Source organism: Dermochelys coriacea, chromosome 5 (assembly GCF_009764565.3).
Source record: "Dermochelys coriacea isolate rDerCor1 chromosome 5, rDerCor1.pri.v4, whole genome shotgun sequence".
Taxonomy (NCBI): domain Eukaryota; kingdom Metazoa; phylum Chordata; order Testudines; family Dermochelyidae; genus Dermochelys; species Dermochelys coriacea.
This window is the reverse complement of record NC_050072.1, coordinates 32,413,716-32,484,546: the sequence shown is the minus strand read 5'-3', so window position 1 is coordinate 32,484,546 and position 70,831 is coordinate 32,413,716. Positions and strand designations below refer to the sequence as shown.

Below are 70,831 nucleotides of genomic sequence, written 5' to 3'. Positions count from 1 at the left end.
AAGTTATAAATACTGAGTATGTATTTGTACATCAAATGTAGTCACACCTGGGTAATGCCCACTAGACAATGCTTTTAGTCTCGACGGTTGGGAAGGGCCTATTCAGTGCAAAGAGATATTAGGGAAAACAATAGGCCTTAGGAGAAGCTTATCTCCCACCTGGTGAGCCTTCCTGAGAACATTCCAGACAGCCTCTGAGTAAAGGGTGCTATGACTTTACAAGGACATGGGATGAGACCACATGTCTCTGGACTCCATCTTGGGATGTCAGTATTTTTCCACAAATCAGCCTGAGAACCAAGTTTTGAAATAAAGGGTTCCTGCTATATGCTAAAGCTATGGGGAGCTAAAGGAAGTGACATTATCTGTGGTTCTTCACTCCCCACACAAGAAGACTCTTGGGAACACCTGAGGAACAAAAACTGAACTGGGGGAAGTGCTGGACCTAGGCTAAAGTGATTTCTAGCCTGTGTATGAAAGACCTGGGAATTCTAAGCTGTAAAGCAAGTGTAGCTGGTCCCTTAAGAATCTTCAAGCCTGCTTGTACCATCTCTCAGTATGAGAATTTGCTAATTCATATACTATCTTTCTAGTATCTTAGACTTGGTTTCTGTTTTTTGCTAGGTAATCTACTTTATTAGTGATAGCAAATAGATCAATCAATTAAAATCTATCTTTTGTAGTTAATAAACTTGTTTTTGCTTTATCTACACCAGTGAAGTGGAGTGAAGTGCTTAGGAATCTTAGCTGAGAAAGTCTGTTGCATATTCCTCTCCACAATGGGGGTGGTGGGGACAAACTCTATGAGCTTACGCTATATAGTTCCCTGTGCAGCATAAGCCAGTATAATTTTGGGTTTATGCTCCAGGGGGAGTACATGCTTGGACAGCTTTAGCCTTTCTACTGTTGGTTCATGCAATGGCTAGTCAGAGAGCATGCATGTCACTGCAGCTGGGTGTGTCCCTCCCCGTGTGCACAGGCGCCAGCTTCTAATTTTCCCTGGGGGTGTTCAACCCCAGGCCCCACCCCCACTCAACCCCTTCTTCCATGGCCCCAACCATGCCCCACACCTCTTCCCACTCCACCCCACCCCATCTCTTGACTGCCCCCTCCCCTGAGCATGCCCTGTCCTCACTCTTACCCCTCCCTCCCAGTGCCTCCTGCATAATTCTGAACAGCTCTTCTGTGGCATGCAGGAGGCACTGGGGGGGGGGAGAAGTTGCTTGGCGGGCACCTGTGGTGGGTGGGAATGGGGGGGAGGAAAGGTTGGCTGCTGGTGGTTGCTAAGGATCCACTAATTTTTCTCTGTGGGTGCTTCAACCATGGAGCGCCCACGGAGTCAGCACCTATGCTTATGTGTATGCTGGTGGAAGTGTAAGACCGGGAGTGGGTCTACACCTTGTCACAGGAGCACAGTGTGAGAGGAAGCCCAGACTGGTCAGTCAGAGGGCTCAGTGGTACCCCAGTTCCAGGTGGCACCCCAGGGGGGAACCTATCACATCCATAATTAAATTTTTGTTCACCATGTAAGTGCTTAAAGTGTGATCCGTTCAGCCCTTAACCTTCTCTTTGTTAAGGTTACTAGATTGAGGTTATTGAGTCTTTCGCTATAAGGTATATTTTCCAATCCTGTAATCATTTTGGTGGCTCTTCTCTGAACCCTCTCAAATTTATCAACATCTTTCTTGAATTGTTGACACCAGATCAGGACACACTATTCCAGCAGTGGTTACACTGTGCCAAATACAGAGGTAATTTGTTCACCCAGGATTACTTTGTTTATGCATCCAAGGATCACATTAGCCCTGTGCTGTTGTTTCCTATGGATATACGGAGCGCTTTAATTTTCAGTGCAAACAGTTAAGTGTCCAGAGGCAAATACGTAGCATAGGACAGTTAACGAAGCTTGCAAAACTTGCAAAAATTCATTGAATTTGGGGCAAAATGAGTTTCTTATTTTAACTGGCTTCCCCATCCATAGTTTGGATTATACTCTCCTCACCTCAAGAGCTAAAGAGGAGTACACAAATTCAGATTTCCTAGATGCCAGCCAGTCTTTTGGGATGCCGGTTATCAAGATCTGTTATACAAACCAAATATCTAGGACTACACACGAAGTTTTATGATAGAAACAATAAGTAAAATAGTAGTGATTGGATATTCACATGATCTACACATTTTATCTCATCTTCTCTATTATTTTCAAACCTTTCTTGAACTGAAGGGATAGAGAGAAAGTAGCATTAAAGTAGAACATAGGCAAAGGAAAATATGGCAATAAAGCTATGATGGGTCATATTTAATTATAGAGAACAAATAGATTAACATGTAAATTATAACCATTGCCCTTTCCCACAGGAGGGGAACAAAACTCACGAAATTTCTTGAGTTAACCCTTAATGAGTTTAAGGAATTATCTGGGTGTGGCTCTCCAATAGTACCAGTGTCCATCTGAGGCCATAGAGAAATTCTGCATACCTTGGTGCATATCTTGTATTACTCCTTGCACCCCCTTGCCACTTATTTCCTTTATGGCCCTGCTTCCTTTAAAGATCCAGAACACTTTTTTTTTTAAACCAAGTGAGGGAACACAACGCATGCTTTACTAACTGTGTTAGTCATACCATAGATCAGACAAGCTGTACAGCTGGCACAAAGACAACGGAATGGAAACTTTGTAGTTTCCAGATACAGTTGGCTCAGGTTGCAAGATTCTGACTTTTTTTTAGGTTCCTCTATTGTAAGACTCTCGCTTTTTTTTTTTTGTAGGTTCTGTGATCTATTACTGGAGATGCAGAGAGTCTGTCCTCTCTCACATCTGCTTAATGATACCGAATAGTACTTAGCAAGAGATTGTCAGCAGCAATACAAACTGGCTTGCAGAAGAGCAGGGTATATGAAAAGATGCACTATTTAATCAACTGGTGGATTAAGTTAAATAGCATGCAGGCCAGATCACATTCTCCACTTCCACACAAATTTACCTCCTCCTTATTTCTAGACCTGGCAGAGTAGCTCCAGGAAAGCTAGATCGAGGTGAAGGAGGTAGAGAGCACCAGAGCTATTCTCGAATCCCAAACCTCTTGCATGGATATTTGTATCTTCACAGATTCCATTAGCTCTGTATGTTCCGGTGGCTGGAATCCTCAGATCTGGCCTAATATTCTTAACTCACACTTTTATTGTCTACAGAAATTATTAAAAATTAGAGGAATTGTTTTTCTTTTGCAAATTCTATATGTATTGTTTGATAGCCATTGCCTAAAATAAATATTTTATTTTGACTTTTTTTGGATGTCAGAAGACAAGACTCATGAATTTTCAGTGGTCCAGGTGACTTCTACTGTAAACAAAAGCTAAGGAAAATATAAATTATAATAAAATCTTTCTTCCTTAGGTTTTCTTTTCCCTTCTCACGAGAAGGTTGCAGTCTTCAGATGTACTGGCTGTAAGAATAATGATCAACTATCCTGCAGTGATAAATTGAGATGCATGAAGTGACCCAGCAGGTCCCTTCCTATCCAGTCTATGAGTCTATTATTTCCTAATCAAGATTGAGTAAAACAATGACTAAGGGAGTCAGAAGAGATGAGGGGCATATTTTCCAGCCACTTTGTTCATGGAATCTATGTAGGTGATTTATTTAGCAATACATTCCTCTAGTTTTCTGTTTTATTCAGTAGTACTTACAGTATGAAGCTCTAGGTCTCCATGCTAAGAACAAGCCATCTCACAATTACTTGTAAAAAGTGTAATTAATACCTGTGCCTCCCAGGTATTATGTATTGAAATAACTATTTACTGTCACCCTGAAGGGTGAATTACCTAGAGAAGGGAAAAATCTTTAAAAAAGGCCTATTAATTCTAAATTACTTAGGGAACTTTGCAAGAGGTTTTAGATATTTTATGAAACATTCAGTTATGCAATTAAATGAAACATGTATTAATGAGAAACAACTGAAACTTGGTTTCTAAATTAGGAGATCATTGTACAGGTCAAATTCAGCAGTGGGATAAGTCACACATCTGAAGTTAGTGATAAAGTGGGTGTCATTGATAAGTTAGTATAATTTGCACAATAAGAGCCAAACTGTGCCTACCTGGGACCCCTGAACAGGTGACCATATGAGAAGTACTACAATAGGAGGCATCAGAACTCAGTGTCACAAAGCCTCCTGGAGCATCTTGGTGCCCAGAGGAGTGCATCCACTGCCCACTCCTTAAATGCATCCCACATTTTCTGTAAGATTAAGAGAAAAGGAACCATAAAAGAAAAGACCTAACAGGCCATTAGAGGAAGACCCTGCAGAAGTCCTGGAGGGTTTATTGTTGTTTATTGAAAACTGTAAGCTGTCACTTGAGATGCTCAGAGATATTTCCTAGTCCTGCTTTCAGGGTAGGGGGCTCTGTAGGGAAGTGTGCAAAGTGGGTGTAGCAGCAGTTAGCAGCCAGCCGAGAGTAAGGTTGGGGGAGTTGTGCCTCTGATTAAGGGAGCAGCATGATTTGTCTATTCAAGCTCTTGTGTTGTTATCATTCTGAATATTAGAGGAATGTTAGGTTATAACCTTCCTACAGGAATCCTGTTTTGGTCTAACTTCTGTTTGTATGCTGTGAAACATAATAGTGACCTTGCTGCCCAACTGGAATTCTTTAGTTGAAGGGAGCAGTCTGTCCCTGTGTGCTCCCTTGTGGCCAGGTGTGGCACAGCAGCTGAGCCCCATTTTACGTTCCCTGATTGGGCATCAATAAAGTTCACTTTAACAGGTCTGGGCAAGGAGAAGCCAACACATATTAACAAAATAGCATGTCCCCTTTAACAAGGTTTTATGAGAGGAGCAGTTATAATCAACAGTTCATAAGGCCCTCACCATAGGACCCTGGTTCAGAAATACAAAACTTAAAGTCCTCAAATAAAGTCTGAGTTTCGTCAGCCTAGTTTCCTGGAGCCGGAGAGAGAAACCACAACCCACTTTAGCCTGCACAGCTTCTATTTCCCCTCTCCCTTGCTCAGCTTCATGTTCCTGTTCAAAAAGCGCAGCTCAGGGCATGGTCTCCTTGATTACACTCCAGGCTGTCCCTGGCCATAGGCTCCAACCTGTCCCTTAAAGGGATGGTACATGCCTTCACACTCCAGTTAGAACATAAGAATGGCCCTACGAGGTCAGACTGATGGTCCATCTCACCCAGTATCCTGTCTTTCAATAGTGGCCAGTGCCAGATGCTTCAGAGGGAATGAACAGAACAGGGAAATTTATCAAGTGATGATTGAACTTGGCATCTACAATTTCTATAGACAATGCCAACGACATGAGAGCACCCAAACACTTTGCCTGTGTGGAAAACCATGGGATTCACACAACCATCCCCAGCTGAGCCAAAAACTCAGCTGACCACATCCTGGACCTGATCTTAAGTGACAAAGCTCATGCAGCAGTGGAAGCTCTTGACTCTTCCACATTGTCATTACCTCCTAAGATGACAAATTGTTTTAGTTGCAGGAATTTCCGTCTTTATCATTTATTGAAGCAAGAGTAACTATTAGTGTTTGGCACAAGGAAGAAGCTGCCAGAGGAAAACATTTTAATGGATCAGTCTTCCTGTGTAACTTTAGGCAAGGTCACTTAGTACCTCCCGTGACAAAGTATCTCCTCAGCCATTGTACCCCAGTGTGGCATTTTTCCTCTTTATAGTCCCATTGACTGGCCATTAAGATCTGCTGGTGGTACCCTTCAGCTGGTAACTTGGCCCTCCAGCCTGGTCACTTTTAGTCCAGCCCCTTTCAGGGTAAACCAGAATTCAACTCAACAATAGACCCACGACCGCAAATCAGATCACTGGCTGAAATCCAGGCCCAGTAGTCCTGCTGGCCTTTATGTCTGGGGTCTTCACATTAGCCTCCTCAGTGAGGCTGTAGGGGGACCTAGTCCCTCCCTCTATCCTAGTTCCAGCCCAGTCCAGTTCCAGGACCTTACAATAAGTGATTAAGTCCTGTCTCATCAGAGCTCTTGAACTACTTCCTGTATCAGCCTGTTTTCTCCTCAGGGTGCTTGCATTATCAGCAGGGGTCTGCTCTGGGCTCCAGCTCCCATACAGCAAAGAAAACGAAACAAATAAAAAAAAGAGGACTAGGCCTCTTGTCCCACAAGAACCCTCCACACTCTCGGAAGACTTAAAGCAGCTTGGCTTTCTGCTGGGCTCCTCTCTGGAAGTTAAGAATGAGAAAGCTGTCCACTTCCAAGGGCTAGGGATCTCTAGGCTGGGGTTCTCTCTTTCAAGGCTCCTCTTCCAACTCCAGCATGCTTCACAGGCATGATAGGACAAGGCCATGTGAGCCCAGAGCTGCTCTTTAAAACCTTGTCTAATGCAGGGTTTGTATACCCCATCACAGGATAATAGTGCTTCCCTACCTAATAGTCGTGTCGCGAGAATAAATATATTAAATATGACAGGTTTCAGAGTAGCAGCCGTGTTAGTCTGTATTCGCAAAAAGAAAAGGAGTACTTGTGGCACCTTAGAGACTAACAAATTTATTAGAGCATAAGCTTTCGTGAGCACTTCAATCTCTCTGGTCACTCGATTACAGACCTAAGAGTGGCTATCCTTCAACAAAAAAGCTTCAAAAACAGACTCCAACGAGAGACTGCTGAATTGGAATTAATTTGCAAACTGGATACAATTAACTTAGGCTTGAATAGAGACTGGGAATGGATGAGTCATTACACAAAGTAAAACTATTTCCCCATGTTATTTCTCCCCCCCCACCCCACCCCCCACTGTTCCTCAGATATTCTTGTTAACTGCTGGAAATAGCCTACCTTGCTTGTCACCATGAAAGGTTTTCCTCCTTTCCCCCCCTGCTGCTGGTGATGGCTTATCTTAAGTGATCGCTCTCCTTACAGTGTGTATGATAAACCCATTGTTTCATTTTCTCTGTGTTTGTATATAAATCTCCCCTCTGTTTTTTCCTCCAAATGCATCCGATGAAGTGAGCTGTAGCTCACGAAAGCTTATGCTCTAATAAATTTGTTAGTCTCTAAGGTGCCACAAGTACTCCTTTTCTTTATGTTAAATATGATGAGAGTCATACAGATACTGTGGAAATGGAGGCAATACTGAGGTAGATAGCGCAAAGTTTCTGCTTACAAGATTGTTTCAAAGAATGGAGGAAATGTGTCACAGGGATCTGAGTCATCTAAATGCTCAGATAGACCCAAGAGCGTAACATTTAATTGTTTTATATTATTTTTACAAACCTCAAGTTTCTTAAGAATTGATGCTATCTTTAATCAAAGCACCTACTATCATCTTGGTGCAGTCTCCTGTAGGTGGTGGTTTTTTTTTTTTTTAAACATACTCCTCTAAAAAGTTACATTTGGTAGTCTCTAAAACTAACTTCAAGTTGAATTGATCTAAATGTGATTGTAGACAAAATTGTATCAAATGATACAAGTTGTGACAATACAATAGACAGAAGATAATTTATCAATGGCTCCAATAGCTGTCAAGGGAATTGTGATGATGAGAAACTAGGAGAAAACCCTTTGCTTTTCTCTACCGCTTGTAGGAGTTGCAAAATCTGAGACTTCAGGACAAGCATTGTTCCACTGGCTTCCATGGAGCTATGCCAATTTCCACTAGCTGAGTATCCAACCCTATTGGTATGTCTGCACTGCAATAAAACACTCACAGCTGATGTGGGTCAGCTCGCTCAGGCTGCAGGCCTCTAAAACTGCAGTCTAGATATTTGGGCTCAGGCTGGAGCCCAGGCTCTGGGCCCTTCCCCCTTGCCTGAGCCCAGACACCTACATTGCAATTTTATAGTCCCACAGCCTGTACCCCACAACTCCAAGTCAGCTGACCGAGGCCAGCCATGTGTGTTTCATTGCAGTGTAGATGTACCCTATATGTTTTTCTGTAGCTCCACATTTTCTTGTGGAAAGTCCTTTAAGAGGCAGTATACAATAAGCTAGGAGAGCAGTAAAGGAAAACAGATGATTCTTTTTGCTTATCCTCCCAAAATTTAGCTTAGGGCATAGCTGGAAAAATATATAACATTATCAAGAGTTTCAGTATCCAACCCCTGAAATGTAGAATGTGAGAGAAGAGCTACATCTTAATATTCATGTTTAATGTTTTATTTTGAAGTAAACTATGTACCAGTCTTTCTAAGGCCTTGGTTACATGGGGAAATTTTCTGTTGATTATTTGATTTTAAAATGCAAATATTTTCCATTAATGTTATTCACTGGCTATAGACAAAAAATATTTTCTTTTGAAAGTTTCTTATTGCAGACAAATGAGTCAGTTTTGTGGGTTTCCTTCCTTTTTCAAAACCCTACCATCACTGTGTGCAATTTCCTCAACCATAGGCAAAACATTTGCAGACCAAAAAGCACGCAGGCTCTCCAAGAGAGGCTTTTCTGGGTGCAAGGAACTAGAGATATTTGCAGGTTGGCTTGTTGTTTTAAACACCTTTTCCCAAAGACCAATATCCAAGATTATGCTTTACTGAATCGGACACATTTTAACCAGTCTAAAACTTTGCCCCTCAACTCCATTTGTGTTCTATGTAAATTTTGTTTCTACATTAGCTCTCACTGCTTAGTGAAGATACAGGCATCATTTCATAGTCAATAAGTATTTTTCAATATATCTGTGTCTGTTATACAAGATGTTACCAGTGTTACCAGAATTTAGTGCATGTGAAAAACATCAGAATGATAGAGAGAAGCCTTCAGTCACTGGGGTTGTCAAAAGAACAGGGATAGCACAGTGAGTGACAGCTACAAGGCATGCCAAACCCATGAAAAAAAAGTCACAGAAATTGGGCTAGTTTTTAGCTTAATTGGCTTGTGAGTTGCTTGTTGGCTAATTTTTGACTTGCAGCTTGTTGAGCTTGTTGTTTCTTTTTTTTTGATTGGCTCCCAGCAAGCCGGGGGGAGGGAGAAGAAAGAGTCAGGGGTGCGCAGCAGGCCCACCACAGTCCCAGACTGCATGAGATCTAGTCACAGAGTGTTGGGGTTCTTAGGGATTGGCTTCAGAGTAGCAACCGTGTTAATCTGTATCCACAAAAAGAACAGGAGTACTTATGGCACCTTAGAGTAACAATTTATTTGAGCATAAGCTTTCGTGGGCTACAGCCCACTTCATTGGATGGATAGAATGGAACATATAGTAAGAAGATTATACATACACACACACACACACACACACACACACACGAAAAGTTGGAGTAAGAGGCTAATTAATTAAGATGAGCTATTATCAGCTGGAGAAATAATAGCTCATCTTAATTAATTAGCCTCTTACTCCACCTTTTCATGTTCTCTGTATGTATATGTAAGGATTGTTTCGGCCTTGTTTCAAAATGAGATTGCTTGATTTTTTGGCTTATTGTGAAAGTGGGGGTGCTTATTTACTGCATGAAAGTTGGCAACTGTGCTGCAACTTGTAGAAAAGCTGAAATTGCATGAAAAGTTAATGATTTTCTTGCTTTATTTAGGCCTGGATCCTGAAAATGCTTATGCATATTCTTCTACTGACATGCTTACAATTAAGTACTGTTGGCAGGACTGGGGCCTTTAGTCTGTAAACTCTCCAGGACAGGGAGAAATGCACATTGCATGAGCTACATATGCTCTAAAATTAATAATGATAGTGCAAGCTTCCTCATTCCCTCCCACTGTGCTTCAATCCATGCGGAGATAAACCACTTCTAATTCTGCTTCCCTTACTTTGACTAACCTCAAGATTTTATTACGAGTTTTGTGATGTCTGAGATTTCTCCTCAAAGCTCCAGCTCATGGAGTCTTGTGATTACATGAGAATCTCAGGTTTCTTTTTCATTAAAAAAAACAAGCAAATAAAACAAACAAACCTTCTAGGCCTATGGGTTGTAGAAAAAAGCTTGTAACGTGATCCAAGTGCAACGTAAGGGCTCAAAAATCAAAACACAAATGAAAATGAACCAAAATGTATTTATTTACTCACATAATATTTAGGCCCAACTACTGATTTTTTTTTTAACAGAGTTGGCAATTCCTATCCACTTTTGTCCATTCTTTGACTTTTATCTTTGGTTAACTGATGCTGCTATTGTGTCTTTTATAGTGGCAGTTCTACAGTCTTCTGGTGGAAAAGATATATCCTATAGATGGTAAACAATTCAATTGTTTACATTTTCAGGAAAAAAATGCAATAAACTGCATAAATGCAACATTAAGGATGAACTGTTCTATTTCCTCTTTTAAAAAAAAATCCAAGAAATTCAATAAAAACAATGCTAAAGTGAAGTTAAAGGATCACTGCCAACTTAAAATTTTAAAGGCAGATACATTTTTAAAATTCAATTTTCTGACAAAGCACATTAAATCACACTTCCTGAAATATTTGGCAAAACATTCGGTTCAAAAATTATAATTTTTCTGCTCACTGTTGATGTTTACATGAGTCTTTTGGACAGGTCCTGGAGTAAAAAACCAAATATACTCAGGCCTATCTCTTTTCCTGACTGTGCATACTCCAGCCTGTCTCCAGATGTTGTCTCAGGCCATGTCTACACTTACCAGGGATTGACGCTGCTGCGATAGACGCAGTAGGGGGTTGATTTAACGGGTCTAGTGAAGACTCACTAAAGCAACCACAGAGCACTCTCCGGTCGACTCCCCAGTACTCCACTAGAACAAGAAGAGTAAGGTAAGTCGATGGGAGACGCTCTCCCATCGACGCAACACAGTGTAGATACCGCAGTAAATCGACCTCAGGTACATCGACTCCACCTACATTATTCACATAGCTGCAATAGTGTAATTTAGGTCAACTTACCCCAGTAATGTAGACAAGGCCTAAGTTCCATGCCCCCCACCATTCCTACTCCCGATGGTGCTTCAAGGGCAGTATAGCACAATGGTGGGAGATTTCCCAATATAGTCTGTTACTTGCAAGGCCTTTGATGATTTTATCTTTGCAAAAGAAGAAGATCAAAACTTAAAAAAAGAATGCAGATGCTTGAGGAAAAAATTTAGGAAGTGCAGCGATCACAGGAAGGAGATATTCAAAGTCATGCTTTTCAGTTCACCCTGATACTAAAGCTGATATTTTGGAAACCAAGGCTGTGTGTTTCAGAGCATCAGACCCTGTGCAAAAAATATGCACTGATGTCACAAAGGGATAAAAGCTTGATTATTTTTAGATTTAGATTTAATTAAATCCCTATCGAAACCTATAGATGCTTGTACAGTACCTTTGTAGGGCTGATCAGGTTTCCATCTTAACTCTCTCTCTCTCTCTCTCTCTCCCCCCCCACCCCACACACAGAATGCTGGCTTTCTAGGAAAATGTTCATTTAATTGAAAAGCATCTGCTTTTGTAGTAAATTTCAATATTTTGGGGCAGAAAACTTCAAAGTAAAAAAAAAAATTTTGGCTGCAAACTTTTTGGTTTTCAATTTTTTGATGAAAAGTCAAAAGTTTTCCATGGAAGCAAAACCTGCTTTCTAACCAGCTCTAACCAGTATGTTTATGGATTTTTTTTAAATGTGTTCCTGAAACACTAGCTTTCCTCTCATAGCCCATTCATACCACCCCAACTAAGATTGCTAGGTGGATGTCATCTCTCTCATGACGGCACCACAATCCAGACCCCCACGGGCACTATGGGAAGGTGCTTTTAGGTGCCTTCCACTCAATGGAATTCACAATCCTGAGTTAGGTGCCTTGCCTCCCTATAAAATGAATAGGGACAGTTAGGCATTTAAGTGATATTTGCAAAAACCAGCACTGTAACCAGGGAATTGCCTACGCTAGCCTGTTGGAAAGGCTGAGGAGACAGGTAGGGGCCTATACTCTGGCCCCTCAAAGGGAGTTAGGCACTGAAGTCCTTTTGTCGATCTAGCACTATGTCCATATAGAGGCCTACTTAAATTGTAGCAAATGACATGGAGCACACTTAGGAGTGGTTTTTTAATATTTTCATTCCTGAAACCCAGGAAAGACAGGAGGTCTTAGTGAAGGCAACCTCCCCAGTCTTGCTAGTTACTGAGTGCCACCTGGGAAGTCATGAGAATTGAAAGAACTCAGAACCTTCCAGGAAGTCCACACGAATTCACAAGATCAGGGCCGTATTTCATGCTCAGATTCAAGTTTCAAACTTGGTTCATTTCTTCAAAGTTTACCTTTGAGTAGCAAATGAGTATGGAAAGATTTAGTACAAGGAGTTAATTCTTGGGAATGCTTCTGTAACATTGTTCTGCAGTCTTAAAGTTGTCACTATTAGAGCACGTAATACTTATTCTGGCTTTAGGAAACAATATTTATCACAGGGAGATATTTTTATTTTCATAAAATAAAGTTACATATTAGAGAACTTAACACCATTCAGAATGCAGCAGGGCAAATTTTTTAAACCAAAACTGCAGATTGGCATCAATTAAAAAAAGATTTCAAAAAATGTTTTCTTTCTGAAAATGTTGAAACAGATGTTTCAGTTGTTTGATTGGAAGTGTCTTTGTTTTGAAGATCACTTCAACTTCATTAAATATTTTAAAAAAGGATGAAAAAAGTCAACACACAAAACATTATTTCAAATTGAACAAAATGTTATGTACAACCCCAAATGATTTTTTCTGTTAGTTGATCTTGCTCAAGGCTCAAACACTGGCAGTGCCAATCCTGTGGTACTTTAAGTGAGAGCAAGGACCCAAACATACCCAGTAGATGTTGGATTTGTGGTACGTCTTCACAGCAAAGAAAATCCCACAGCTGGCCTGTGCCAGCCTGCAGGGTGGAAGGGTCCCAGAGCCCGGGCTCCAGCCTGAGCCCAGAAGTCTTCCCAGCAATGAAATAGCCCTGCAGCCTGAACCCCACAAGCCTGAGTTGGTGGGCATGGGCCAGCCATGGGTTTTTCTTTGCGGTGTAGACATACCCACTCTGACCTCCTCATGGTGCAACATAGGTATCCTTAATGAGAAGTGAATAGGAGGAGGGGGTTGCCTAGACTTCAGATCGCTTCCAATCTAGGCACTTAAGCCAAGAAACTGACAAAAGCGCTGATCAAAGGGGAGAGCCTGGCTGAAGGACAACCAGCCAGCCTGTGGTGAGAAGCATCTGAGTTTGTAAGCGCACTGAAAGTGTTAAGATCAGCTTAGAATGTGTTTTGCTTTTATTTCATTTGACTGTATCCGACTTCTTGTGCTTTGACTTATAATCATTTAAAATCTATCATTTGTAGTTAATAAATTTGCTTATTCTACTTGAGGCAGTGTGTTTGGTTTGAAGCATGTCAGAGACTCCCCTTGGGATAACATGCCTGGTGCATATCAATTTCTTTGTTAAATTGACACACTCATATAAGCTTGCAGTATCCAGCAGGCATAAGTGGACACTGCAAGATGGAGGTTCCTAGGGTTGTGTCTGGGACCAGAGATATTGGCTAGTGTCATTCGGTTGCACAATCCAAGCATCTTACATGCCAGAGGCTGTATGTGAACAGCCCAGGAGTGGGGGTTCTAACAACAGAGCAGGATAAAGCTGGCTTTCAGAGTCAAGGATTGGAGTGACCTAGCAGATCACCAGTCCAGATAACACCAGGGGAAATGTCACAGTGGTGCAGCGGGCAGGGTGTATGTGCAGCTTGTTACTCCAAGTGAAGTTCACAATTTAAGCACTGATATTTGTGATTTTAAGTGAGTCTTAAGTGCAGTGGCTAAGAACAGTCAGGACACGATCACAGTTTTGTTATTTTCTGTTTATTTTGGGTGAGGGAAATAAGCACAAGGAAGCAGAAAAATGGCTCCCAGTGAGGTTGCTACAAAACTAGAGCTGGCCAGACTGGAAGTGGCAGAGAAGGAAAAGCACAGCGAGTTTCAAATGTGGCAGGCAGAAATGAGTCTCAAAGAAGAGGAGGCTGCACACAGAAGGGCTATGGGAGAAAGAGAAAACCCCAGCTGGACCTGCTAGAGAAGCAGAACCAGAGACCCCCCCCCATCCCCATTGACTCCCATCACTCCAAAAATCCACAAATAGGAACACTTAGGTCCTGCATACGGTAAGGAGGATGATATTGCTGAATATCTGACTACCTTTGAAAGGCTGTGTATAATACGTGAAAACCCCGATAATAGGAGAGTTTCTACCCTGATTGTGAAATTAACTGGTAAAGCTCAAAATGTATTCAATGGAATGCCTATTGAAGATGCTTTAGATTATTGTAAATTTAAAAATACTGGTTTTGCAAAGTTTTCAGATTACCCCTGAAACATAGAATTAAATTTAGGAATCTCAAAAGGAATATTGGGATGAGTAATGGGGAATATGGAAACAAAATGAAAAATTTGTTGGGAAAATGGGTTAGGTGTAAAGAGGTGGCAAGTTTCAAAGGAATGTTGGATCTTGTTGATCAAGAGCATTTCCTAAGCATTCCTAAGACTGATGTAAAGCAGTGTCTATGGGACAAAGATGTAAAGACTGGCTGAGATGGCTTTTTTAGCTGATGCCTTTGAACAGACTCAGGCATCTATTGAGGGCAGGCCACAGAAAGAGGGGTTTAAAACTGGTGGGAAGGGAGGATCCCATTTTGCCCCAGAAAGTGAGAAGTGGGTTGGGAGCCTAAACATTCTCCTACCCAGGAACAACCTCTCTGACCACTCAGTAAAAGATTTAAGGGTGGCAATTTTGCAACAGAAAAGCTTCAAAAACAGACTCCAACGAGAAACTGCTGAGCTTGAATTAACATGCAAACTAGATGCGATTAACTTGGGTTTGAATAGAGACTGGGAGTGGCTGAGTCATTACACATATTGAATCTATTCCCCTAAGTTAAGTATCCTCACACTTTCTTGTGAACTGTCTAAATGGGCTGCTGATAATATCATCTGCTGATAATAGCTCATCTTAACTAATTAGCCTCTCACAGTTTGTATGGCAACTTCCAACTTATCCGTATGCATATATATCTCCTTACTATATGTTCCATTCTATGCATCCGATGAAGTGGGCTGTAGCCCACGAAAGCTTATGCTCTAATAAATGTGTTAGTCTCTAAAATGCCACAAGTACTCCTGTTCTTTTTGCGGATACAGACTAACACGGCTGCTACTCTGAAATCCCTCTACTGGTAACTCCTATCCCAAATCTCCTGTAAGAGCAGAAGAGCCCAAAAGGTGCTATCAGTGTAATTCCACCGATCACCTGAGGAATAAATACCCTGTGCTAGGAGGAAGCAGGCAACCAATAGCTCATGTTAGTTCTGCTGTCCTCAACACAGAAGCCCCCCCCCCCCCCCGAGCAATTGGAACCTATCATATTGGTTTTGTGAGATTAGCCTCTGCAGAACCAGATATGGAGCATGTTAAAGTTGTCCAAATTAATGGCAGGGAATGTTTGGGGTAGAGGGATACAGGGGCCCAGATCTCTCTGGTTAAGCAGAGTGTGGTCCCAAAGGCCAGTATGCTACCTGGCCAAATGGCAGAGATTGTGGGGGTGAGAAAAAGCAGATTCCTCATACCACTAGCTAAAATCCATGTGGTGTGGGAAGGTTTGGAAAGTGTTTTGACTGTGGGGGTAATGGAACATCTCCTAGTTGACCTGCTTCTTGATAATGATTTTTTTCTGTGGAGCTCAGGTTAAAGTATTTGCCTGCAGCAGGAGGGAGTTTTATGCTGGGACCCCCAATGAAAGGGGTAAGATCTCAGGAATTGCTGAGAGAATGGGAGAGTGTCTCCTTGATTCTTCTGCAGCAGGGGGAAGCCACATGCTTCCAGGTGAGAGGGTGGTTGAGACCAACTCCTACACTGCAGCTTGAGGCAATACATCAGGAAGGGATGGGCGTGTAATGCCTGCAAAGGAGAGAATTGGCCCAGTTGTTAGCTGCCAGCAGGTCGCAACTGAACCCAAGATAAACCCGGCTCTAGGGAGCAGAGAGAAATATGTCCCAGAGGAGAGCCCAGAGAAGGGGCAGGGAATCTCAGAAACCACTGAGGCGAGTGAGGATTCCTGTGACTCTTACACAGGGAAGCAGTGTGCTTCCAAGTATGGGAGGGGCTGAGACTAGCTCCTTTCCAGCAGAAGGCAACATGCCCTCAGGTGCAGGAGAGGTGTTTTCAATGATTAAGGAAACTGTCCCAGTTGTTAGCTAGCAGAGTTTTGCAGTTGAACAAGGGATAGAACCCTTCCTATGGAGCACAGCGAAATGTGTCTTAGGAGGGGGCCCAGAGTTGGAAACTGGGGAAGGAATAATGGGGATACAGGAATGTCTCCTCACTAGTCACTTGAAGCAGGATGTCCAGGACACTAGGAGGATGGCTGGGTCAGCATCGGTGCACCCAGGCACTCAGCCTGTGACTCAGGTTTTGAGAAGGAACTGTGTAACTGACCTCCTGGAGGGGAGCAGTCACGCAGCTGACTTCTCAGGAACAGAGAAAGGGGTGACGGAGGGTACCCCAATCCAGATCCCAATTTTTCAGGATGCTATTTCTGATAAGTTTTTGGAAAGTAACTGTTTCTTTAAATCAAGATGCAGCTCCAATGCCTGTGATAACAGAGGAGTTGGAACCAGGAAATGGCCAGGTGATAGTTTGCCAGAATACAAATGACTCAACTGACAGAGAAGGGGGTGTTTTCCCCCAGGCTGGTGAGACACAGAGAACAGTTATGGGAAAGCTGCTGGGAAAAGGTGAATCAGATCAAAGAGTAAACACACCTTGCCCAGAGAGCACAGATCACAGCCCTCTATGGGGCAGGGAAGGACTCAGGGCTGGGAGGGGGAAACACCAGGTAACCCCAAAAAGGGAGCTGGATTGTCTGTATATGTACCATCCTGGGCTTGGGAGACTGCTCACCAAATGGCCACCCAATGTGCAGGATCCCCCTGAACACCTATCTTGCTATACGCTGAGGCACCAAAATTCAAGAAACATGATTAAATTAAGAGCCTACATAGAGGGGAGGACTGGAGGGAAAGAAGAGCCAGTGACTGATTGCATGGGAGAGAGTCAAAGGACACCATGGGTAAGGAACAAGCCAACATATCTGAACAGAGGGCATGGCATCGAAGATACTTGTAAACACACATCTGTGATAAAAATTTTGGTATTAATGTTGAGTTTTGGGAAAAAACTTTTGACACGGATGTTAAACCTTATGATATGCAACTTTTCAATTAATACCTGTAAACAGACTTACAGCTTATGACAGCAGAGAAACCATAACAAACCTGGTTTGCTGGGTGAGGGGGAAACTGAGGCACGCTGCCTCATGGCCTTGATGGCAGGATGCCAAGAGAACTATAACACAAACTGCCTTCGAGATAGTGTCACACCTCCCCACTGACTATCTCGGAGGAACACCTTGTACCCCCATGTTCATCCTTATAATATGATTGCATTGGATACCATACAAAGTTTGTCATGGCGGTTGTCTTCAGAAGGCTCATGATGCACTGAGCATCATTGTTCTAGTAACGTTATAGGTTGTAATTTCATGTATACAGTTATGAGTCTGAAAATGTGTCCTCAGGGCTTAAAACAAGCCCAGGCAAAACTCCTAGGGTTCCTAAGGTTGTGTCTGGGACCGTAGATATTGGCTAGTGTCATTTGGTTGCACAATCCAAGCATTTTACATGCCAGAGGCTGTGCCTGAACAGCCCAGGAGTTCTCACAGCAGAGCAGGGTAAGGCTGGCTCCCAGAGTCAAGGATTGGAGTGACCTAGGAGATCACCAGTCCAAACAACACCGGGGACCGTCACATGACTTACTCCAGTGTCTTCATTGCTCTACATCAATGGGTCTTCACTAGATCTGCTAAATTGATCCCTGCTGCATCAATTACAGCAGCATCAATCTCCCCATAGTGAAGACCAGCCCACATAGTGAGCATTGAACTACACGGGAAATATGGTCCTGAGACTATAATACAAACCTATGCACCCACACGATGCAGGAGATAATGTCATAAACTAATTGTACAATGAACTTCAGAGACTTCCTCAAACCCCATCTAAAGATTTTTTGCTCATAATGAGGTACTTTAATACCAAGATTAAAGTGGATAGGAAGAACATCATGGGAAAAGGAGGAATAGAATTAAGAAATGAGCGAGATGACGGACTGATTTTTGCTTCAGTTCTACATTACTTGTTTATAACACATACTGCACTTCAGCACAGGTGAGTCCGTATAGAAGAATGTATTTCTAATGATGGTACTACAAAAAACATGATCAACTTCATCTTAGAAAGGCCATGCTGGAAAACAAGTGGACTAGACTGCAAGGTCTACAGGCACCTAAATGCAGACTCAGACCATCACTGGTTGCAAAAGTCAGGATCAGACCAGTCCTTATTTTTTTAAAAATTATTATTATTTTAGACAAGAGACTATGCTCTGATAAATTTGTTAGTCTCTAAGGTGCCACAAGTACCCCTGTTCTTTTTATAGTGGTGAAGTTTTGAAAAACACAGACCCTATGGTAACCTTTCAGAATGCCATCAGTGGCTGCTTTGTCCCTCTTAGACATAAGGACACAACAGTAGAACCTATCTGGCCAGAGATGAAAGACATCATTCCTATTTTGAGCAAGGAGGGATTTTAGGGATGCAAAAAGGAAAAGACTGGGAAACTGAGAAAAAAAACTACCAAGAATAAAAGAGGAAGCATATCAAGAACATCTGAAAGCTTAAGATTGCCCCGAGGAGAAAGTAGTACAGACAGCTCAACAAGGAACTAAAAAGGCTAAAGAAAAACTGGCTTGAGAGAGAAAATGAAGAGCTTGAACCACACTTACAAAAAAAAGTAACGTGAGGGGGCTTTTTCAGAAAGTTAGACTACTATCAAAGGCGTTACAGGTGTTAAATAAGCTGTGTGATGTTTAGGGGACCTATGTAATAGATAAAGATCAAAACCTGAAAAGATGGAAATCATATTTTCATCAGCTATTTGAACATGTATAGTCAAGTAGTCACAGCTGTCCTTGAGGCTATCAACTGCAACAAGAGGACCAATACGTATCGGAGGCAGAAACTGAAGCCACAATCAGGTTCCTGAAAAACAAGGCACCTGGGTCCAGTTGGTTTCCCATCTGAAGTATTAGAATAGGGCACAAGAGGCATGGTCATGCTCCTTTGCAGACTATTTAACCTCATTAGGGTGAAAGGGGAAATCCCTGAAGATTGATACAATGATTGAGCATTGACAATCTTTAATAAAGGTGGCCCAATAGACCAGGGGTAGCTAACCTGTGGCTCCGGAGCCACATGCAGCTCTTCAGAAGTTAATATGCAGCTCCTTGTATAGGCACTGATTCCGGGGATGGAGCTACAGGTGCCAACATTCCAGTGTGCCGGGGGGGGAGGAGGGTGCACACTGCTCAACCCTAGCTTTGCCAGGGGCCCTGCCCCCTCCCCTGAGCCTGCTATGCCCTCACTCCTCCAAGCCTCCTGCATGCCACAAAACAGCTGATTGGGAGGTGCAGGGAGGGATGGGGAGGTGCTGATCAGTTGGGCTGCTGGTGGGCAGGAGGCTCTGGGAGCAGAGTGGGGGAGCTGGTGGGCAGGAGGGCTGCTGACATATTACTGTGGCTCTTTGGCAATGTACATTGGTAAATTCTGTCTCCTTCTCAGGCTGGCCACCCCTGCAATAGACTGCAATGACTACAGACAAATAAGAATTCCTAGCAAGGTATTCTGTACAGTGATTTTTGGCTGCATGAAAAAAGAGTAGAGTAAATCCTTTCCGAGTCATAAATTGGCTTTAGACCTGGACATTCCACTGTAGATCAGATATTTATTTTTTGTTATATCTTGGAGACATGAACAGAGTTCAGCAGTCCCCAGTTTTGCACATTCACTGACTTTGGTTGCCATTTGTTATGGTGGAACCTATTTGAAGAGGGTATTGACAAGTAGATCGCTTGCCAGCAGAAAGTTTGTATTTCTGAATATAAATGTTTGGAAACTTAAATCAATGTCCCTGTCAGCTAAAGCCAGATTATATACAATACTCATTGTACCCACATTACTTTATGGTCATGATACATGGGTACTGACAAATTGTCTCGAGCAAAAGCTGTAAACATTTTAAATTAGGGGACTGTGGCATATCCTGGGCATGACAATGCTAGATAAACCAAGAAATGATGATAGCCGTAAAAGACAAAGTACAATGCATAACTACAATCATCAAAAGACACCAGTCACAGTGGTTTAGTTATTTTGCTAGAATCACTTTATACTGACTGCCTAAAAAATGTTCTCTATGGAAGAGTGCATGGTGAGATGGCCATGGACATCTAAAGAGACAGGGGTGTAACATAGTATATAAAACCATCCAGGAAAACCCCAATAGGCTCAAATAGTGATTCAAAACAGCCATGAATGGAATCTGTTCATAACCTCATCCCTAACCAACCTTGTTATTGGGAAAAAGAGATGATGATGAAAAAAAGTTTGGTTTTGCATGACTTGAAAATTTTTTTTTATTTTGGCCCCTCCAAAAAAAGTGTTATTTGCACATGTCTGATTCAGAGAACTGGTTCCATCTAGTCCAGTTACCTGTCTTAGACTGGGTTTTATTTCTCTGGACCCCTGTCCATCAGCCCCCCGCTCCAAATATACACGTAGCCAGTTGTGCACTCCCTCTATTCACTCACAACAGCCATTCCCTTTTGTGACGGGTTTCGTCACAGAGACTCCCTCTAGACTGTCACTATATTTGCTGGGATACCACTGAGAACAAACCCCCCTGCCAGAGAAAGCTTCCCTCTACTCCAGTCTTGCTGAGTTAGACACTCCAGTCAGCTACAGCACAGATCAAGAGGTTGGGCCACACCCCGCTGCAGTACACAGAAACTAAGATTCACTTAGCCCAGGGGCTTCTCGGTTAACAGGGTCTTTCCCAGCACCCAGTATTCAGTCTTTTCTGGGAGCCTAAACCGCAAATTAACCTGTTTTACTCTGTATAAAGCTTATACAGGGTAAACTCAAATTGTTCACCCTCTATAACACTGATAGAGAGATAGCAAACAGCTGTTTGCGCCCCCAGGTATTAATTACTTGCTTTGGATTAATTAATAAGCAAAAGTGATTTTATTAAGTGTAAAAAGTAGGATTTAAGTGATTCCAAGTAACAACAGACAGAACAAAGTAAGTTACCAAGCAAAATAAAACAAAACATGCAGTTTAAGCCTAATGCAGTAGGAAACTGAATACAGGTAAATCTCACCCTCAGAGATGTTCCAATAAGCTTCTTTCACAGACTTGAATCCTTCCTCGCCTGGGCCCAATCCTTTTCGGACCAACATTGTGGTTTATGGTCTAGGTCCCACAATCACTCACATCCCCATAGTCCTTTGTTCTAGTTTCTTTCAGACATCTCTTTGTGGTGGAGAGGTCATCTCTTGAGCCAGCTGAAGAGAAAATGGAGGGGCTTCCAAGGCCTTTTATATTCTCTCTCCTGCATGGAAATCCCTTTATACTTCTGTGCAAAATCACAGCAACAAGATGGAGTTTGTAGCCACCTGGGGAAGTCACATATCCATGAATGATGCTGCTTTTTGCAGGCTGACACCATTGTTTACATCTTAACAACATTCCCAGGAAAGTTCAGATGTGGATTGGCGTCTCCCAAAGTCCATTGTCAGTCAAGTGTTTCTTGATTGGGCACTTCTCAGAATAGACCTTTCTCAAGAAGCTGACCAAATGCTTCACTGATGCTACTTCAAATCAAACACAATGAAATACAAGTACATAGCCAATATTCATAACTTAAAATACAAAAATGATACACACACAGACAGCATAATCATAACCAGCAAATTACAGCCTTTCCAGACACCTTACTTGACCTCCTTTGTACAAGATTTGGTGCAACTATAAGACCATGGTTGCAACAATGATCTATACAGTCACAGTTCATGTCAATAATGTCATACCTTTCCCCTAGATTATCTTTGTATTTTTTGCTCCTTCTCTCTCTTCCCCATTCATCCTCTTTCCCTTCACTCTCACTCCTCCATATTTCTGACTATTACTACAAGTTGTCCCCCCTACTCTGTACTATTGGAGCAGTAAAATCCCACCAGGTCCTAATGAGCAGCTTGATCACTCAGCTTCAGAGACAAAGACCAGGCATCATCTCTAATACACATTTAGGTATTGCCAGTTCAATGGGTTTCCAATCACTTTTGACAATTCCTTTGTTATCATTCCATGTAGTTGTATTTTTTGCCCCATTAACTGCTTTTATAAATAAATACATGTTACTTTTTTGGACTAGCAGTGCTGTCAGCCTGCCTGATCAGGAAGGTTTCTGGGTTATCAGGAGGAATGGGTTGAATTTCTTGCTTCAGTAACCGCTAAAAAGAAACTGATGAACTAAAAATTCTCATGGGCTCTGAGAATCAGAGAGGGATACTTGGATAAAATGCTGCAAGTATTAATTATTAACACAATGTTTATTTTCAGCAATATCTGATACATTGAGGCTATTTTCAAAGCTCATTTTGGGCTCATTTCACTCAGTTGACATGTCAAGTTATAGCAGACATTCCAGGTGACTAAATCCACAAATCAACACAAAGCAGTTTTCAGGATGCTATACTTGATTTCAAGATTTTTTTGATAGTCAAGCATCTGCCCCAACTCAGAGATTGCTGCCCATCTGAAACTGTTACAGTTTCCTAATGATTGCCTTGTGAAAAAAAGTCTCCCCAAAGTCCTAATATAGTTCTAGTGTGATGCGGAAGAGAAGTAGGTAGGCATGGAAGAACAGGGAAATACTCTGTGGACATTTCTAGATGGACATGAATTACACCAAGGATGGATTTAGCTCATTGTTTAAGCAGCAATCGCACTCTCTGCATCTTGAATCGTGGGTCTGCCAAAACGTTTTGAACCTTAAAGCAAAGGTGACACCTAATTTATTAAACCCACTTTTTTGGCCAGAATCTCAGTTTTTCAGCGATGTCTGGCTGTTTAGAACTCTGGTGGCTTGTGAGATATCTTTCCTTAAGATATCTTATCTGAACGTAATCCACTATTCAATATTGGAAGTTCTGGACCTTAAACCAGAATATTTTTTAAATCCTGCTGAAAACATTTTTCCCCCAACCTCTGTGCTATAATCTGTTAGATATTCCTTTAAATTTTGCTGTTTTTTCCCCCTACTAGCTGCTTTCCCCCATCTGATATCATGAGTGGCAGAATCCAGTAGTTCATGAAGGAATTGTTAACGGACTGTGCTTACCCTGTAAATAGAAGTTTGTATGGTTCTATGTAAACATGGGACCTAAACAGTAACCATTAGTCAGATGGTGAGAGTGAGAGACATGGCAACTATAGTATCTAACATACCAGATTAAATCTGCTATATACTGCCTATTTAATACATCATGTGTCTGATTAAAAACTACAGATGGACTTGAAGGTCCAGATTCAAACATCTCTGAACTTTAAAGACATTCATATTCAGATCCAAACTTAGTAGCTCAAACCCATCTCTAAAACCTAGTGATCCCAATGTTTAATAAAAAATGGATTTATTTTCACAGATGATGCCTACATTTCAGTACAGCAATGATTTGGAGATCTCTCTTTGTAACATACAAATTCTGGTTGGCTTTATTAAGTTATTATGAATTGCTGTATCATGCACAGCCCCTGTGTCAAAGTGTATCCACTATCCTTGATCGGGCATTCATTCAAATCAAATAAGTACTTTATTTTAATGACAGTGCTTTGACTAGACAACATATACGCTAAGGGAGTTTGCTCAAGCTGGTAACAGATATTTCCCCCTCTTTCTGAAGGGAGGGGGGAAGTGGGGAACAATGGAAAGTTACCAATACAGGACGAAGACAGGTTACCACAGCAAAAGGTTGGAAAATGTCATAGGAGAGAAGTGGGGAAGACACAAGGGAAATTTGGGCAGAGGAAGTCAGGGCACAGACTGACCAATGTCAGAAGGAGCAAGCAAGCTGACCTAGGGAGAAGGCTCCATGTTTCAGAATATAAGCCATGTGATGGAGCAGAAGGACTCTGCCTGTGCCAAAAGGACTTGGAGCACAGTCCAAAGAATGCCCTGGAGTGATGAGGAAACTGAGGCAGAGAAATTAGTGTAGGGTTTGGGGGGAGGGGCATTTAATAGAGCTGTGTATTTCTTACAAAGTTAAGGAGATTTCATGAGCTGCTGGGAGAGGGAAGCCCAACCAGATCCATGACAACAATTTACTAAACTGTACCACGTGTCACATTAGACATTCAGGCAAAAAGGAAATCTCAGCTGGTGATATATATTGTTTCATACAATATTTTTGCAGTGTAACAAGAGTGGCTATCAAAGAGTTCACTCAACACTTGCATACCCTCTCATGGCTGGGTGTGGCATAGCAGGCTCTTTTCCCATCTGCCACCCCTTGCCAACAGCTGTTCCAGTTCCACGGCAGTCTCTTCCCATAACTCAGTTCTCTAGCCAGGTCATGATTAATCTCACCCCTTTCAGGGGAACCAAGTCTAAAAGATAAAAGCCCCAATTCCTTACAAAAAGGTCATCATCCCTATCTCTGCATCCACAGTCCTTACACCTTTCTCTTGGGGACCACACCATCTTACCAGGTAGGGGAACCCAAGCCCTCTCACTCCACTGGGCTCCAGTTCGGGGAACCTAGGACAAGCAGTCAGTGTTCACTCCAACAGACTTCTTACTGCTGTCTCCCAAGACTTCTTCCTACCAAGCCTTCCTCAGGCCTTCTCCCTCATAACCTCTCCAGCTTCACCCTACTTCCAGGGCAAGGTCCTCCCCTGGAATCCCCCAACAAAATCCCAAAGCAACAAATATAAATCCACTTCTACCCTCCTTAGGGTTGACCTTTCATCTCGCTCTAGTTTCTGCTGCTCTGTTCCCCAGTTAAATGCCTTTACAGGTTCTCTGCCTAGAAGTCCAATTCCTGCCTTTTTTCAGGGCACCAGAGCTTGCTCTATGTCTCTCCTGGCTGCTTGCCGGACTTCTCAAGTCAAGGAAGGATCTCAGGGCTTACTCTCCCTTGGGATTTTCCACTTAGCCCTCTCAAAGCCTCCTAAAGGGTGACTGCAGAACTCTTCCCTATCAGTCTTGTGCTTTAAACAGCCTCTATTTATAACCTCTTCCAGACCCTCTGCAGCTGGGTTTCATCATAATTAAGCCTGGTCCACCCTCCAGGTGCAGCCTGGTACTTTAATTGGCCTCAGGCCACATTAACCATGATTAGGGTGATGCCACAGCATCACTATTGTTAGGGATGCCTCACAACTTTTGTTTAAAGAGCAACAGTTCTAAGTGCTCACTATGGTTAGTCAAATTCCTTTGAAATTTGGAGTGCCTCAGCACAACAGGCTTAGTCACCAAAATTTGGGGTCATTTGAGCAAGGGGCTGTAGAGACATGAGCCCTGAAAAAAAAAGAAAAGCTATTTTTCAAAAAAAAATGGTAAGTGTTTTAAGGAGGGTTTTTGTTTTTGTTTTGTTTTGGAGTATGCCTGTGCAGACCTAGAGATCAAATGCTGATGCAATGCTGATCAAAATAGTCTCAATCTTTCAAGTTTTACCCAAGCTAATGCATGACACCTACTAAATCTTTGAGGGACACAAATTGAGAATGATTATTTAAGACAGGGGTCCCAAAAATGTGGGACTCACAGGGAAGAACGTTCACAGGGGGTGCGGCCGAGCCTGGATCAGCCCCCACGGCGGGCGGAGAGGGCGCGCCACTTGGCTCCCTGCCCCCAGCTGCGGCTCCTCACCCAGCCGCAGCCCCAGCTCCTGGCTCCCTCACGGCTCCGCCCCTGATCCCACCTGTAACCCGGCCCGCAGCCAGGGCTCCGTTCCCGTCCCTGCTCCCAGCTGCGGCCCCTTTACCTCGGTCCGTCTCCCCTCCGCCCCCGCAGCCGCGGCCCCGATCCTGGCCCAGCTCCTGGGGTGCCACGGTGAACAGCCTGGGAACCCACTGATTTAAGACAATGTTGCAGTGTGCAATCCAATATATATATATATATATATATATAGCCTGAGGGTTTCCATTCACACCATATACTTCAAAGCTCAAATCTTGTACCCGCTCTAAAATCTGAATGGTTACTTTGATTGCTTTCAAATTTGTGAGCATCACGGAGGCAGGGAATGACATTGGTGATCAAAATTTGAAGTCAATTGGTCAAGGAATTCCCAAGTTACAGCTGCCCCCCACCGTCCCCAAAACCTCCAATTTGCTTCTGCTACCTTATACTGTTTAAGGAAGAGATACTAATAACAGGATGAATCTCAGCCCTCATCGAGATTGATTGACGTCAATTCAATCTTTTAATTAACTACGGATAACTTAATCACAACCCCCCACCTAAGACAAAAGGAGTTTTGCACCTAGAAGTTGCTATAATTTGTGAGGTTTCAGAGTAGCAGCCGTGTTAGTCTGTATTCGCAAAAAGAAAAGAATTTTTCCACCAAATGCATCCGATGAAGTGAGCTGTAGCTCACGAAAGCTTATGCTCTAATAAATTTGTTAGTCTCTAAGGTGCCACAAGTACTCCTTTTCTTTTTATAATTTGTGAGTCACGGATAGCAATTGTTTTGGAGGTGGGATATAATCAAAGTCTTTGGGGGAATAGCCATTAGAATGATTCTTGGGAAGGTAGTGGTATTAGAGGGCAAAGGAGTAGGGGAAGAGGGAGTTTGTGGCTGCAGTAAAGGGAGCAGGATTAGGGGAGGGGGACAAAAGGGGATGAATGGTAAGGGAAGGGAAAGAGGTTGAGCACTCAAGTGAGGGAAGCATAGAAGTTGGGGAAGTGGAGGGTTGGGACACTGGGAAGAGGGAAATGTAGCTAAGTGGAAGGGGGATTGGGAGAGAATGGGGCTGGAGAACCCATCAGTCTCACATTCTCCCTTCTTGTTTGTGTGCCCATAATTGGGGGTCTCTTGCTCCTTTTGGGGATTTGAGATCTCCTCTCTGCCATTCTCATCTGAGCTTGAATATGGGCGGGGGGGTTAGGGTCTGTGCAAGTCTGGCACCTTTTTTTGGTGGGGGGGAAGCTGACAACGGGTATACTCTATACATCATGGGCTCTAAAGCACTGAGTAGGAGGTTGAGGACATCCAGTGAGATGAATGGAACAGTTCAACGTCTCATTGTTTCAGGTTGGAGTCATCTCCAAGGGATGTTCAGCTAAGAGGATCACATTGAGATGAATGGGCTACTTCCCACCTTTCTGAGACTCCAGTGCTGCAGAAGGACTTGTAGAGGAGCCCTTTCCCTCCATCATCCCTCTATGCTTCATATTTAAAGGCTGACATTTCTAAATGCTCCAAAATCCATACGCATGCACAGCTTTTCTTGAAATTTGCTTTGAGTTGTGGGGGTGGAGAGTAGAATTAATGACCCAGATTTGGGGTCATGTGAGCTAGGGGTTCCTTAGGTATAAGTCGCAACACAAACAGCCATTTTCCAAGAAGTTCTTGATGTATTTTTTTGTTTTGTTTTTTTGAGCAGAGCTAGACATCTAATCATTTTGACCCACAACATAGCAATAGTCTCAATTGGTCAATTTTTACCCAAGCTAGAGTATGCCACCCACTTAGTCTTTGGGGGACCCAAATTGTGAATAGCATTTAAGAACAAATTCCCTTCTTCTTCATTTGTGCAGATATGCTGTCTGGAAGGATAACACTGTGCATACGCCAATAAAGGAAAAAAGACCGTGAAAGGGTTTTTATGCAGTCAATTTATGCTTGCCTGGGTAGTTTGAGGGAATGTGCTGATATCCTACTCCACCTCTGATGTTGTTAGTCTGAACCTTTGTACGTCTGTGCAATAAAGATTTAATAACTCATGTTACTTGCTACAAGCTGTCTTGGATATAACATAATATCATTTTTAGTTTATGAGATGTTTACTGTGAACATAGCAGAATAGTCAGTAGCTGGTCTAGCCAAAATTTTGTGTTATATCAAGTATGGAGAAGCTGGAGACAGAGGACATTGTGTTTATGGGAAGGTAGGGGGTAAGGAGAGGGTTTGCGGCTGTAGACTGAGTGGGAAATGAGGACGGATGATAGGCAAGCTTTGGATTGGTTGTTTGAGAAAATCAGTATTTTACTGTCCCCTAGGGAAGGGTGAGGGCAAGTGGCTACTTCTGGTATTTCCAAAGACACCTAGCACAGAGCTTTGGAACCGACAGTGTAGGTACCTTAACTGCAAAGGAAAAAGAAATACATGCATTGCCAGGGTTGCCAACACGTGGATCGTGGGTGATTACAGTTTTCAGGAGAATACAATGACAGGGGATTGCTGACTACAGGCTGATTTGGGTGGAAAGAGGTGGCCTATGTTGGCATCATGCTTTGTCCACTCTGCAGTGTCTAACTGGTGACATAAGAGATTCCGATCTACTGGAAATTGTGGTGATTCACTTGGTAGAAATGACTTTATTCCTGTTGTGTACTTCATACAATGTATGAAAGCAGATTTGGACCACATCAGAGACTGTTTCAGAGAGTTGTGATAGTTTTCTCTGATTTGGCTGAGTGTCTAAATCAGTGCTACAGTGACAATATGAAAACTGTTAATCAGTATCAGAAGAACATTAATTCATGGCTGACTGAAAATGTACTGTATGTCATCAAAACATCACAAACTTTGACACCTGAGATGATGCAAAGACCTTGTTGCATAATTGATGAGAACCCTATGAATAATTCAACTCTTGTATCTGCTGAGGTAACTGTATGTAGAGAAGGAGGAGGAGGTAGCAGTGCTGTCCCTCTCCAGAGCCTTTATTTATCTTCAGAAAATGCCTCCCTGTCAGATTTTACACCCAGGTGCAAAATTTGTCATTAGTTTTCTATCAGCTTTTTGCTGACATGGAAAAACGCCCTCCCCTCCTCCTTGGTCCAGGAATCCATATCTGGAATAGATTTCCCACTCATTCCCAGGGATGCATTTCCTGATGAATCAGAAACAAACCTGTCATAAATGGGATCCTCCCCACTTGCCTCCAGCTTGGTCCGGGGGATGTAATTTCTGATGCTGGACTGGTAACCTTGTCAGAAGATGCAACTCCAGTTATTCTTAGCTTTGTTACAAGAGATGCAATTTATTATATGATTCTGTGTCATCTGTAAGAAATTGCATATCTCCTCTGTCCTCAGCACTGATCCAAAGGGTGCAATTTCAAACAGTTCAAAGAGAAGTATGATTAGAGATGGATTCAGCAATTTTTGACAGGCATCTTTCAATAATCAGGAATTGATAGTCCCCATTATTTATCTTTCAAAGTTATCAGAATTTATTTGTTTTTTAAAAAAATGTTATATTTCATGTAAAACATCTCTTTGATTCCAGTTACATTCCAGATGTGAATAATTTTTTTTTAAGAATGAACCTTTGAAATTGTAATTTATCTATATTCTGTTTGGGAAGGAAACCCAAGTGAAAAATAATATGCTACCTAGACTTTCGGGGTTTTCCACTATCACTGTCCCAGTTAAGAATCTGTATTACCAAACAGGATTAAATTTTCTGCTGACATAAATGGACACAGCTCCATTAAAATTGAAGACTCTACACCCGTTTACAGGAGAATTTGGCCCAATGTTGCAAAAGGAAATTGGGGTTGCTAAGTGACAAATCCAAGCACTGAATATAATAGAAATGAAAAGTCAAGGAAATCATGCTAGGACTTGGGAAGGGCTCCTTGTAGTTCTCCTCCAGCCAACATAGTGCTTTTAAGGCACTTTAATGCCTTAAAAGCACTATGTCTGACATAAAGAAGTCAGAGTAGTAGTGAAGGTCTCTTCCCTTGGTATTCAGAGAAATTAAACTATTTTTGAGGAAGCAAATATGAGCTTCTTTTGGTACTGAGCCCAAAGGAGAAATTATGTCACCAGCTGTTTTATGCAAAATCTAATATAAAGATCTAATAATAATGTAAAATATTATGCCAATAAAAAAGGAATTAAAATCAGTCACTCAAATATTCATCCATCTGCAAAACAAAAATGTAACCAGACATGAGAAATTTCACTGTTATCGTTCTCCTCCCTGTTATTCTAAGACAGAGGTGGGCAAACTACGGCCTGCAGGACCCTCCTGCCTGATCCCTGAGCTCCCAGCCGGGGAGGCTAGACCCCCGGCCCCTCCCACGCAGCGATGCTGCCATACCGCACCGCCAGTGATCTGGCCCGTCGCTCCTGCTGGGCAGCACGGGTGGCATGGCTGGTTCTGGTGGGGCTGCGCACTCCTGCTGCTCTGAGCAGCATCGTAAGGGGGTAGGAAGCAGGGGGATTGGATAAGGGGCACGGGGTCCCGGGGGGCAGTCAGGGGATAGGGAGCAGGGGGTGGTTGGATGGGGCAGAGGTTCTGAGGGGGGCAGTCAGGGGGCGGGAAGTGGGAGGGGGAGGATGGGGGCGGGGTCCAGGCTGTTTGGGGAGGCAGTCTTCCCTACCCGGCCCTCCATACAGTTTCGCAACCCCAATGTGGCCCTCGGGCCAAAAAGTTTGCCCACCCCTGTTCTAAGAACCCACGAAATATCCTATCTGTTTTTGCAAACAAAGCAATTACAATAACTTCTTTGTTTTAGAAATCGGATACCATTCTCACAGTTTTGAGTTAATACCTACATCTCTGGGAAAGGTTTAGCTTAAAGCTCATCATAAGAAAAACAAAATATTTTAAATTTAAAACTTACAATTTTTGTCAAGGGTCCATTTACCTCTATAGAATTAAGAGCTGTTATGAAACAGAGGGTAAAGATGAAATGATAATATTGAGTTCTGAAATATATACTTTTTATTAAATTAATCATGTCTTTTTACAAGTAAAACATAGGTTTCTGAAAGCTGTTATGAAGTTACATTACAAATTGTTGTAATGAGTCATAAAACCAGTTTTTCAGTTAAGTCTGTGTTTTTTAGTATCTAGCAAAGTTATGAATTTCAGGTCCCAGGCTCATCGCTTGAAGTTGTTGTGCAGGTTTCCTTTGAGGACAAGAACAGAGCAGTCAAATATGGAGTGATCGTTTTGTGAAAAGTGTTCGCCCATGAGTGTGTTTTTGTCTTTTATCATTTTTTCTGTGTAAGTTGATTTGAGCACATAGCAATTGTCTCTTTTCATCCACACAGTTGGTATTGGGGCATTTAGTGCACTGGATGAGGTATACCACATGTTGTGATAGGCATGTATGGGACCCAGGGATCTTGAAAGGTATGTTGGGGGAATACAGAGCCTCATAGCACTGGAGATATGTCTGGAGCTTTTTCATCTATTATTGTGGCAGGGTCTGGTGTTGCTTTGGTTGGTGTGTCCTGGTCTGTGGGGATATTGCTTCTGATGATGATCCTGGTGAGGTTGGAGGGGTTGTTTAAATGCCAGAAGAGAAAGTTCAGGAAAGATATCTTTCAGGATGTGGTCCCCATTGAGTAATGGTTTTAATTGTTTCATGATAGCTTGTGTAGATTCCAGTGTGTGTAGTAGGTGACAACTAGGGGTGTGCAGTTAGTGTTTGGAGGTTTTTTCCCATATAGAAGTAGATTCTCTCAGGGCATTTGGATGGTCCGTTTCATGAGGCATTCTACTTCTACTTACAGGAAACCTGTACAAAACCTTAAAGAGATGAGCCTGAGAACTGAAATTCATAACATAAGTTAAAAAAAAGAAAAGGAGTACTTGTTGCACCTTAGAGACTAACAAATTTATTTGAGCTTAAGCTTTCGTGAGCTACAGCTCACTTTATCGGATGCATTCGGTGGAAAATACAGTGGGGAGATTTATATACACACACAGAGAACATGAAACAATGTTTCATGTTCTCTGTTCTCTGTGTGTGTATATAAATCTCCCCGCTGTATTTTCCACCGAATGCATCCGATGAAGTGAGCTGTAGCTCACGAAAGCTTATGCTCAAATAAATTTTTTAGTCTCTAAGGTGCCACAAGTACTTCTTTTCTTTTTTGCCAATACAGACTAACACGGCTGCTACTCTGAAACCTATAACTCAGTTAGACACTAAAAAACATGGACTTAATAAAGATACTGGTTTATGACTCATTAAACAATTTTTAACACCCCTACCTGCTGTCCTGTGATTGCCCACTTCATTTTAAATGGTCTTGTGACCCAGTACTCTGGTCACTACAACTCCAATTAGGTATTCTAGAGTAGGCCTGATTAAGAAGAGCTGTGCTTAATTGATAGATTGGAATGGGAGGAGGAGAGCTAAGAAGACAATTAGTCCATTAGGCAGAAGGTAGAAAAGACTCAGGGAGGAAGTGCAAAAGGGGAAAAGGAGGTTTCCAGAGTCCGAGGGATATCTAAGGAGGAAGATCCCTTCCAACTCCCCCTATCCTTGGCCAAGGAAGCTAGGGATTGCAGGTTATTGTAAATGCAGGACTGCATGAGTCTCTAAAGGTGCTGGGGAGAACACTGTGAAATAAATCACACAAGCAGAAGTCTCCAAACTGTTTGCATCTTGAAAAGAGAGAGGAGTGGGACTCCCTCCCCACCCCATCACACATAGGGGCTTGTCTGGGATCCCTCCTGTGTCTGAGTAGACAAAGAATTGGATGTGGGAAGCTGGTGTAAAGGTTCAGTGGCCTGGAGATCCTGCAATCGCTGGTGAAACAAGAAGAGGAAATGCAGAAGACCCTGCAAAGTTTCCAATGCTCCCGCCACCTGAGACAGTAGGCCTTGGTCTCCTGGCAGGTGGAGCAGCAAAAGAGCTCGCAGGACTTTGTAAGAGAACAAGCCAACATGCAGCAGCAATGTCTGCAGAAGGTGGTAAGCCCATGGTGGGGAATGGCAACCAGATGCAGAATATATAAGAATATACAGCAGTGGGTCAGGTGGCATTTACTGGGTACTATGGAAGCAGCCATGAAATTGATAGAGGAATTTTCAGAGGCAGATGACCCCAGGAAAGAGGGCCAACTGTATAGGGGATTGGAGCTTGGGAGGAGGACCAGAGAATCTACACCTGGAAAGGGTATAGGGAGGAAGATTCCAGAGGAGCTCTGGCTGCGTCCATTACATGTTACCAGTGTGGGTATCAGGAACACATGAAAAAGGATTGCCCATACATGGAATGCAGGTTTGCCAAGTTTTGTGGCAGGGCCAAGACTGGAGGAAAGGAAAAGGGACAGAAACTGTCCAGCATTTCAGTAATGTTGGGGAGAAAACTTCAAAGGGACCTCGTAGATACAGCCTCAGCTTGCTCTCTGGTCTGGTAGGAGCTGGTGAAACCCCACTGGATAATTCCAGGAGCAAGTTTGAACACTGAATGTATCCATGGGGATAAGAAATGCTGCCCTGTGGCAAAGGTGCCTACTTGAGAACAGGGGTTGGGATAGTGGAGGGGTTGCTCTACCCGTTGTGTTGGGTACTGACTGAAGCCCCTTCCCAATAGGAAACTGAGCTGATGTAGGGGCCAAAGTTGTCCACAAGGAATCCTGGGAGAGGGCAAATGAAACACAAATGAAACACTAGAATGCCAAAGAAAAGAAGATGAGGTGCAGATTGGAGGGTTAGGAGACCAAGTCCCTGAGTAATCAGGAAGGTGAGGAGAGACCATTCTACCATTCTCGGGAGAGATGGGCTCCCTAGGGTGCCTATGGTATGAAGATTTGTGAGCCAAAACACAGCTGTGGGGGCAACCTTGCCCCACAAGTGTGATTTCTGTGGGTGGAGACTGAGAGGCCCTCATAAGGGGGACCTGTATAATTACCCTAAGGATGGGAGAGGAAGGAGAACATGGAGAAAGAAAAAACTTTTCTGTTTTGAAAGGGGGCAGGTCTGTGACCGAGTGCTGGGAAACACCCACTGATGCATCCGATGAAGTGAGCTGTAGCTCACGAAAGCTTATGCTCTAATAAATGTGTTAGTCTCTAAGGTGCCACAAGTCCTCCTTTTCTTTCTGCGAATACAGACTAACACGGCTGCTACTCTGAAACCTGTCATTTTCTCACACTTATTATCTGGGGGAACGGGGGACGCAGCCACTTCCTTGCAGTTCCAGGTCTCCCTTCTCCAGGGCACTTAATGTTGTTTAATTTGCCCCATGCTTTAAAAAGGCTGCTGGTAGGGGCTCCAGGCTGTTAAATATAGGATCGCCAATTTGGGTTGCATGTTTTCCCGGGGATTTCATCGCATGCCATAATCTTAATTTGAAGATTAAGCTTTAATTCCCGGAGACTCCAGGCCAATCCTGGAGGGTTGGCATCCCATGTTAAATACCAACACTAGGCGTAGTGATGCCGGGCCAGGGGAGGGGGATTGTGCTTGGCAAAGACTTGGCGTTGCTGATAGAGCAGCAGGGGAACAGGAAGCGGGGCCTAGCTTGTGGGTATCATGCCCCATCCCTGCCTAGGCAGTAATCCAGAGCTGCGCTGTCTGGAGAGGAGCACAAACCCCTTTGCCCCCCTGATTGACCCCCCCCCCCCATTGTTAGCCATCTGCTCTCCCTCCCCTCCCTTCCGACTCCCTCCCGCCCCCTACCTCTGTCCCATTTTGCTCCCGGAGCAGAGGCGGGTGGCAAGTGAGGGCGGGCGCAGGGCAGCGGCTTCTCTGCTCCGCACTGAGCCTGCTCCTGTCCCTCGCGCGTGCTGAGCATCCGCCAGGCGGGAGGCGCCGCAGCGTGACTCCGGCGCGGCCGCCGGGCGCGGGCGGAGTCTCACTGCAGAGGTTCTGCAGCTGCCCTGCCCGCACCATGCGCGGCTGCGGGGCGGGCTCCGTGCGGCTGCAGCTGCTGCTCTCCCTGGCTGCTCTGTGGCTGTCGGATGCTAACGAACCAGGTAAATATGAGCATCCTCCCTGTTGTTCTCCGCACCGGCCCCCGGCGGCTGCGTCCTTCAGGGGGTGTTGGAGGGCAGCTAGGCGAGCGAAGCCCGCGGGTCTCCGGCAAGTGGCGTCGCCAGCCGCCGCCCGTCTTGCCCGGCTAGCTCCAGGACATCCATCCCCTCTTTGGATCGTACTGGGAGTGGGTGTGGGGGACGTGCTCTCTTGTCTCTGTTAACTGCAGCCCAGCAAAGATCCTCTTCGCCCTGAAGCATCTAAGCGTCTGGCTTAGATAGTGAAATTCTCCCACACGCCCCATGAGAAAATAATCACTTTATATGGGGCACGTCAGATTTGTTTGCTGCAGTGGTTTTTGGTTTGGTTTGGTTCGGTTCCTCCTCAGAAGAAACTAGAGCATTAAGTGGAAGGCGACCGACGCTCCTGCCGCCTTGCACTAGACTTTTTTTTTTTTTTCCCCCCCATCACCCTCCCTTCCTTCTGTGCTTGTGCAGTGGCTGGGGATTTTTCTTGCTCCTTCTTAGAAACTTTAAGAACAGTCTCAGTGTGTACCAATAGAAAGTGCAAAGTAGTTCTTGCACTGTGATCTTTGAGGAGACCTAAGTTGATTGCAAGTTAGAGCATCTTCCATGTCACAGTCTATTTAAGAAAAGGAGTACTTGTGGCATTTTAGAGACTAACACATTTATTAGAGCATGAGCTTTCGTGAGCTACAGCTCACTTCATGTGAGCTGTAGCTCACGAAAGCTCATGCTCGAATAAATTTGTTAGTCTCTAAGGTGCCACAAGTACTCCTTTTCTTTTTGCGAATACAGACTAACAGGGCTGCTACTGTGAAAACAGTCTATTTAGTATCCAGTCTCCTCTTTTTCTCGGGTGTGCGGTTACACATAGGTATATTGGGTACTAAAATCCAGGGGCTAATCTAAGAGTTTAAATTTCCTATCTCACAGATTTATTGTGAAGATTCGTTAGTTAATGGGGGTACAGTACTTTGAAAATGTCAAGTACTGCAAAAGGTCTAAGAATCAGCAGTCTATTGTAGGGTTCTCAAGCGATTAAAAAAGTTAATCGTGATTAATCGCATGATAAAAAAATTAATCTCGTGATTAAAAAGATTAATCACGATTAATTGTGCGATTAATCGCACTGTTAAACAATAGTAGAATACAATTTAAAGATTTTTGGATGTTTTCTACATTTTCAAATATATTAATACAAAGTGTACAGTGCTCACTTTATATTTATTTTTTATTACAAATATTTGCACTGTTTTCAAGCAAATTCAAAGCAAATAGTATTTTCAAGTCACTTAATACAAGTACTGTAGTGCAATCTCTTTATCATGAAAGTTGAACTTACAAATGTAGAATTAGTACAAAAAAACCTGCATTCAAAAATAAAAAAATGTAAAATTTTAGAGCCTGGAAGTCCACTCAGGCCTGCTTCTTGTTCAACCAATCACCCAGACAAACAAGTTTGTTTACATTTGCAGAAGATAATATTGCCCACTTCTTGTTTACAATGTCACCTGAAAGTGAGAACAGCTGTTCGCATGGCACTGTTGTAGCTTACATCGCAAGATATTTATGTGCCATATGCACTAAAGATTCATATGTTCGTTCGTGCCTCAACCACCATTCCAGAGGACATCCGTCCATGCTGATGATGGGTTCTGATCTATAACAATCCAAAGCAGTGCAGACTAATGCATGTTCATTTTCATTATCTGAGTCAGATGCCACCAGCAGAAAGTTGATTTTTTTTTTTTTTGGTGGTGGTGGTTCGGGTTCTGTAGTTTCCGCATTGTAGTGTTGTTCTTTTAAGACATCTGAAAGCATGCTCCACACCTCGTCCCTCTCAAATATTGGAAGGCACTTCAGATTCTTAAACCTTGGGTCGAGTGCTGTAGCTATCTTTAGAAATCCCACATTGGTACCTTCTTTACGTTTTGTGAAATCTGCAGTGAAAGTGTTCTTAAAATGAACAACATGTGCTGGGTCATCATCTGAGTCTGCTATAACAAGTAATATATGGCAGAATGCGGGTAAAACAAAGCAGAGACATTCAATTTGTGATTGAATTATTTGGGAGAGAATTGTATTAACGCATTATTTTTTTAAAAGCATCATCAGCATCGAAGCATGTCCTCTGTAAGGTGGCCGAAGCATGAAGGGGCATGCGACTGTTTAGCATATCTGGGATGTAAATACCTTGCAATCCAGCTACAAAAGTGCAATGCAAATGCCTGTTCTCACTTTCTGGTGACATTGTAAATAAGAAGAGGGTAGCATTATCTCCTGTAAATATAAACAAACTTGTTTGTCTTAGCAATTGGCTGAACAAGAAGTAGGACTGAGTGAACTTGTAGGCGCTGAAGTTTTACATTGTTTTGTTTTTGAGTACAGTTATGTAACAAAAAAATCTGCATTTGTAAGTTGCACTTTCATGACAAAGAAATTGCACTACAGTACTTGTATGAGGTGAATTGAAAAATACTATTTTTTATCATTTTTACAGTGCAAATATTTGTAATAAAAATAATACACACTTTGATTTCAATTACAACACACAGAATACAATATCTATGTAAATGTAGAAAAACATCCAAAATATTTAGTAAATTTCCATTGGTATTCTGTTGTTTAACAGTGCGATTAAAACTGTGATTAATCGTGATTAATTTTTTTGAGTTAATTGCGTGAGTTAACTGCGATTAATCGAGAGCTCTAGTCTAATGCCAAAACTATTATTTAAGTCTTTGTTTTATAAAAGAGGTACTTTCTGAAAGCTACTTTTGGCAACTGTTGAAGATCTATTTATTTATTTGGACATCATGATATTTTAAAATTCAGCACTTAAACAATGGAGCATGGAATAGGATCCAAAGGCTATGATCTGTACCCTGTGGGTAATTGACATGTTTCTCAGCAACTCCAGGGCCTGCCAATCTATTCGGAGGAAAGATCAGCCTGTTCACAAAGGTCTCTTTCTTGAATTAAGTGTGTCAGGGCTGGATAGATAAGTAGTGGAAGGAAAGCTCAGGTCAGTGACTTCTCTGACATAAGGCACTTTCTATCTTATTTTGGAGTGTCCTGTACTACAGCCAAAAAGACATGGCCTATAAATGAACATTGTATTGCTGCTATTTATGGTTTATTAATTTATTAATTAATTATTTATTATATAATCCCATCTACTAATGCATATAGTTGTGGGGGGAACTGATAAAAACTGAGCAGAGGCATGTAAGATGAGAACTGTCTTCACAAACCTCTCCACTCTGATAGGGCTGTTTGAGTAAGTCTGTGCAATATGAAACTCATGTAGTTTCTTGGCGTCTTCTGTCTCGCCCCCATATATTTTTCTTCAGGTTGATATGGCATAGCCTTGTGATAATTTTATTATGAAAACGTGAGAAGATAAAAAGTCCAGAAAAAGTCCCTTTCTACTAAGTCTTCTGTAAGCTTTCAAAACCTACTGTGTCTTTAAGTGCATTGATGTCTATACAGCAGCATGTACATGCTGTCCTTCCATGAGGATTAGAACCCTGCTGCCAGACACAATTCCAGGCAATTCTTGTGTTGATCAGACCGGTCACCTGCAGCAGTTCTGAGCTTCCAAGTGCAATAACAACACTTAACCTCATTTACCTGATAGATTAGGATTTTTTCCATCCCTTCTTTATTAGTTCCTGCAATGTGCAGTGATGCCCTCATGTTCTTAACCCTACTTGCTTCCACCGTGTGCTGCCAGGCTCTTCGTTTGATAGAGGCAGGTGGACCTAACTCAGCCTAAGTTGTAAAAAAAAAAAAAAAGAAAGAAAAAAAAGAGGCAGGCCAAATCCCAAGCTTTGCTAATCAGCCACCTTCCTCAAGTATGGTCTTGACACTCTAGTAAAGAGGTTTGAAACATTTGTAAAACTCTAGGGATATAGCAAATAGGGAAAAAACAAAAACAAAACCCACAGTCTGATGCTTTGTTGGAGAAAGCTGTTTGGCTATGGGACATGTACTGATTATCTGTAAGATACAATTAAATACCTGGTGTCAACCCCATTAATACCCAGGCCCCTAGCTGCATTGTCCCTCAACATCAGTCCTCCAATCTAACTGGTTCATTGATGACCGAGACTGGTTGAAATGTGAAGAAAAAGAACTAACACAGATGGCATCAGATAAGTCTGGTCTGAACTTGATTGTGGCACAAAGAGTTCATATGATTCTGTGATGTAGACACCTATGAGAGAGGTTTGAGATACTTCTCAATCTATATTGGAAAGCAGTGCTGTTGGTAGGAAGAGGAAAATACTTTATGGAACTGGCAAATGTCCTGACTTTGCCTTCTGCTGAAGATAGTACACAGTGTCATGCCATCTGGACACACCCGTGCTCACAGTTACTCAAAGGGCAGCAGCAATCTTTCACATCCTGTTTTTGCTACAGTCCTGGCTGTTTAGCAATGCCTGGTTTTTGTTTCAATCTCATCTACTTATAGACATGAACAAATTTTGTTCTTTCTGTGCTTTTTAGTCATAAATGTAGCTATCATTTGTTTTTGGTTATTGCCCATGTAATAATAATTATTAAATAACTTGAGGTGAGATTATGCCATTTAGAGGAGCCATAATACCCCTTTGGGGAGCTCCCAGGCACGCAGAGATAGCAAGCCTACTGCAAAACTGGCAAATTCTGTCAGCCAGTGTATGGGAGCAGCTGAAGCCATGACCTTACTTCCTCCTCACCTTTCTTCACCACCTTGGGGCATCAGGCAGTCCCAGGGGAAGAGTGGCAGAGCAACCCCTTCCCCATCTTAAGTACACATACTGGAATTTTTCTATCCCTTATTAATTGGTGGGAGGGAGGATCTTTGTGGTTTCCCTGCCTACTGTGTAACAACGAGGGGCCAGTCAGAATCTGGCCCATAGCAATTTTAATGAAGACCTCACACTACTGCTTTACCACTAATATCACACCCTGACAATTGACATGTATGTGATAAAGGAAACTGGCTGAATGGAATTCTTCTGTAAGGTAACTATAGCTGTGCACACTGAGCCAGACAGCTATTTGAAAGAAATTCAGCCCATATTTTTATTTAGGTCATGAAATGAACCAATTCCTAATTCAGTTATATCTGTCCCATCATTTCAACTGAAAGGAAATAAAATAGTTTTAACCCTTTTTTCTCCCCAATAGGTACAGCTATGACAACACGAGATATCAATCAGCAAACTCGAGAGAGCATTTCAGATTATACCGTAAAGGAACATGATTTATCTACCCCTGGTAAAAAACAGAAATCTTAATTGTTATACTACAGTATGCTTAAGATTATAATTCTTTTCCCCCGTTATTCCTTTTCTCGAATGGCCATGACAGTATGATGTCTTATGAACTAAGTACCTCTCATGAATTCCATTCTTCAGAAGGGGAAACTGAGGCCCAGAACATTTGAGTCCAAGGTCATACAACAAGTCATTGTAAGAATCAGAATTTGAACTCATGGGTTGAACCCTGAAATCAGTGGGAGTTTTGCCTTGGCTTCAGTGGAATTAGGATTTTACCCCATATCTCTGACTTCCTGGGCCAGGCATAATCAGTTACACCACAATGCCTCTTAGACAAGTTGCTCAACCTCTGTGTTTTAATTCCCCCATCTTAACACTTTTCCTTAAAAAAAAATTGCACTAATCCTCTTTGTCAATGTTTTGCAAACCTCAATCATTTCAAGTCATTTTTTTCTGAATTTCTGTGATTTTGCAGAGGTTTCACGCAGACCATTCCCCCAGCCTCAATTTCTAATGGCTCTATTGACGGTCATTGACACCTCTCAGGATTGGGCTCCTATTTATTAGTGATCTGCATGCACACATTTGTCGGTCTTGATAATATTGTACAGATACAGTTTGTGGGGTTTTTTAACCAGAAAATGTCTTTTTAGTTGTGCAAAATATATTTGTTGTTCAAATATGCAATTTTTGGTTTAGTTACTTCCCTGCTTTATTCCTGAAATACAGACAACACCTGAGAGCAAACAGCACTATTGAATTTGAAAGAAATAGAATTGTGCTTTACAGTTGTTACTGTTTGCATGACAGTTGCTTATTTCCTCTATTAGTAAGGCTATCTAGAGCTCTGAAAAGGCAGCCACAGAACAACTCATTGTCTCCTATCTAATAGCACAAGAGTTTTAACTTCTTATGTGGAAAATCTGGAATTTTCCCCCACCCCCAGTTTCCATTGCAGTCCTTGCCCTATAAAATTCCTTCTATTCCTGCAGGAAGGAAGTGTCTTTTAAACATGAATGCAATGTTATTTAATAGGATCCACTATGCAGAGCAGGAGATTCTCTTCATGATAGGAGGAATTTTTATGGACCAGGGATGGAATCCTGACTCCATTGAAATCAATGTGAGTTTTGTCATTGATTTTACCCCAGGACTGTATGTCTAGTCATGGTGATTCTTATTTTCACTGTAATCCCAGCTATTCATAGAAGACCCATTTCATCAAGGTGCTTAACTGAATTGCTGAATCAAGTCCTAGCATAGCTAGATATTCCACTTTCCACTTGTCATGGTCATGGCTACAGTGTTGTAGCAAGAGCCAGCGGGCAGAAATTAACATTTTAAAATGGCATAATAATAATGATGATCTCAGGCTACCACTAATTTCATATTCTGACAATTAATACATGGTACACTGCAAAAAAACTGAGTGGAAATTAGTCTTCTATAAGGTCACTGCATTTCTATTAAGATTATTAAAATAAACAGTTACAATATATCAATAACATTCTGCTGAATAATGACATCTGTATGATAGGTTTCAGAGTAGCAGCCGTGTTAGTCTGTATTCGCAAAAAGAAAAGGAGTACTTGTGGCACCTTAGAGACTAACAAATTTATTTGAGCATAAGCTTTCATGAGCTACAGCTCACTTCATCGGATGCCACAAAAGCTTATGCTCAAATAAATTTGTTAGTCTCTAAGGTGCCACAAGTACTCATTTTCTTTTAGCTGTATGATAATCACTTCAGCTTTTCTTTTTTGATAGGTTCACATCTAACCACACAAGATTTTAATCAGCAGACTGAGGAGACTGTATCTAATCTCACATCAGCGGTGTATAGCATATCCATAGATGGTAAATGTGTTTATTCTTCACCCTGTAGCATGTTTAATGTTAGAATTATTTTTTCAGTTATTCTGTAACATCAAATGGCTGTGATAGTACAAAATTATTTGCTTGTACTGCTTTATCTTTATGCCTAAAATGTATTTAAGGTAGGCATTTCTCTTATCCACAGTTTAACTAGTAATACCACAGTAGGCAAAATCTTAAACTACATGCCTTCTAGGAGAGAAAATAATAATAAGCTTGGCCCATTATACATTGTTATTCCATTCTAATAGCCATTTATGCTGCTGAAAATCAGACTTAACATTTTATTAAAAACACAAGTTGGAGCAATAAGTATTGTATCTTCTTTGCTAGGAATGACAAAATGTGTGAACCATAAATCACTTTAAGGAGTGGGAAATACACTGTTCTAGTGAATCCACCTATAGATAAGTTTAGGGCACACTGCACCTTGCAGGAGACACTCAGCATCTCATAGGAGTGGGCACTCTGGGAGGATGAAAGGAGAGCCACAGATGAATCATGTAAGGCCGAAAGGTCCAGTTACCAACTGGAAGCTATAACAAATTAGTAGCAGAAACAAAAACCCCAAGCCATCCCCAACTAGAGCAGATTAAAATAGACAGCAGTTTCTATGTGTCTAATTCTACGAGGTGTTGAGCATCCTCAACTTCCATTGGGTGAAATTCATGCCTGTACATTGGGCCAGTGTAATATTTTGAAGGCTGAACTGGGATGGAAGTGATGCATAGAGCTTGTACTAGACTTCCATGTGAAGCCACTAGAGTTTAATATTTCCCTAACAGTTATCTCTATCTTTTTACATCTCTCAGTACATTTTCCTCTAGCTACTCAGATGCTATGGTGATTGGCACTATAGAAATTCCTACATCTAACACCAGAGAAGTACAATTTCCCATTCATGTGGAGTGTGGCATTTTAAAAATAACAAATCTTGAATAATATTGTTTTAGCCTTCATGATTCATCTGATTGCAAAATTTACACTAATATCCATTTGAAGAATCACCTTTATTCTTGATTATACACAAATCTGGCAGATTTAATGCTCTTACTATATTTTTGCATCTAAGAGATATCACCAGAAATAGATAGTTATTTTTAGTAAATGGATTGTGGTTATGACTCCACTCTCCTACAGAAGAAAACAAAAGACCTAGGCCTTATACTTAAAGTTTAATATTCCTTGATCTGGGGCTTTAACATTCCACCTGTGGAATTTTAAGCTCCCTTGATCTTTAAGCCTCAAATGCCTATGTCAAAAGCATATTAAAAAAAAGTGTTTTGTGGTGAGGCCTTGTGTCCCTTGGAATGATGCTTTTCCGTTTCCTGTGCTGTATTTTACTTGACTCTTAGATTCCAATTTCTCTGATGAGCTAATGGGGCATGCTTTATGGCTTCCTTTCAACCGCTGTTCTTCTCAAAAAGGAGTTGAGTTGTGCAATGCAGTGCAACTCTTATATGCAAGGTATGCTGCAGGGTATGCTCCCAGAGAGCAGAACTCCATCAGACATACAGTCAGGCCAACAGCAGTTAAGGCAGCAGGCCAAGAAGGAAGGTGCAAGGATGGAATGAAATGTCAGCACAGGGCTTGAGGATATGAAGATTTATTTATATCTTTCAGGATCAAAAGGCTTGTTGTTCACATGGTTTTTCAGCCTGTAGAAAATGTCTATTTGCAATCAAAACCTTTTTGGTTCTGCAAATCATTACACCCAAAAGGAACTGGTTAAAAGCCAAAAATGTGTCATTTTCACTGTGGATATGGGAATGTTCTCACATTGCTGCTTGCAATATTGGTAGTTTGCCTTGGGAAGGCAACAACAGCAGCAGCAGATGGATCTAAAGATAGCTTAAACAACACACGATCAGTTCAGGCAATAGTCATATTAGGAGCCTGATTCAGCAGCATTGAATTTGGGAGTTTTGCTGTTGGCTGTCTAAAACTGTAGGCCCAAAAGGACCAGAGTGTGGAATTTTCAAAAGCACCTAAATGTCTTAGGAGTACACATACTATTGACTTTCAGTGGGATGTGTGTGCCTAAGTGACTTAGGCACACACAGCAAAACAGTCACGTGTGACCCCCCAAGACAGTCACACATACTGGACACTTTTGAAAGTGACAACCATAGTCTCTTTTGTAACTTAAAGCTCTGGTTCTATGGTCTTACTTACGCAAAGCACTCTTTTCTACATTAACACTGTCTTAAAGGATAGTTGCTTAAAACTGTGGTTCTGTCCACATTAGGCAGCATATATATGAAAAAATGAGGCCAAATTCTGCTTTCAATTATGCTGGTAAAATCCAGATTAATTCCATTGCTGTCAGTACAGTTATTCTGTATTTTCACCAGTGTAAATGAAACCAGAATTTGGCCCAATAATTGAAAGATATCCCAACTCCCTAAAAGGAAGTAGTATGTTTCCTTCAGATAATTTCATCTGTTTTATTCTTTGATAGGGTTTTCCAGTGCTCCAGAGGAAAAAAATGTCATATTATACAGTCCAGCTAACATTGTACTCTCGTGTAACTTGACTAGCCCATCCACTGATTCAGCAATTGTTGAAGTGGCGTGGAAGAAGGATAATGAAACAGTCAAAAGTAGCAGTGTCACCCTTAATGAAACCAAATATGTCTGGAGTACTCAATATACGTGAGTCTTCTTTACAGTTTGCCTGGCACAACTGAAAGAATTAAATCAAATACATATGTTGTTGGGTAACCATTATCAGCTTGGGCTGTATGTGCTGTAGTATATCTGATGAAAAATGTTTTCCATGTAAAGGTGTGATATCTATAAAACCAGGTATGTTGCAAAAGATATAGACATTGAATGAGGAACAATTCCATGACTCATACACGGGAGTCAAGGATTATGTAAGGGGTTAGGGTTAGCTCTGTCGCTGCTTCCTGGCTTGAGGTAATTCAGTCCCCTCTCCCTTCTGTGTGGTAAACAGAGGACTGCTCCAGGCAGCGGAATCTGAAATGGGAGTAGTAGGAGGAGATGGTGCCTGGCTAGGGAGGAGTTGGTTTTCCCTTCATTCAAGTAACTAGAGCAGCCTCTATACCAGTGTTTTTTAAAGTTTGGGTTGTGACCCAGTACTGGGTCATGGCATGTAAGGCACTGGGTTGCCTTGCTCAGCACCCAGGGACCCTAGTGACTCTGGTCAGCACCACAGATCGGGATGTTAAAAGTCCCCTCAGCGGTGCTGCCTAGCTAACCTGGCCTACCTGTTCCAACCCTGCACTGCGCTTCTAGGCAGGGAGGCCACAGGGCTCTGCACGCTGCCCCTGCCCTGAGCGCTGGCCTGGCCAATGGGAGATGGGAGGGGGCAGTTCCTGCGGGTGAGAACCGCACAGAACTGCTTGCGTGCTTCCGCTTAAGAGCCTGTTGCTGGCTGCTTCTGGGGTGCAGCACAGTCCGCAATGCCAGGTGGGAATCCTGCCTCTGCACCCCGGCTGCGCTGCTGACCAGGAGCTGCTGGAGGTAAGGCCACGCCCCAACCCCACACCCCAATCCCCTGCCTCAGCCGTGAGCCCCGCTAAAACCCAGAGCCCCTTCCTGCACCTCAAACCCCTCATCCCCGGCCCCACCCTAGAGCCCAGATCCCCTCCCGCACCTCAACCCCTTGCCCCAGCCCTGAGCCCACCCCCAAAACCCAGAGCCTCTCATTCCTGACCCCATTCCGGAGCCCTCTCCCCCGTACCCCAACACTCTGCCCCAGTCCTGAGCCCCTCCCACAGCCCAAACCCCTTATCCCCAGCTCCGTTGGGTCATGGGCATCAACAATTTTCTTCAACTGGGTCCCCAGAAAAAAAGTTTGAAAACCACTGCTCTATACTACCTGTTAGCCTCTCTCTTCTAAACCACCTGTATTCACTACCATGGGAAGAAGAGATGGAAAAGCTCTTTGCCTTTCTCTTCCCCCCACTCCATCCGTTGCACTAACTCCTCCTCCATATATTACCTGGTGGATATATTTTGGGGGAAAATATTGAACTGTATTTAAATCTTCTAAAAGGAAGTTTTATCAGGTATTTCAAAAGTTTCCAGAGAAGAACGCTCTAGAGCCACCATTTTTATAACACTACAATTTCTCCATTGTGGTAGAAATTGGGATAAGGAATATCAGGGTTGTGCACATACAGAGCTCCCCATTACTGCACATGTGCATGCACAGTCTACATGTGTGACTTCCATACTGGCTGTGACAGAGCCAAATGGGAGTCCAGCACTTGCTCTACCGGATGACATTCCTTTAAAAATTATTCTGTCTGGTGATCTACTGATGCAAGGTCCATAGGCTTCATGATGATGCATAGACTTTAAGGCTAGAAGGAATTCATATTGTCTGACTTCCTGCATAACACAGGCCATAGATTTCACTCAGTAAACTTGCATGTAACCCAGTCACTTGTGGTTGAATAGAGCATATCATTTAGAAAGACATCCTATCTTGAGAGTGTGTCTATGTGTGAATTTGTGAAATACAGAAAGAGTACAATATATGTGCATATTCACCCATGCGTACATTTTCTAATTTTTATATTTCATAGAGTTTATTTATTCTCTTTCTGTCAGACTGCATGAAACCTGAATCCAACCCTTTTAGCCACTTGTATTTCATGTTCCAGTACTAATATTTTCTAGTTTCCTTTTTTTTCTATAAGTGTCTGGTATCTTAAATGTGAGACAGCAAAGATATAGGCATTAATTATTTTGCTTTTTTTTTAGGTTGAAGATCAGAGATAGAAACCAAATGGGAAATTACACTTGTGTTTTTAAAAGGGACCGAGAAGTTAAAGCCACATTTCATTTACAAGGCAAGTTGTATTAACTTTGGTTGTTTCACTTGAAAATCATATAAACATTAATAGATTATAAGGCAAGAAGGGACCATTGTGATCATCTATTCTGACCTCCGATATAACACATTGAACTCCTATAATCATACTTGGCTAATCATATTAATAATTAACCATTCAAGCTGAAAACCGTTATTATTTCCTTATGGTTAAAACTGTAGCAGTTGTAGCTAAGCCACTTAAGCTAAGAGTATGTCTATACTACCTGCTGGAACGGTGGGCAGCGATCGATCCAGGGGGGTCGATTTATCGCGTCTAGTTTAGACACGATAAATCGACCTCTGAGCGCTCTCCTGTCGACTTCGGTACTTCACCAAGGCGAGAGGCACAGGCGGAGTTGACGGGGGAGCGGCAGCAGTTGACTCACCACAGTGAAGACACCGCGGTGAGTAGGTCTAAGTATGTTGGCTTCAGCTACGTTATTCACGTAGCTGAAGTTACGTAACTTAGATTGATCCCCGCCACCCCAGTGTAGACCAGGCCATAGTGAGAATCTTGAGTAATTATCCATGCTAGCCCTTCCTAAGCTATGAAATGAAGAGTTTTGAACAAAGGCTAACCTTTTATTTAACGATAGATTAAATTATTTCCTTCTTTTAGTTCCTTTCTTTACATGGAAAAGGCTAAAAGAGGGTGTAAGCCAAAATTCTGAAGTGCCCAGCTTGAGGCATCTTAAAGTGGTCTGATTTTCAGAGTGGAGGCTCATTACTCTTAGAAAAATCAGACCTCTTAATGGTGTCTCAATTTAGACATTGAAAAAGTGAGGCAACCAAATCACTAGTCACTTTTGAGAATGTAAACCTCAAAACTTAATTGAGTTTAATAGGAAAATCACTAGTGACTGGTACAGTTGAAACAGATTTGGGATACTTTCAGATTTGGATGAATATTGGCAATTTCAGATTCAAATGAGCATTTGCGAATTTAGAAAGAATATATATATAAATACATATATATTTGCAATCTATTTGAATAGACTATATTAGTGTGTCCATTAAATATGTGCATTTTAGAACCTGTTAGAAATTTAAGGATGTACCCTAAATACTGGCAAGTAAAATTCAGTTGACTGAGAAACAGGTAAAATGAAAGGACTGTAAAATGTAGTGACATTTAATCCAAAAGGCATTCTGCCCCTTGCTAACTTTTGGAGCCATTAAAATGAAAAGAGATGCTCAAATAAGGAAATGTAAAGTGCTCTTGAGGAGCTCCCCTCCCCTCACCACCCAAAACCAATAAGCTAGCAAGCAAACAAACAAGAAAGAGGTTAGCACTCACTGGTTTGTTAAGAAAACCAGTGGAGCCAGTGTGCAGTACTGGGTAGAACTCTGCTTGGAGACATGCTTTAAAATAAAAAAAATGAACCATACAGAACTTGTACTCAGTGGGGACAGAAACCAGCACAGCTCCATGGAAATCAGTGGAACTCTGCTGATTTACATCAGCTGAGGACCTGGCCACATAACTTTGAAAAAGGAAAAAAGAAGAAACTTTATCCCTTACACTGCAGTCTTTCATAGAATCATGACATCTGCTTTCAAACCTCCAACCACTAGAGAGCAAGACTGCTACAGTGCAATTACTTCTGGGTTGATAAAAAAAAGAAAGAAAGAAGTATAATGTTTTATTCAAACCTCTTTCATCATCTGAAATGGCAATATATTTTTTCCTTTTGAGCATCTGAATAAGTTTTAGCTGAGTGCCTATTCTAGTGTGTATTTTAAGTAGGCCAAAGGAACTCTTATTCTTCTGAAAGTATAAAATAGCTACTGTGGAAAGTTAATCAGAGAAGTCACCTCTGTCAAAACACGATGAATAGGCACTGGTTGATTTATCACCATAAGATGGGAGAATTGCTTCAGAATGGTCAAGAGCTGCACTTTTGATGCCATAAAAGCTGCTGATTTGACATGCTTTCAGATTGATGCCTATGTGCGGGAAATGGGGAAAGAGTGAGATCTGAATCTTCCAGCTGCTAATGTGGTGAGAATAATTTCCAAGTCACAAGCAATGACAGATATGCTAGTTCATCTGATTGTTAAACACTGTGGTTTAAAGTCCACACGACTATAATTAACTCCGTGATTACAAACAAGGGATGAATTTAGCACTAACAGCACTTAAGCTTGAATGCTAAAATTCTGTGAAAAAGACCTAGAGTGAAATCCTGGTCCCACTGAAGTCAATGACAAAACTTCCGTTGACTTTACTGGAGCCAGGATTTTACCCATGGTGCCTACAAGAAACAACAGGAATGTAAGAGAAGCTAAGAGAAAGAGATTATAGAGACCATAGGAGCTAACACTCAGAGAGTACTCTAATGTATTCATTAATATTAAATGTCCGCACAACACACATAAATATCTACAATAAGCAAGAAGATATAGGAGCATTAGGATCCTGGGCAAACGTAGGCAGGACTAGTTTCAGGAGCTTGGGATCCAGAAACTGAAGCTAGAGGTCAGAGCCAATATCGGGGTCCAGAGTGAAGCTGAAGGTCAAGCCGGAGTCAGAGTGAGGAGTCAGCCAAGGGTCAGAGCCAGACTCAGGAATCAGGCCAAGGATCAGTACCAGGTATTGGGGTCTGTGTTGGGATTCCAGGGGTCAATCGGGAGTCAGAATCCAAGTCAGAGCCACGGTCACTACTAGGTGTTCAGCAGCAGGGCATCATGACAGCCAGCTCAGGATCCACACTGTAATTTGAACACTTCTTGGTTCACCTCTGCGGATTGTGGGTCACAAGGAGGAGCTAGCTTATATCTGCCACTGGTGTAGCGTAGGGATGTTTGTTACCTAGTCCCCTTCCAAGCCTGAGTTCAAATCCTGCTCTTTCTTAAAAGGAAAGGTTTATTTTTCAGTTGTAACTGTTCATCCTTATTTAAGGCTATATTGTGGCTCCCCAGTTACACAGGGAAGGGAGCAATCTAGGACTTCAAGCAATGCAGCATTCTAACCCTAGTGCAAGTAGAGGTGGGCAAAGTCATTGCCTACTCAGCACCCCTTCTGCCTCCAAGGTGCTGCAAAGGTGGAGCAATTTGGTAACAGTCACTGCATTTCCCTGAGCTGTAATTTTGTGTGTCCTTCAAGAAGACCATGCAAAAGCCTGGGCGAAGACTCCAAACTGTCTTCCCTGCATGAATTATGTGTATGGCTTCCCTGTTGTATAGTGTTAGTCACATAAACTGCCAGTGGCAGCTGTACTTGTAATACCTAGCACCATATTCTGCCATTGCATGCTAAAATCTTTTTTTAATTCAGTAAAAATTCTCTGGAAGAATACAAGCGTTTTCAGATTTTTTTACTCAAATTTGTTTTCTTTATTATTTGTACCAGTTCGTTTGCTCTGATCTTTTTGTTTTGTTTTTGCCCTCTTCCCCCAAATTGCACAGGATTGGCAACAGTTTTTACTGATACTGTCCCTTTTTAGTAAAACAGGCTAATGATTAAAGTTACTCTGATTTTAGAGGCCCTTTTTAAAGATATAATGAGTAAAATATGGAATGATGGTACACGGTGACAGCTGGATTGATGTACATTGCTAACGTGTGTAACAACTAAGCTTCTACTAGTAAGGCTCATCTAGAGTTGGGCAGGTAGTGAGAAATGTTCTTGAATATTCATTTGAATTTTTTATGAATTCTCTTCAGTCATATTTGCACATCTTTCTGCAATCATAGTATGCAAGCAATCACATTTTACTAGAACAAATGCTCCTAGAAAGTGAATTTGAAGACTTGAAGCTTGAATACTCACAGAAAGTGAATATTACATTTATTTATTTAAATTCACAACAGAAAACGTATAGAATTTAAACTCATCCTATTAAGGAAGAGAAAAAAAATATTTAAGGCAAATCTTCAGCTGTTATAAATCATCATAGCTCCATTGAAGGCATGGATCTGTCCTGCTATGTCTTGTGTGATGACCTAGCATCACTAAGCATGTCATTTCATATTCCAAATAGCAAGGCAGAGCCAGTGAAATGTAAGAAATAAAATACATTTGAGAAAATCATGATTGGCTAGTAGAGATTCCAAGAACAGAAAAAAAAGAGGTGACATTCATCAGATAAATGATCTGTCATGGTTTATTTGCTTAGCTCTAATTATATTGAGGGGTGCAGCAATATGTTCAACAGAGGATATGGGCTTCTGGGAAGGCTTTAGGTCATCTAGAATGATGATAAAATTACAGCACAAGTAATTCCAAATTAACATCTTATTCATTGTTTCTTGTGGCCCAATACTGTGTCTTGCAGGATTGGGCTGGCAATTCACTGGCATCTACACCTAGTAGTCAGTGTTTGAAAGTATAACATTTCCATCACCCTTCATTTTTTTCAATCAAGACAAAGTGAAAACTGTTCTGTAGCAATATTTCTCAGCACATAAAACTGACCCAATACTATTATTTTATGTAATTATAGTCTGAAAAGAAGTCTTGCAGTTTTGGAAATTGTATGAATTTTTATGCTTAGCTTATGTATTCGTATAGATTGTAGCAGAATCGGAATTTCTCACAGCTGGATATGGGGGTGAGAAGGTAGAAATACCACAAGTCAGTTAATACTTTAGCTTTTAAAGTTACTTTTTGATAGCTACTGCACTGATGCCAAATCCTGCAACTGCTCTGCAAGCAGAATTCCCATAGATATCAATAAAAATTCTGTATGTGGAACACCAGCCAGAAGTAACCCTTACATAGTTCACACATTAGAAGCCATATGCTATACAATGATTTGCAAATTAACTGGGGATATGAAAAGAGAATGGACTTGCTACTAATATGTTCTTAAAAATTAAAAGCTTTGATGTGATATATATTTCAGTTAAAACCCTCGAGCTAATTTAGTAAATTTTCTCTATTTATTCTTAGTACCTCAGATTGAAGGAAAAGAACATGATGTAGTCAGTTATGTAGGAGATTCTGTTACCCTGGTATGTAAAAGTATCAAATATATTCCCATCAACTGGATCTGGTACACGAGTAATGGAAGTGATCAGGTAAGATTTCCCTTAATTGGTCATGCAAAACAATGAAACAATTGATTGAAAGCACATTGTCATTTTGCAGGGTATAATCAATTCATGGTTTGTAGACCTACAGCAGCTTTCACAAATCCTACCTTATTCTTTAGATAGCGTTGATATAAATTCACCCACATGATAAAACTATAATCTATCAGTATTGGACATCATAGATATCTTTGCTAAGGACCTGCACCGTATGATTACACAATCAAATGGACTCAAATCAGATGGGTGGGCCCAATCGTGAAGTGTTCACTTTATCCACATTCAGTCAAAACTTCTGTTGACTCCTGTGGGAGCTTTTTCTGAATAAGAACCGAGAGACATACTGTCCTCCATAGGGAAAAATATGTATTATTCATTCAACTTACAATTTCCTCCTAATCATCCTGTTGTGGTACCTAGTTAGCCATCTCTCTTAATCCTCAGGAGTCCGGAGGGCAGGCTTTTGTATGGAGTGCAATGACTTCACAATATTCCCAGGGTCTCCACAATATACCCTGGGTTACCTTTTCGTTCACGCAACATGGCTTCTCTTCAGAACCCATCTAGAGATGGTCTCCCACCTTGTTGCTGTCTAAAATAATCTCTCAGATTTTTTGCAACACAGAGGGGAAGGAAGCACAAGGTAATGCCAAGAGCATAATCATTATCTTATACTGCTATATCACCACTGGTGTGAGGAATGATGTCTTGGAAGATATCTGTGATGATCTGCCTGAGCTATCCACAACTGTGGAGCTGAAGCCCTATGGGAAGATCACTGCTTCCACATTTCCACACCATCCATCCTTCCCCTGCAGCATCTGTCTTCTAGGAGAATTATGGTGGAGCCCAGGGACCTGAATAAGGACTACTACAGTACATTTAGGGCAGATATTTAATTTTTCAGTAGCTTGGAAAACTCTATATAGGAAAGACAGGAGGCTTTGGTTTCCTAACAAAGCTTAACTAAAATGCAGTATCAAGTTATCTTGATTTTTATCCATTCGGGATGACTAAGACAAAAGAAGGTAAATGTTCTGCCCAGCTGTATACAGTAATTTAGAAGTACAGCCTTGTTTAGAACCCAAATCCTTATGACTCCTTGCTCTGATTTCTAGAGCAACACAGCCACATTAACCCTTACAGCTATAATGTTCCTTAGTCATTTATACCAGGTCTCTGATTACATTTTTCATTTTTGCCAACTTTTCGCTTCGATGAATGATCAGCTTTTAACCTGGGGATGTTATTTAAGTGGCCATCACACTCTCCCAATTCCCATTATTTACAAATACTTGAATTCACATGTTTACACCAGCGTAGCTCCACTGACTTCAGTGGAGATAAGCCAATTTATATCAGCTGAAGATCTGGCCCAAAGTTTCAACATCAAAGAAACTGTGCCAGTGAGTGGGAAAAATGCAAAGGACAGCAACAAATGAAGTTGAAGTAATAGAAACAAAACAAAAATGTTGATCACATTTGGAAAATAATGTATGTTCTGAGACCAAGTCCTGAAGGTGCTGAGCACTTCCAACTCTTACTTTAGTCGATAGACCTGATCGTACATCAGTGAAGTCAAAAGCAAATTGCCTATAGAGTCCGGCAAGTGCCAGAAGATCAGGCTCAAGGGATGCGGCAAGTACTCAACGCTTCCCAGGTTCATCCCTGAATATGTGTAGTTTATCTGCAGCTGTACGACCTCAAGCAGTATTATTGTCAGATCATATAAACCAAGCAGGGTTGGGCCAGGTTAATAATCTTCAGAGAAAAAACAAATGCTGGTAGAATCAATGTTGGTAATTCACTAGGCTGAATTCTACCTTCAGAGTCATAAATGAACTAACTGCTCAGTGAGGTGTTGTGGGGATGCACAAAAGAGGCATTTTAGCCAGGCAGATTGATGATCCAATAAGAATTTAATCAGGAATGAGCACTGGGTCTGCCAAAAGTGCCATGGTATTTTTAAGTGATCAAGAACAAGGTGTTACATCTCATCCAGAAGCGAGCACCTCTAGCAGAACATTGAGCAATTAATTCACTGATGACTCTGAAGGTACAATTCAGCCTTGTCTACACTAGGAATTTACATTGGTATAGATAGCTATGTCTACACCTCTGGGAGATGTAGCTATAATGACTTAGCCCCCAGTATAGACAGTGCTAGGTCGACAGAAGAATTCTTCCGTCGACCTAGATATTGCCTCTCAGAGTGTGGATTACCTACGCCAATATGAAAATCCCTCCCATCAGTGTGAATAGTGTCTGTACTGAAGAGCAGTACCAGCGCATCTGTGCCGCTGTAGCATTTCAAGTGTAGACAAGCCCTGATTCTTGTAGCACTTTTGTTTTCCTTGGAGTTGCCTAGCTAAAATTTGAACTAAATAAGGTATTCTTTCTTCACCTGTGCTGTTATATATTGAACTGAACAGTTGTGTACTGTGACTGTGTGGACATAGCTTGTAATTAGTCTATAAAGCAGGGATGTCAAACTTATCTTGGAAGAAAGGGAAGAATTCTGTGTTTTATTATGATCTGTGAGCTGGGATATAAATTCAGGCCTATACGTGCCACACAGTGCCAAGTGAAATGCCTACTGGTATGACTTAATGGTTTGCACAGATATCTAGAGGAGCATATGGTCTTTGTGCAGTAACTAAATATTCACGGACTATTATTTAGTGCCTTTTCTTGAATTGATCATATGCAACACCATTTAACGTTATAACTAATGTTACCTGTTGTAAATACAGGGATTTTCCACTTTCAAGTATAAAGAATTTTATTAAACGTTTTTGACATTGCAATCAGATAATTTTCAAATGTCTTTTTATATTAGGTTGCTATTAATGATTCTTTGATGCCAGATAAGTATATAGTCGATGAAAAATATGCCAACATAACAAAACTCAAGATTCTGAAGATCTCAGAGAAAGATGATAGCTCATACTGGTGCCAAGCTGTATTTAAACTAGGAGAGAGCAAAGGAAAAGTATCCCTTAAAGTTCTCACCTATATGACACCACTCAAACCATTTCTTGCAATAGCTGCTGAAGTTATTATTTTAGTAGCTATTATTTTCCTGTATGAGATGTACTCCAAAAAGAAACAGAAGCATGCAGGTATGATCTCTTTGTTTGTTTTTTTAAATAACACTTATTGCACTTTGTAATACTATAATCTGTTAGATACAGTGGCATACTCTACACACCGTTTCAATTTAAATTATAGTCAAGGACAAAATGTAGCTCCTAATTCTGCATGATAGTTGTCTATATATTTTTCTCTAAACGAAAATATCTTCTTTTGAGTATTAATCATTATTTCAGTCTTAATTTCCTAATATTTAGGGTCAAATTCATGTCCTAAATGCTTTTAGTAGGGACACAGGTGCCTATGTAGGGTCTAATCCAACCTTACTCACACAAGTAAAATTAGCAGATTTCAACAATTGATTTTAAATGCTCCCAGAACAGTGGGTGCACAAACTCTCACAGGCACTGATGGAGATTATTCATGTCAAGAATATCATAGTGGAGAGGGGGAAGGTAGCAATGTATTAAAACAAAATGCATTGATCACAGCCCCTGAGCCCAAATATCTTTTTCAGATATCCATTCGGTGATATGAGCTGGGACAGACCTGCAGAATGTGATCTCAGTGGATTTTGGAAGAGGATGCTGAAGTTGCATTCCATAGTTTAGTGGTGGCTTTTCAGGCATTTGCCAGGGCATAACCTGAGGGCTGAATTTATCCCAAGGGTCTGAAATGTTAAAATCACGTATATGTGACTCAAACTGCCATGTGTTCAGGACAATTGATGGGATGTAACTTAAATGTCACTTCTGTACAGAGAAAAAGCTCAATGCTCAGTTTTATAAACTGTTGGAGATTCCCCAAACTTTCCTAAAAAGAGAAGTTTGAAGGAAATTCAACAGTTTAATCTTAGGCAGGATACAGAAAGGTATTTTGAACAAAAGGGAGCATAGTAAAATTGTACTTCAGCTGTGTATCCTGTATACAGACTAGTATAGTATAGAATTTCTTGTTTACTGTTTTACTGATTCTTTTATATGTTAGACAATTAATTTATTATAAAAATGAAGTGAAATAGTTTTCAGTGTCAAATAACTTCTTAACAGTAAACACATAATATAATAACCATACAGTTTTCTTTGTCCCACAGAAGATGAAAAAGAATTTGAACAAATTGAGCAACTGTAAGTAGTGACTAATATTTTTACAATACTTAGACTGTACTAACATTTAATGGAATATTAAATAACTTTGAAACTAGGTAACTTCGAGTCAAGAACTATATATTGCTCTTAACATATGACATTGTAAGGTATAAGTATGAATGCCAAAGTATTGTTTTAATTTCATTCCCTAACACATCCCTAGCTCCCAGTTCTCTGTAAGTCCAGCATGTGTAAAATGCTGCCGTCTTCCCTCTTATTTATTTTGTTAGGGGGTTTTTTGGTGGTAGGGGGTGTTTTCATTTATTGTTTATCACAGAATCGAGCTGGTAGAATGGCCTGATACTGTTCCCATCAAAGATTATTCAGGGTGAGGGAGATAATTCTCAGATAGAAAACTCATCCAGAATGTTTCCATCCATTCACTTGTACTGTGTTTCTAGTTTAGTCTGCATTATGGGACACACAAGGCTCTTCTTATATAGTACATGAAAGACCCTTCATACAGTAGAACTGGTGTGAGTAGGTTATGTGGTGGGGGGATGGGGTGGTGATGATTTGGGGAGCTTTTATTGGGAGTTAGGATCACCAGGCCACCATGGTAGTGGATTTTTGGGGAAGGTCATGGGCAGGAGCTGTAGATATGAAGCTAGTTTGATGCAGTAGCCAATTTCCCATTCCATGCGGTGTAGCAGAGTACACCAGCCACAAGAAGTACTGAAACACTGTGGCTGAAGAAGCAGGAGGAGGCAGCTCTGCTGCTGCTCTGTAGCTTATGGGTGAATTCCTTCTCTTAGAGGCTTCTGGAACTCTGGATGTACAGTAAAGACAACTTTAGCCTTCTTTGATACCCATGCTTATACCAGAATTAATGTACTAGTTTATTGAAATAAACTATAAATTACCTTAAAAAGCACAATAACTTCCCCCAAACTCCTCCACTAGCTTCCCATTCATTTAAAGATCCTATTCAAAAGTACTCTTCCTTTCATGGAGTTGCTCTAGGCTCCCATGAACTTTGTTTTTCTGTATTCCACTCTTCGCTCCTTCCATTCATCAAGAGCTTGGTCTCCTCTTTGTCCTTTTATATGATGTCTGCACTGCTGATGCAAGCGCCTTTTCCTCTATCACTCCTACCATATGGAGCAGTCTCCTGCTCATCCCCCTCCTGCTCATTTCCAAAGCCAGCTAAAAATATAGTATTTTCTCCCTTGATTATACCTCTTAGTTCCTCTTTAGCACGGCTGTTATTTATTTAACTCTGTAATTATGTTTATTACGCTGGAAAGTGTTTTGGGATGCAGTGGGTATGTCTTCTGTTGAGGATTGAGTAGCTGTGTTAGCTTCACATTGCTGTACTTTCATCACAAATAATCCAACTGAAACCGGTATTTATTGTTTTTAAAAGAGAACAAAATAAGTTCTTACTTGTAGTATATAAAATGCACAATATTTTCACTGGAAAGCCTGTGAAGTCTCATTTGAAGCCATTTGATCTTTATTTAATACATTATTTATCTATGAGTTTGGAGTTCTATCCTACTGGATTAATACACAGTTAAGGTGTTTTTATAGTGTGTACTGTTTGTGTGATTGCTAAAGCTCTCTGGTATTAAATTAAATAGCTATATATTAGTAGCTGTTTAAAGCAAAGAGTTATGTACCAGATGGCCTGGAATTTTTGGAGCCATTCCATCAGAGTCTAACTTTTTGTGATGTGTGTTGCTGTCCTGAACCCTTATGGTTGGTGACATAAATAATAGTCTCATCAAAAAAGTGTATTGCAAGGGGGACTGGATGGTTCAGGTGTAAATAATGGGAGAAGCAGAACTTTTCATGTCTACACTAGTTAAATCTAGCCCAGGTCTGAGTTGACCAACAGCAGTTACTGTATAATAGATGTAGGCACTGTAAGGGGAGACTACATGAAATGAAATGATAGTTTTAGTCCTCTTCCTGCTGGACAAGTGTCCATAACACAAAAACCACATTAACAATTGGTGCTAATGTGCCCCTTTTTAGCATGGTCATCAGAGGGAGGCTAAGGATTGAATGCTATGGAGCCTAAACTACACTCTTACCCTTAGGTAGTCCCTCCAGAATGGGTTGGGCACATTGGAAATCATATATTTTCATTGCCTGTAGTGTAACCATGTTTTTAACAGATAGGACTGGATTCCAGGACTGCCTCTGACATTCTTCATAAGAACAGATTTCACTTCCAACTTAAAAAAGAACAAGGGATTTTAAAAATCCTTTAGAAAATATCCACTGAGTAGATTCAGTCCTGTAGCTAGAAAAAAGCCTTCTTGATTATCCAGAGTAACAACTGAAGGATCGGGCCCTATATTATTAATATTTAAAAGTGTAACATTTTGGCCCTTTTTGACCCAAAATACCAAAAACTGATGAACCATACTATACACTGTTTCATCTGTTTTTGGTGAACTGATGAACCATACTGAACACTTGCAAAATAATTTAATAATAATAAAATCAGTATCTTTCTTATGTTTTGTTTATAGAAATATAATTTTAAATGTGTTTTATTATACCTCCACTTAGGAACAACATCCTATATCCTGACTTTCAGCACAAAATGAATTTATACTACTGATTTATTGTAGTAGGAACACTGGCACAACCTATTAAAAAAACATTGTCAATTTTTCACTGTAATAATCCTTTCCAAGGGTTATATGGCTTCAGGAAATGAATGCAGAAAGCACTATATGGTTAGGCTAGTCACTACCTGATTGGTAAAGGTCTCTGAATAGGTTATTTTGCTATAATAATATTTGAATGTAAAATACATATTTGTTCTTTTCCTTTTTCTCATGCCTTCAAGTAACATCACAGTGGAAAAATGTAAAATGCTTTTAGTGCATGCTAGGTAATTAGATCATTGGATTGGGATGAACACTATGATTTTTATTGTACAGTCTATGCATGTTAAAAGCTTATTTTGGGTTTTGGATTTAAACTTGTTTTTTTCTTCAGTAAATCAGAAGATAGCAATGGTGTAGAAAATAGCACTACCAGGCACCGAAAAGTTTAAGTCAATTCCTAAAGGAAGGTAAGTAAAAGAGAAGATATATTAGAGACTTACAAGGCTCTTTATGAGCAGAATATTTCAAAGGACAAAAAAAATCTTTCTACTGTCCTTTTCTAGTACATTTTCAGTATACATTATATGAGAGTGGCACAGAACTGGAACAAATAATATGTACACCTCATTCATGACTGAAGGGCCCTTAGTATTTAACTCAGAAATCAAGTTCAGTGCTGTTTTCAGAGCTATATTTTAGTTCATTATTATTATCTTCATCATTACCATCATAATTACTTTACTACATCTACATAACACTGTAAATTTGCACAGCACTTTTAAAAAAATGGGGCCCAAACATGAAAAACCCTAATCATGTGAGTAGTCCTTAAATATACCAACAGTCCCATTAAAGTCAGTGTGACAGCTCACTTGTATAAGGACTACTCATATAACTAAGAGTTTGCAGGATTAGGCCCCAAAACAGTAGAAGTAGATACCACAGTGAGGGTAGGGCATGAAGGAGTCAAGGATAGTGGGAAGGGCAGAGTTCAAAGTAGGTGATATGGGATCAGCAAAAGGGAGCAAAGACAGAGAGGGAGGTAGAGGACCATGAGCAACAGAGAAGAGAGAGAAGTAACAAATTGGTCATTGTGAAAGAAGTGAGTGACAGAAGGGGTAGATGAGAATGCTGAAGTAGTGCAAGTGGTGGTGGTTAGAAAGAGAGGAAATTCAGAGAGGGTTCGACCTCCCTGATTCTTTGCTCCAATCACAGTCCTGGCACAGACTACTTTAACTTGTGCCAACTGGTAATTTTTCCCAATGGATTGTCTGACAGCTGAGGACAATAGTGTGCACTTAGCTACTCCCCCTACTCACCCCTCCTGGAACTTGACATGTCTTCTTTGACATGGGACATTGGCATTCAAGGTGGCTCCCCTGGCTTTACATTCACTGGCTCTTCCTCCATAATCAAGGACTTGTGGAAGGCTTCCACCCCCTTTGCATTTGAGGACTGGGAAGTGAGTCCCACAAGAAGAGAGTGACCAGATCAGAATGAGATTAAAGGTACAATTTTCAAAAGTGCCTAACTGATTGAGGATCCTAAGTCCGCCACTGACTTTCAATGAAACATAGACTCCTAAGAGCCTTGGAAATAGGACTTAGGCACTTCTAAATGTTTTTTACCCCAAATCCAACAGTGAGTCAAAATGAAGTTTGAGATCAAATAAAGAAATTAGAGAATGTAAAATGTAGGCATAAAACAATTGATAGAATGCATCTGTGTCAGTAAACAATAATATATATATTCTGTTTAATTCAGGAGATTTTAAACCAACAAAAAGGAAATATCATTTGACCATCACAAAACCACAGGAAGATGTACATGGCTATGCATTTCAAATATCTACAATGCTTCTAATTAGAGCTCATTAGACTTGTAACAAAAATAATGAAGATCTCCTATTCTGCTTTTAAACTATAAACATGAAACTGCCTCTTTGCCAAATAGTTATTCTATAAAGACTATACTGTATCCTGACATTATACATATGTACTCTCAAATGTCTGTTGTTGTGTTTGTGTCTCCTTACTGGTAAAAGTCAATCTTTATGCTACTGAGACTTTCTGGCCTCAGTCCAATTGGTTAAGAAGATTAACCTGTATAATTTTTGCTTCCTACATTGTGCCTGATCCCACATTCATAGATCACCCAACACTCTTAGTGATTTCACAGAGTGAGCAGATGATGCAAGATCAGGATCACTATAAGCGGACAGTAAATTTTACAGTGTAAGTTCAGATTCACAATGTCTTAGAGAAACTATCTTTTACTGATAGAGAAAATACAACACACAAAAGCCATTTTTTACACCAAAAGAATAATCAAAGAGGAATCTTTATCATATTTTCCACACAATATTAAGGGTTTTATCATTTCCTATGAAGATTATTAAACCCAAATTTGATTATCATCATTTGCAATTAGGAAGATATCGATGGTGAACTCTGGAAATTTAAGATGATACACATTGCCTTAAGATTTCCTGTCCTAACGAAGAGCCATTTTTTGTACAATAATGTGACATTTTGAACTTTATAAATTACTAAACAAATGAATAAATAAGCTTGACATTAAAAGGTCCTAGCATTGATTTATATATCAAGAGACTTCCCTTACTAGGCAATCTCATGTTTTGACAAAATATCATCACATGTAATGAGTTCAGTTCTGCTCTATCTTTATTAAAAGACAGCGCACCTGAAGTGACCATTTTTGGCCATCCTTTTAGTGGACACTTAAGACAGATTTGTATTGCAAATTTACATATTGCCTTTCATTCCAAAGAATCCCAAAGTGCTATTTTAGGGCAGGAAGTGAACGAAAATAAATAATCTGAAATAAAATATCATAAGAGAATAAAAATAACCTGTTACCAATTTAAAATCCAAGGAATGTTGTCTATGTAGAATGTAATTAAACAAACTTGAATGTAACCAGAACATTTGGGTTAATGTCCCTACTCTTACACAAATTGCCATAAAATCTTCAATGACCACAAATTGAGAGGGCCCCACTCTTAGTTCTTATCCAAAAGACAGCATTTCCAGGAGCACTGTTATATGTACCTCTGTGTTGTAGCATCCTTGACTATTCTTTGGTAGATTCCCGTCCAAGTACAGAACAGGTTTAATTCCGTTTAACTCATGAGATTTGTCAGGATCTACTCTTGGGGAAATTCTGCACCACTGCGTATGTGCAGAATTCATGTCCCCTGCAGATTTTTCCCCCCACAGAAAATAGATTCTGCCAGGGAGACATTGCAGTACACCTTTTGCCCACAAGGGGCTGCTGTGCCAGTATAAGAAAGGGCAGCCAGCTGAGGGCCAGAGCAGCCAGCCATGGAGATGGAGGAGGCAGTGGCTGCCTTCCTCACAGCGCCCTGCTCACAGGGCTAGCTGAGAAGGCACAGGATATGTGGGGGGACAAACAGAGCAGGGCACATGGGGCTGTTAGAGGGAGATCACATAGACTGGTGTTCAGAAGGGTTAGTGGGGGGAACAGACTGGGGTGGGGGCACAGGAGCTAGTGGGGTGACAGTATTGAGCCAAAGGTTGAACGGGAGTGGGGGTTGCAGGGACACATGAGGTCGGGTGGGGTGCAGGGACACACAGAGACTGGGACAGATGTGCCTGACTGAATGGGAAAGGCTAGGGGTTAGCCAGGATCTGCATGGGGGAGACACCCCAGCCCCCTAACAATGCCCCCTCCAAAAAAAACCAAACAACAATCCTGTTCTGTACTTCTCCCATCCACACCTAACAACCCTCCAGATTCACTCCCAGGCTCCTTCCCAGTAATTATTTCCTTCTCCCTCAGCTCCTTGGTTACCCCTGACTCCCCCAAGCTTTTGCAATATGTTTCTGTATTGTAATTTAAATGAATTATACTCAAAGTTCTGTGTTAATATGTCAAGTAAGGTATCTATTTGTCAAAAAACATTTCCTGAATCTTTTTTGTTCTCTGTATTGTTACAAACATACTTGCTGATTAGTATTTTGAAATAAATTACCAAAATAATTGAAACTTGAGTGATTATATTGTATTATTTTGACAAATAAAATATGCAGAACTTTTCAGAATTTGAAAATATTGTGCACAGAATTTTTAATTTTTTGGTGTAGAATTCCCCTGGGAATAAGGAGCACAGCACAAAGTGGTATGGCTGCAGATAGCACTATTATATAGCATTGCCATTATGGCTTATGGTATTGTCATAGAACAGCTGAGAGTCGTGGCAGTTTAATTTTAAAGCATGCTAGTTAATTATAGTATGTACTCAGTAAATAAAAAACGTACAAACTATATAATCAACTACTTTTCTATTGCAAGCTCCTGGTTTTTATTCCACAGAAAATTTAAGAATCCCTTGTTTATACCAAGGGAACATTGTGCATATTATTTTTCTCCTTCATTTGAAAACAGTCATCAAAAACCATTCCCTCTTTGTCCTGATTGTATATTTTCAATGAAATAATAATATAAGCAAACACACATAATTATGTGCAAGTTTCCGGTTGCAAGAGAAAACAAAAGCATCTCTTAAAATCTTAAATTGCACAGACCAAAATTGCCTTTTGTCATTTGGCCCTCGAGAGGGAGAAAGAGAAAAGAAACCACATTAAACCACACCAGGCAGAGAATTAGAAGTTAATAAAACCTCATTTACAATCTTCATGGGTCTGGAAATTGTAGCTGCTGATTGTATTGTGGGTTGCTGGAAATCGATATCCAGTCTGACCTGTTTTTAAATGAAACTAAAGAATATGAGTTTAATGATTTGTAGCCTAACCAGCACACATTTAAAAGTCTAAATAAAAGCAATGAGCAGAACAGAAGTTTGAAATACTTGGATAAAGATCATTGATAAAGATTTCCCTAGTCCAGATACTGTGCTTAATTATACTCAGCCTCAAACTTTCTGTGCACTACACATCAAAGCAAAACTTAATTATAGGTTTTTACATGAAATTTTATCATCGTCAGATTTGCATTTATTGTTAGAACAAACAAACATATATGCAACTTGAAAAAAAAAGAAAATACTTGACTTGCTCCTTGTATATTGATCATCTGAACATATAACATTCTAAGATGATGGCTTTTTTGTAGAAAGCATAGTAACTAAAAAGTATTATTAATTAAACAGCTTTGTATTAGATGCTGTATAATGCAGACTGAATATATTTTTTGCAACAAAATAGTGGCATGGATAATATTCTGATAAAGAAAATATCTGAAAAAGCCATTTGTTAAAGATAAGGACAGTTTATTCATGATGATAAACTGTTCTACACAGGGCCTAGTCCTGTGTTGCTGGTGCATCCGAAATTCACCTTGAAGTTAAGGGGTGAAATCCTGGCCCCCCATGGAAGTCAATATGATTTTGCCATTGACTTTGACTTCAATAAGGCTAGGAGTGCACTCCAAGAAGTGGAGTCTCTGGTCCATTGTGTCTATTATGTCTATGATATATGTTAATACTATACAATGTTAATGTATTACTACAAATACAATACAATAAATGCCAAGTAATGCATATTGGAAAACATAATCTCAACTATACATATAAAATGATCTAAATTAGCTGTTACCACTCAAGAAAGAGATCTTGGATACATCTCTGAAAACATCCATTCAATGTGCAGCAGCAGTCAAAAAAGTGAACAAAATGTTGGGAATCATTAAGAAAGGGATAGATAATAAGACAGAAAATATAATATTGCCTCTATAAATCCATGATATGCCCACATCTTGAACACTGCATGCAGATGTGGTCACCATATCTCAAAAAAGATATATTGGAATTGGAAACGGTTCAGAAAAGGGCAACAAAAATTATTAGTGGTATGGAACAGCTGCCATATAAGGACAGATTAATAAAACTTGGACTTTTTAGCTTGGAAAAGAGACGACTAAGGGAGGATATGATAGAGGTATATAAAATCATGACAGGTTGGAGAAAGTAAATAAGGAACTCTTATTTACTCCTCATAATGCAAGAACTAGAGGTCTCCAAATGAAATTAATAGGCAGCAGGTTTAAAACAAACAAAAGGAAGTATTTTTTCACACAACACACAGTCAACCTGTGGAACTCCTTGCCAGAGGATGTTGTGAAGGCCAAGACTATAACATGGTTAAAAAAACAACTAGATAAATTCATGGAGGATAGGTCCACCAATGGCTATTAGCCAGGATAGGCAGGGATGGTGTCCCTAGCCTCTGTTTGCCGGGAATGGGCAACAAGGAATGGATCACTTGATGATTACCTGTTCTGTTCATTCTCTCTGTGGCACCTGGCATTAGCCACGGTCAGAAGACAGGATACTGGGCTAGATGAACCTTTGGTCTAACCCAGTATAGCCGCTCTTATGTTATTATACTCTTCTCTTGATACTGGCTTGTAATTCCCAAACTAACATTAGTGGGAGTCATGTGCTCCTAGAGAAGAATATAAAAGAAGTTTTTCTTCTTTTAAATAATAGCTTTCACATATTGCTGTATAATTACATGCTGTTTCTCCAAGACAGTCAAAGCACAACAACCAAACATGAAGACTTTGCTTTATACAATTGCAAGTGTCCTTATAAAGAGTGCATCCAGGCAAGACAATTTAAGACAGTACTAGAAAGAGAGGTTTAAGGTGAACAGTTACATTGTGTGTCTGGTATTCACTTCACCATCAGTGACAGCCCTCTACATTTTCACATTAGACATAATTAGTGTGTTCTGAATATAAATAAAAGTATTTACACTAACGGTGAATTCTGAATTTGAACCATGGAGCTTTAGTCTGAAATTTGTGTTAAGGCCAATGGAAATTTCATGGTTAAAGCATAAATACTACACTTCATAGTTGTGACAGTGCATCAGGGAAAAGAGACTGGGAGACAAGATAATGCAAAATTACTGAAGAAAAACAGTAATGTTTTATAGAGTTTTTTCACTATATTTTAGAACAGCCTGCACTTTAGAAAATACCTAGGCATGTTTAAAAGATGGTGGTGATGGCAGCTGTGAGTAAGAACCCAAAGAATAATACCATTTACGTTAATTTTTTCCCCAAGTGAGGATGCCTGTTCATTACAACTGCTGTTATAGCATCACCTAACTTTAAAATTACTCGGCCAAATCCTGAAAAGCACTGAGCACCTGCAATCCTGTTGACTTCACTGAGCGTACAGCACCTCATAGGATTGTGTCTCAGATACTCAGCACTTCTCAGGATGTGATCCATTATCAAGAAAGGACAATGCAGTTATGAGTAACTGGGCTTCCCATCTCACCGAATCTCCAGAGTAATTGGAGTCTCTAGTGTCCAACCACCTGTAGCAGGGCAGTCACCCCGCTCCAACCCTGAAAGGGTTAAAAGCCAGCCCTTGGAGAGGGGGCTGAGAGCCAATAAGAATAGGCTGATTGGGAAGGCAGCCACAGCTGGGGCCACGCCCAGTTAGGCTACAGCTGGCCCTATAAAAGGGCTGTGAGCGAAGAGCAGAGTCACTCTCTCTCTTTTGCTCTTGTGAGGAGGATCTGGTTGCCTGAGAGAGAAGGGTACTTGGGACAGAGAAGTGCTGGGGAAAGGGAGGAGGAGCTGGGGAGCTCCAGCCTGGCAAACCCCCAGGCTGCGGACCTGGTCAAAGGCCAAAACAGGTATTGGGGTTGTAAAGGTATAGCCTGGGAATAGGCAAAGGCAGCAGGTCCTACCCCATTGCCAATGATGAGTGGTTTACTGACTGCAGTTTGCCCCAGAGCATGGGGGCTAGATAATGACTGGCAGTAGCCACTGAGGCAAGGTGGGTTTAAAGGGTAGGGGTTCCCCTGTGAGGGGAAACCCATAGTGGGGGTACTGCAGGGGCAGAACCCCAGGGTAAGGGGCACTGGGGGCTGGGAGGGACATGAGGGCCCTAAGGCAGGTGAGTCACTGGCCTGCAGAGGGTGCTCTGGGCTGGAAGAGCTAATTCCCAGGATAACCAGCAGGAGGCACTGTGGCAGTGAGTCTCACTTTGCTACACCACCTCACAGTTTCTGGTCCACTATAATCTGACACTGTAGTACCACCGCAGAATGTAGAATAGTTGCTATAGGCAAAAGATCATGATGTATTTGTTCTGTGAATCAGAAAACCAAAAAGGTAGTGCAGGAGATGGGCAACTGGATATTCCATGAGGTAGAATAAGCCAATTTCTATATGCACAAAATGGTTACTTATGCATACCTTTTTAATGTGCAAATGTAGATTTAGTCAGGATATTTTAGATCACCAGTTTTGAAATTTTGACCCTGAAAACCCCATCAAGAACAAAAATCCTATGAAAATAATACTAAGGTCTAGTTCCAGTAATGAAGGGAAGCAATACAGAATCAAAGCCAAATCAATCCTTAAACCAATTTCCGTTAAAACACAGCATACACCTAATTCTAGTTGCAGGCATTTAATTCTTCAGATCCTTAGGCTTGGAGCTAGCTATAATAGTTGACATATATTTATGGGCAGACTGTGGCTACTACATAGTGTTTAACACATCTTGCACTCTAAGGCTGAATCTTGCTTATCTTAATCACAGGAGATGTTCTGTTGCCCCCTCTCCAATGTAATCCCTCAAATATCTTCCCCCTAGAGCAGTGGTTTTCAACTGTGGCCCACCACTTGTGCAGGGAAAGCCCTTGGCGGGCCGGGCCGGTTTGTTTACTTGCCCCATCTGCAGGTTCGGCCAATCGTGGCTCTCACTGGACGCTGTTCGCTGCTCCTGGCCAATGGGGGCTGCGGGAAGGTCGGCCAGCACATCCCTCGACCTGCACTGCTTCCCGCAGCCCCATTGGCCTGGAGCAGCGAACTGCAGCCAGTGGGAACCCCGATCAGCTGAACCCGCAGACGCAGCAGGTAAACAAACCAACCAGGCCTACCGGGGCTTGCCCTGCACAAATGGTGGACCACAGTTGAGAACCGCTGATTTAGAGAATGGTAGGTGTATCTGGCTTTCATGCTCCCTCTTTAAACTCCCTTGCAAAACTTCCTTGTTTGCTTCTCCTGTTCGCTAGCTCCTCTGGTCACTTAGGAGCTGGTTTTCTAAACCCCCATTCTCCCTGAATAGCCCTGCCCCCTTGTTAAGGGATCCTAAAGGGATTAGGGTTCAAAGGATGGCAGGCTAGAGCCTCATTAGGAAGCTCTCTGCCTTGACTCGCAGGCCACTAAGCTCAGCACACAGCCCCAACAACAGACCACACTGTAAACTTCAATCAAGAAGGCACAGGTCAAGCAGCAAGCATGCAACAATCAAACAAACTAACAGGCTATGGCTCTTATGTTCTATTATTGTATATTGTTTTTGAGAAGAATCTATTACACTATGGAGCACAAGGAATGCATCCCATTTCATCTGACCATTTCACAACTGCCCAGTTACAGTTCTAGGCAACACACCCGTAAAGCATTAGTCACATCTGCACACTCATACAGACTATGTTATGAGACAGTGTAGCTGCATGGTAGGAACTGACAAGCTACATTGCCTGCTCTCAAAGTAAGTGTACATACAATAACTATTGTTACTCTCTCTGCACTGTTTCTTTATACTTGGTTTGAGAGCTACTACATAGTGTCGACCTGTAGATGGCAGCATTTACAATTCAAAAAGTTACCTAGAAGTTTCTTAATAACCCATAGGTATGTTCGGATGGAATTTAATAATTCTGTGTGAGGTGACCAACTTTTTTCTTTATTGCAGGCTCAAAAGTGGATTTTCCATGGGAATTTCTTAGTATCCTTTATTTCTCTTCTTTCCCAACAACAACATGGTAACAGCTCAGTCCTATAATATGTCCAGAGCCAAATCCTGTTTGCCTTATTTACCCAAATAGTCTCACTGATCTGAAGCCACTACTATCCTGCAAACAGTAGCAAGGGTCACCAGAATCCTCTTCTAGGCAGCTCCTTCATCTGTTTTCCCTGGCACAGGGAGAGAGACAGATGCTTGAAAAGGGAAGTAGTGTACTCTGAGCCCAGTGGGCCTCCACCACCAGATGAATTCCTTATCCCCATGGAAAAAGAGAGGGTAAAGAATAACCTTTTCTTGGTCTTTGGGGGAGAAGAAAAAAGAACCCCTAGGGCTCCTAGATAGGACCATGAAGGGATATCCTTGTTGCTACAAGCTCCTGCTTCCCTTCCACTGAACCGTGGGGTAGGGAGGGAAGAACTCTTGTCCTGGTTTATTGAGCATGTAGGCTTAATGCCTGTGAGAGTTTGGGGTGAGCAACTGTGAGGATGAGCACATGGGTGATTTTGGAATTGACTGAAGGGAATGGGAGGGAGGGGGAGTGGTGGTAGGGGTAATTGATTGTGTGAGGTGAATGCATGGGGAGAAGTGACAGGATAACGGTGGTTGGGGGGAGGAGGGATAAGGTGTGGTACTGTGCTCAATATTTTCCAGCAACTGAACAACATTCTGGGCCCTGATGTTGGCCTCTTCTGCCCGCTCTCCCGCCCACAACAACTGTCTCACGTGAGATTGTCTACTGGGGTAAATACAAATACAAACAAAAAGATGTACTGATTGCTGGACTATTAAAATAATAATAAAAATGCCCCCCTACTGAAACCGCTCTTTAATCTCCCCAAGGTCTAGTATTGGTTGCTGATTTTAGTGTGTTGTGGGTCGGTGGTAGAGGTGGCCTGTGATAGACAGGAGATCAGACTAGATGATCTGGTGGTTCCTTCTGGCCTTAATTCTATGAATCTACATTAAAAATGGAGATGAGGGGAAGATGGCAAGAGAGTAGAAGCTGGTGATTTTATATTTTGTCCTGACCACTGCAAACTTGCCCTGAACCCTGTATTCTGCTCATCCAGTCAAACAGCTGAAATAATACTATGTGATTACCAAACGGTGCAACACAGCTCAAATTTCAACTATGAAAGCCATAGTCTTGAAGAAATATGTAACAAATGTCACTGAATAATTTAGAGTAATGAATAGTGTACACTCAAGAAAATACAGATCTGTCCATAGATGTTCCACAAAAGCGAGAAAAGGAAAATTCATCTATTTGTTACAAATTATTCAAACAGCTCTACCTATTAAATATCTGACTCCTGTGTTCTTCACTGGGTAACGCAGCACATGATATCATATGTATCACAACTAAACAATCTTCTCAGGCTTCCAGTAAACAACAGCAAAAGGTCTACTGTTTGAGGTGGGCCCACAAGGGTGCCATTTACACTCGCACAACTGTGCATCAGTCTTAGAAGGGTATTTTGCATGCAATCAGGTGACTGGGAAAATACGGAGCACATTTGACAGCTGGAAGCTGAAACATATCAACTTGCATTAATCACACATGTAAATATTGATTCATATTCAAGGCTAGAGCTGAATGAGTTTGTCTGAGCTGTGACCACTTCTTTGAGGTGTATACAACTGGAAAACACTCCCTCAGCTAGATATGCAACACTAAGATCTAACTAAAGGAGTACTTGTGGCACCTTAGAGACTAACAAATTTATTTGAGCATAAGCTTTCATGAGCTACAGCTCACTTCATCAGATGCATGTAGCTGTAGCTCACAAAAGCTTATGCTCAAATAAATTTATTAGTCTCTAAGGTGCCACAAGTACTCCTTTTCTTTTTGAGAATACAGACTAACATGGCTGCTACTCTGAAACCTAAGATCTACCTGCCACTCATTTGTTCATGCACAGAGAGATGCAGATACAGCTAACAGTTGTAGGATCTTCCTAACAGTTCTTTCTTTCAGATTTACTCTGTGACTTTCTATTTCCGTGTATGAATGGAACTACACTAGGGATAAGTATGGCTAACCAGGCTAATTGACATCAATAGGAATTCCACACTCTGAACAAGTGTAAGATGTGCCATACAGGTACAAAAAACAGATCTGAGATGTCATGGAGACACACATTGCAATATCATATGCTGTTCTGCATTTCTTTATAAAATAAATATATAATAAAAATGAAAAAGGAAGTGCTGGGGGATGCTACAATAGGAGAGGGATTCAAGGATCTTAGTTATTCCAAAAGAGAAGATTAATGGGGTCTATATTCTTTAGAGCTCTTTTATTACTAGTGATGATATAGTGATGAATACAGAGCCTCACTGAGCTGCATATGGATCTGAGGGGGGAAAAAGATGATATTTAAAGTAATGCCAGGTACAAA

General features: G+C 41.3%; 1 protein-coding gene across 2 annotated transcripts; it reads left to right on the top strand.

The window, feature by feature from the left end:
* Window positions 1-34,345: 34,345 nt before the first annotated feature.
* EMB (embigin) lies at window positions 34,346-62,677 on the top strand. Of its 2 annotated transcripts, XM_038402643.2 has the most exons (10): window positions 34,346-34,792; window positions 39,992-40,081; window positions 41,851-41,940; window positions 44,420-44,612; window positions 46,695-46,783; window positions 51,701-51,828; window positions 54,680-54,962; window positions 56,027-56,060; window positions 59,040-59,115; window positions 60,413-62,677. In XM_038402643.2, exons 1-9 carry the CDS (start codon window positions 34,708-34,710, stop codon window positions 59,095-59,097), a joined length of 1,050 nt encoding a protein of 349 aa, XP_038258571.1. In that variant the 5' UTR covers window positions 34,346-34,707; the 3' UTR covers window positions 59,098-59,115; window positions 60,413-62,677. The 2 variants fall into 2 exon arrangements, with proteins under 2 accessions (XP_038258571.1, XP_038258572.1); XM_038402644.2 differs by lacking the exon at window positions 39,992-40,081 and having other exon boundaries at window positions 34,555-34,792.
* Window positions 62,678-70,831: the final 8,154 nt, after the last annotated feature.

Excerpts from the sequence above, each read along its gene's own strand:
- EMB (XM_038402643.2), top strand. The coding sequence starts at position 34,708 with ATGCGCGGCTGCGGGGCGGGCTCCGTGCGGCTGCAGCTGCTGCTCTCC. Across the intron at positions 44,613-46,694 it reads GTCTGGAGTACTCAATATAC|GTTGAAGATCAGAGATAGAA; the intron begins GTGAGTCTTCTT and ends CTTTTTTTTTAG. Across the intron at positions 54,963-56,026 it reads AAAGAAACAGAAGCATGCAG|AAGATGAAAAAGAATTTGAA; the intron begins GTATGATCTCTT and ends TTTGTCCCACAG.